The sequence below is a fragment of the Alosa pseudoharengus genome, unplaced genomic scaffold, assembly GCF_046254945.1.
Source record: "Alosa pseudoharengus isolate Yale_2024_CS ecotype anadromous, Long Island Sound unplaced genomic scaffold, YU_APseudo_1.1 YU_APseudo_1.1_scf_6, whole genome shotgun sequence".
NCBI lineage: Eukaryota > Metazoa > Chordata > Actinopteri > Clupeiformes > Clupeidae > Alosa > Alosa pseudoharengus.
Genome location: NW_027468848.1, coordinates 36,711,759 through 36,783,847, shown reverse-complemented (window position 1 = coordinate 36,783,847; position 72,089 = coordinate 36,711,759).

The following is a 72,089-nucleotide window of genomic DNA, read 5'->3' as shown; positions in this document are numbered from 1 at the left end:
ACCGATTTCTTGTTCAAATTGCGCGCCTTCTCTCCAGAGACGTTAGTACACATGCACACTCACTCTGCCAAAACGCATCACACGGGAATCAAACCCCAGTCTCCCACATGCTAACCCATGTCTGTGACCACTGCACTATCTTCTTCCACAAGAAGATTGCGTTTGCAGGTAAACTTATAGTTTATAGGCCTGAACATCATATTCATGAAATTTCTGTTAACTAACAAACTGACGGTTGTATGTGTTCACTGAACCAAGATTATGAAAATAAAACTTAATCTGAACAGATATTAGTGCCGAAACCTTCCAGAATTCTTCACTTTCTGCTGATAAAAAAACGAATGTCCGCCATGTTTTTTGTGTACGTGAGCAACGTCTTTTTGTTGTTATATCACAGGGTGTGAATAGCTCAGCTGAGTGGCCAAGGCTATTCGTACCAGGGGTGTAAATAGACACTCCGAATTAATTATGGTTGTGTTGTGATTGTAACTAGATGTACCGCAGAGCGGTACAAAACATGACCGCCGCCCAGTCCAGCACATTTTTTCCACAAAAATAAATCACGCTGAAAGGCCTATATGATTCTAACTGTCTCACTAAATTGCATTAGCCACACTCAATTCTCACTGGTATCTGCTAGACAACAAGTACCAAAACATGATTAGTTCATAGATTTCATATGTAAAATTAATTTTATACAACCCCAACCCCATCTTGCCTGTTCATAATTCTGAGAAATTCTTGAATTGTGTGCATGTGTGCGTGTACACGTTTATGTTTATGTGTGTGTGTGTGTGTGTGTGTGTGTGTGTGTGCGTGCTTGTGTGTTTGACTGCGTATGTGTGTTTGTGCATGTGCATGCATGCGTACATATGTCTACTGTATGAGTATGTGTCATACGTATGATTACTGTGAATGTATGTGTGTGCGTGTGTATCTGTTTATGCACATGTGTGCACATGGAATGGGTTAACATGACCCCTGGAGGCAACATACGGAAAAAATTGGTCATCCTAGGCCCTACGGTTCTCAAGATATTCACAGAAAACTGTGTCTGCCCTACCCTCCTTTCGGGGGGTCCAGTACAGCGGGGGGGCTACAGATCAAAACGAAAAACGACGGTCTTTCAGTGTCCCGGGAATCCTTGTTGGTGTACGGTCACTAAATGTACACATAAATAATTTTATTGTAAGGCCCCACATGAACGAAAGTTCACAAAACTTGGCATGCATTCGGAGGGTGTCATAATGATCCTACACTTTCAATTTCGTGCAGTTTTGACTAGGTGGCGCTATACATGAAATGAGTGGTTATGGAATGGGTTGACATGGCCCCTTGAGATCAACATACAAAAAAAAATGGTCCTCCTAAACCTTACGGTTCTCGAGATATTCACAGAAAACTGTGTCTGCCCTACCCTCCTTTCGGGGGGTGCAGTCCAGCGGGGGGGCTACAGATCAAAACGAAAAACGATGGTTCCATGCTATCCATATGGGGTTACATGCCCACCAAGTTTCGTATCGCTGCGCGGCGGTCATAATTATCAAGGCTTATGCCTTATTTAAAATTAAGCCATCTAAGGACAAATAATTCACCTGCCATGTGTCATAGCCATAGCTAATGTAAGTACATTTATAAGTAAGATTATAGTCCAGTGGTGTCACATTACTACAGTATTAGTAAAATATAAGCAGATCATTAACACTTGATGAAGTGGTCTGAAAGTGGCAAGATATGATTTTTCCCTCTCATTCGTGCTATTGAACCCTTTGATGTCCTGTTGATTTAAGAGTGGGAAAAAAAACTATTCTGAACAATGATTCAGTAAGCGTGTCAGAATAATGTCTTGACAACTGCATTAAAGCCTGCTTCCAGCATCCGACGTAGACGATAATCATTTTGTGATGAGATGAGAAGAAACATCCACTCGGCCATGTGAGTGGTCTGATGATTTGCTTCCATTGAAAATTAAATAAGAGAAAAATATCAGATTGCATTATGGAAGGGCCCAAAGAGCTGTAAATTGAATTTGGTGTTGTTTGTTTTAGAGTGGATGGTTGCCTGCCCTGAAAGTTGAAAGGAATGAAAGATGACATTTTTCATGTCCAACCAATTTGTCTAAGTGTTCAGTGTTTTTTCCCCTTTACCTCAAATGAGATGATGATTGGTGAACAGAACTGTAGAGTTTGGCAGCACTTTTATTTCATGGCCAAACAAATTCCCTACTTCCCACACACACGAATGTACACAGAAACACACACTTAAAATACATGTGTCCACTCACACATGCAACAGTAAATAAATGTGCACACACACACACACACACACACACACACACACTGCACATATGTCCACATAGACATACACACACACACACACATTATTGGGGTCAGTTCACATCTCAGGCCAAAACAGTTCCTAAACTATTGGTCTGAAAAATTACTTCCCCCTCCCTCTTATTGCATTTGTCATCAGAATGCGGCTGGGGACAGTGTGTAGAGGCTGGGGTTGATGCGCTGTCGTTCCACATGGCAGACGACCACATTAGCCCTGTTTGATGTACACATTTATCAGCGGATACGTAATGTTTTTGCTCGTCACAGGGGACTGAACCAAATGAAACTGCTCTCTCTCTCTCTCTCTCTTTCTTTCTCTGTTTGTCTTTCTTTCACTCTCCATCCTTCATCATCATTATCCTTTTTTTGGCCTCCTAGTGTACTGCACTCCAAACAGCCCAGCATTACAAAGCAGAATTATGCCACACGTGACGTGATGCTAAAGTTCACATGAGTCATTTCCCTAGCAAGACCCTTCTATCAGGGACCATTTGTTATACCAGTAAGTAGGTAGGGCATGGACACTCTCCTGACTCTATGGCCTGTCCAGTGACAGATGGTCCACTTTTGGATGAAGGGACTAAAGCTGCTCAGCACAGAGTGGCCAAACATAGCTCTTCCTGTCAAAAGGACAACCATGTTCCTTTATTCCACTATTGCTGGACAGGTGGTGAATATATATCCACTTAGTACTCAGTATTGTTTTCCATGCTTATGAATGTCACTCTTCAATGCATTTTAATGGAAAATATGACAAGGCAAGAACTCTGAGGCTATTTTTACCACAGATAGTGACATTTCATTTTTTTAACACTGTTTATAATAAAGTAATTACAAAGAGCCCACTGGCTTCATTAGGGAATGTTAAAGGTTGTTTTGGAAGGGCAGTGCTGGTATTTCACTAATCCAAATTGGATGTGCCATGCAGGTTGTATCTGGGTCAATTACACCACAGCTTTGCCATCAACACCCTTTTGTGTGCGTACAGGTGACAGAAGTGAAACAGAAGTGAGTCTAGCTCCATCCCAGAAGTTTTTGAGTAGCTAATATAACTTACTTGTTACCTCCCGACCGTTGCGCATTGGTAGACTTCCGAGGGCCCTGACATTTAAAACGAGACATTGAGAACTTTGAAAAAGCACTGGTAGTTTACTTACAAGACGATTTATACAGACAGTATGTTCACGAAGTTTAGCGTTTGCAGCCATCTTAAATTTAGTCACGATAAGTCGAGCGACGAGTAAGAATGAACAGGTATGATAAGGGATCAGATTCAAAAAATAATTCCGTGGAAATGCATGGATTCCAGTTTCTTCCAGTAGCAGCAACTGTGAAGATTCGTGAAGATACTGTCTGTATAAATTGTCTTGTAAGTAAACTACCAGTGCTTTTTCAAAGTTCTCAATGTCTCGTTTTAAATGTCAGGGCCCTCGGAAGTCTACCAATTAAGTGTGGAGATACATTGAGCCTCGTAAATGGTGTAAAACAGTGATTTATTTGCATGGCTAGCCCGATGCCGAAGCACCACCATTGAAAAAGCTGTTGGTAGCATCGGCTAACTAGTGCCAGATTTTGGAGTGCAGAGGACAAGCCGAGATGGGCTATGAGACATACGTTCACACTCGGTATCATGTTTCAACACACTTTAGGTCAATATCACACCGGAATTCTCCTTTAAATACCTATATATCTGTAAATATTAAAATCAGAGGATATACAGCTCATGGCTAAGAGTTTGTCTATGTAGCCATCATTTTTATTTTCACAAAATGCTAAGCATGCATGTATTTAAGTGTCTTAAAAAAAAGTGTGCTTAAATTGGGCAATGCATGATTTCATAACAGGCCAAATAGAAAATAAATGTTAAATATTGCCTAGATATAATATTAAAAGGAGTATAGAGTTAGATAAAGTTGGATGGCTCCAGAACTCACACCAGTGGATTATGTCTTAAAGGGGCCACACCACTTTTATGACACTAGTGCTGTTCTGTTGACCTTTAGTTTTGTTGCTACTGTGCATGAAGGACAGGCCAATTATGAGTTCTGTCCAACATTGATGGTAGGTTTAGAAAAAAAGTCAGCACATTTTAATCATATCGCAATAATACCAATAACCGTGATCATTTTGGTCATGTTTTTTCATCAAATGTTCATACATCTCTAGTGGCTGGTAAAAAAGTTGAGTGGCTGGTAGATTTTGGAATCCGCCAGCCACAATGGTAGGTGGAAAAAAATATTTTATTTCCATCCCTGATACATACGTACACTCATACACACATTCATATTTGTAAGTCTCAATCTGTCCATTTCTGTCCACAAAACTCGCCAGAGGTCATCATTAAAGTTTTTTTTTTTTTTTTTTTTTTTCTACCGGGGGGCATGCCCCCGGACCCCCCTATAATTTCTGAGCTACTACCTTTTTCAGGTGGGCAGGGCGGCCCTTTTTATGTCATGCCCAGGGGCGCAGAGGCTCATAATCCTCCCATGCCACAGGGTAAAAACACTGGTTGTTTTCAAGTGCAATCAATAAATTAATTGTAGATTTTGAAGAAACTTTTCCATTCTATTAGTTTTTTTACATAGGCCTAAATCAGGGATTATACATAGCAAAAGAGTCAGGGGACAGACATTTTTTAAACTAGATGTACCGCAGAGCGGTACAAAATATGACCGCCGCCCAGTCCAGCACATTTTTTCCACAAAAATAAATCACACTGAAAGGCCTATATGATTCTAACTGTCTCACTAAATTGCATTAGCCACACTCAATTCTCACTGGTATCTGCTAGACAACAAGTACCAAAACATGATTAGTTCATAGATTTCACATGTAAAATTCATTTTATACAACCCCACCCCCATCTTGCCTGTTCATAATTCTGAGAAATTCTTGAATTGTGTGCATGTGTACGTGTACACGTTTATGTTTATGTTTATGTGTGTGGGTGTGTGTGTGTGTGTGTGTGTGTGCGTTCTTGTGTGTTTGCCTGCGTATGTGTATTTGTGCATGTGCATGCATGCGTACATATGTCTACTGTGTGAGTATGTGTCATACCTATGATTACTGTGAATGCATGTGTGTGCGTGTGTATCTGTTTATGCACATGTGTGCACATGGAATGGGTTAACATGACCCCTGGAGGCAAACATACGGAAACAATTGGTCATCCTAGGCCCTACGGTTCTCAAGATATTCACAGAAAACGGTGTCTGCCCTACCCTCCTTTCGGGGGGGTCCAGTACAGCGGGGGGGCTACAGATCAAAACGAAAAACGACGGTTTCATGCTATCCATGTGGGGTTACATGCCCACCAAGTTTCGTGTACCCCGGTCTTTCAGTGTCCCGGGAATCCTTGTTGGTGTACGGTCACTAAATGTACACATAAATTATTTTATTGTAAGGCCCCCCATGAACGAAAGTTCACAAAACTTGGCATGCATTCGGAGGGTGTCATAATGATCCTACACTTTCAATTTCGTGCAGTTTTGACCATGTCAGCCAGATATATTGTGATGAAAACACCTAATTTTTTGCTTTTTAATTTTTAACTAGGTGGCGCTATACATGAAATAAGTGGTAATGGGATGTGTTGACATGCCCCCTTAAGACCAACATACAAAAAAAAGGTGGACCTCCTAGGCCCTACGGTTCTCGAGATATTCACAGAAAACTGTCTCCGGCCACCTACAGGCCAGTTGGTGTATAGTAACATAAATTAATTTATTGTGTGGCCCCCCATGAACGGAATTCCACGAAACTTGGTGTGCATTCAGAGGGTGTCATAATGATCCTACACTTCCAATTTCGTGCAGTTTTGACTATGTTAGGTCACAGATACCTGCGATTACAACACCTCATTTTTACTTTTTTGTGTTTAACTAGGTGGCGCTATACATGAAATGAGTGGTTATGGTATGGGTTGATATGGCCCCTTGAGATCAACATACAAAAAAATGGTCCTCCTAAACCTTACGGTTCTCGAGATATTCACAGAAAACTGTGTCTGCCCTACCCTCCTTTCGGGGGGTGCAGTCCAGCAGGGGGGCTACAGATCAAAACGAAAAACGATGGTTCCATGCTATCCATATGGGGTTACATGCCCACCAAGTTTCGTGTACCCCGGTCTTTCAGTGTCCCGGGAATCATTGACGGAAATTTGGACATGCGAAAAAGAAAAAAAAAAAATCTGACTAAACCTATATGACCGCCGCTTCGCTGCGCGGCGGTCATAATTAGGTTTAGGGAAAAATACACACACGCACTATGAATTCACAAACTCTCACTTCAGCCAAACACCCAAAGTTGGCAACCCTGTAGTTTAGCTGTTGTGTGAAGTAATTTTTTTAAATCTCATATCATGTTCACTGAATGAGAACTCCTAAAGGCATTTATTTTACACACCTTATGTTGGTTCTGCTTCAGCTGCAACTCTTTCACTTCTGCATATATGTGACATTGTTTTCCATGACCATTGCCTAGCATAACTCCAGAGAGACCTGTGAATGGGGCATGAACATTTCCAAGGATGTTCCTGTAAACCCTACTGACTGTTCTTGCCCTCTCTCATTAAAGATACACCACTGTGTTCAGTGAAGATACAGACTTACAACATTTAGTTATTCAAGTACCAGAGAGGTACTTGTTCTCACAAAATTGTGAAACACTGGAATGCAAACACACAGAGGTCCCTGTTACCACTTCCAGCTAGATCTGGCACAAAGTCCTAGCCCCTGTGGAAATAACACCACTGACAATACAGAGGCAGTTAGTGTTCTTCAGTGTTCACAACTTGACCCCAAGATAGAAAGTCTCATCCTCTTCCTTTTCTGCATAAATACAACATTTTATGTTTTTCTGAAATGATCAAGACATTTTTTTTTACACTCCAATGATTTGCAGCAGCTAAGGAAATTATATATGTCATCACAGAAACACAGATGAAGAGTTAAAGCATACCTACATTTCTGAGGGGTCTCCGGCATAGAAGAAAGAAATCAGTACACTTCAGTTTTACATATATACAGGAAAATGAAAACACTCACAAAATATTTACAGGGCATCTCAGCAGAGACCAAAGCTGCACAGCAGCAAATCATGTGGTGTAGGATTTTTTGGATTGAAGTTGACATCAAGGTCAGACAGTAGGATATCAAGAACTCTTTTCACATGCAGGGTGTCGTGATGACAAAAAAGAAACTCTTTGGCATTGGTGAATACCAGAGCATGTCAGAGTATTCAAAATGTAACCAATGTGTAAATAACTTTTTCTTCTGAGGAGTTACTGTAACCACACAACACACCAGAGTCAGAGGGAATTGTGATATAAAAATATAGGATTTATTATGACCGCCGCGCAGCGCCACCTAGTTAAACACAAAAAAGTAAAACTGAGGTGTTGTAATCACAGGTATCTGTGACCTAACATTGTCAAAACTGCACGAAATTGGAAGTGTAGGATCATTATGACACCCTCTGTATGCACGCCAAATTTTGTGGAATTCCGTTCATGGGGGGCCACACAATAAATTAATTTATGTTACTATACACCAACTGGCCTGTAGGTGGCCGGAGACAGTTTTCTGTGAATATCTCGAGAACCGTAGGGCCTAGGAGGTCCACCTTTTTTTATGTATGTTGGTCTTAAGGGGGCATGTCAACCCATCCCATTACAACTTATTTCATGTATAGCGCCACCTAGTTAAAAATTAAAAAGCAAAAAATTAGGTGTTTTCATCACAATATCTCTGGCTGACAAGGTCAAAACTGCACGAAATTAAAAGTGTAGGATCATTATGACACCCTCCAAATGCATGCCAAGTTTTGTGTACTTTCGTTCATGGGGGGCCTTACAATAAAATAATTTATGTGTTAATTTAGTGACGTACACCAACAAGGATTCCCGGGACACTGAAAGACCGGGGTACACAAAACTTGGTGGGCATGTACCCCCACATGGATAGCATGGAACCGTCATTTTTCGTTTTGATCTGTAGCCCCCCCGCTGGACTGGACCCCCCGAAAGGAGGGTAGGGCAGACACAGTTCTCTGTGAATATCTTGAGAACTGTAGGGCCTAGGATGACCATTTTTTTCCGTATGTTTGCCTCCAGGGATCATGTTAACCCATTTCATGTGCACACATGTGCACAAACAGATACACACACACACACACACATACATTCACAGTAATCATACGTATGACACATACTCACACAGTAGACATATGTATGCATGCATGCACATGCACAAATACACATACGCAGGCAAACACACAAGCACGCACACACACACACACACACACACCCACACACATAAACATAAACATAAACGTGTACACGCACACATGCACACAATTCAAGAATTTCTCAGAATTATGAACAGGCAAGATGGGGGTGGGGTTGTATAAAATGAATTTTACATGTGAAACATGTGTACGCTTGCATGCACAGGCACATACGCAGGCACACACACACCCACACACACACACACACACACACTCACACACCCACACACATAACATAAACATAACACAAACAATCAAGAATTTCTCAGAATTATGAACAGGCAAGATGGAGGTGGGGTTGTATAAAATGAATTTTACATGTGAAATCTATGAACTAATCATGTTTTGGTACTTGTTGTCTAGCAGATACCAGTGAGAATTGAGTGTGGATAATGCAATTTAGTGAGACAGTTAGAATCATATAGGCCTTTCATTGTGATTTCTTTTTGTGGAAAAAATGTGCTGGACTGGGCGGCGGTCATATTTTGTACTGCTCTGCGGTACATCTAGTTTTAAATACAGTCACTTGACTTTCTTCTAAAAAAAAATGACTCAGTTAATTGAGAAGGAATCCAACAGTCCATAGATCCACACAGAGGAGGGAGCATAGTTCGAATTACAGGGGGTACTGGTGGGTACTATACCTCCCAATGAAGACCCAGTACCCCCCAAATGGACAGAAATATCAGTTTTGGGGGGGTCAGATAATTTTTCTGATTTTGTGAAAAACTCCTATTTTCACTAGAAAAAAATTAAGGTAAAGCGATTTCAGACACCCCTATTATGGACAGTACCATTTTTAACCACCGTGGCGCTAGAAGCAACGGAGATATAGGACGACTTCAACTTCTCAAGCAAGTGTCAACGTTAAATGACAAAACGTAGATTCCTTCAGTAGCCTAAATTCGGTTTGCTGCTGATGTGCATGGGTAAATGTAAGTTGCTAGCAGACGTCTAGCTTGTTGAAAATGTGGTATTTTACAACCTTCATGTATTAACGTTTTTTGTTCTTTCATAGCTCATGTCACGTCTTCATACATTTAATTACCGGCTACTTACCTGCTACTTACCCACTGAGGCTAGTAAAGTGGACCTTGGTTAGATACTAAGGTTAGTTAGCAAGATAATTCTCTATTTAAATCATTTATTATTATTATTTTACATTGTGGTGAGGTAAAATCGATTGTCATTTCCAAGGAGATGAACTCCAGTCCATAGCCTAGGTGTCCATTCTAATTTTATCTTGAATACATTATTGTGCCCTTTTGAAATTAGTTTGGTACAGATCCTGTGTTGTTTTTATATACTGCTCAAAAAAATTAAGGGAACACTTTATTCACTGGATCGGTACTCTGACACTGTTTGGTTCTGAGCACAAGTAAAACTTTTGAGGCGAGTGTTTTATTTTGCAAGAACTGTCAGACATTCTGTAAATGTAGTTTGAGAATGGAGAAAAGGGTGGAAGGTTTCAAAAAATGTGTTTTAACAATAATGGAAAACTGTAAGTGTTCCCTAAATTTTTTTGAGCAGTATATTATGCACAAGAGGGTCTGATGTAGCTAAGCCTATCAGTGAAACCTGTGGAAACATAAAAAGAGCCAAGTAGCCTAGGCTGAATAGCACATGCTAGTATTTGAATTTCTTTTTAATTGGTTAGTATTGTTTTTACATTCTATTATTTCATATTTTTAGTTCAATAAATGTAGTTTCATCTGAGAACCCTGATACTATCTTAATGAAACTAGGATTTTATTTTATTCGCAGAGACACTATGAGGAAAAGGAAAAGTGTATGTGTGCATGTGTATATGTGACTCATTTGTACAGTAGGATACTGTAGTGTTGATGATACCCAGCTTGTTCTGGTTATCGGATTCTTGTAGGTTAGGCCTACCGCTCTGTAGTTCTTCTGTGGTAGTATGGTTTTTCATAGTATGCTCCTTAATCACATTAAAGATTGCTCAGGTTTCTCATATCTCTAAGCAATTATGTTGATTTGACACTGACTACCATAGACTATAATGGAAAATTGGTTTCTGAATACAGTATATGAGAAGGTTGGGTCTTACCTCCAGGTCTCATGAAATCTAAAAATAAACCAAATCAATATTTAATGAAATAGGCAATAGGCTTCTTGTAAAGGTATTACTTTTACTAGTAATTAGAATGGTATTTCAGTGCACTTAACTTCTAACTTTTGAGAGTTGATCAAAACAGTTCTCTTTTGGATATAACAATGAGATATTCTGTAGCCTACTGATTATCAGTTTGTCGCATGTTTAGACCTTGTATGTGTGTTGCACAACACATGTTGCACTTGGCGATCACGATGGGGATTGATATGGTAGTGGACCATGATGGTCATAGAAGTGAAGGAGCAGTACCCCCCAATTATGGTGGGGTAATTCGCACTCTGGGAGGGAGAAGGAGCCAGCTAGGACACAGCAGCAAACGCAGGCAGATTCGTGAGGGGGTGGGGTCACACCGTGACTGACGTCAGGTACCAGGGTCCGGCAGACAGCAGACGCACGCACAGGGAGAGGGAGAGAGAAACTAATGCGAGTCGGAGGGCATAGGAGACAGGACATTTACAGGGAAGACTCCAATATTCAATGTTCCCCAACAACAATTCAATGTGAGAGAGTAGGAGAGGTCAGCACAGCACACGCAAAGCAAATCTTCACGTCAGTGTCCAAACAAAAAAAACAATAAAGCTTTACACGGCAACACACACAATTACGATGCAATTGAGTCCATAAAAATACTGGGAATATACTCTAACGTGATCTTGGAGTAGCCCAATCCAGACAGCAGTAGGTTAAGTCCCCTCTCGTACCACAGCCCATCTAGTGTAGATTTAAGGAGCATGTACTTAACTTGGCAGAGGAGCGACGAGAAGTCGCACCTCCAGTGTAGGTCAATAGGCAACACAGAGGCCTGTAGCAGCAGCGCTGGTTCAGTCAACAAACAGCAATATGCCTACGCTGGTTACGATCGGTAACGGTGTACTTTCCCTCTGGCTGGAGCTGCAGGAACAGTTTTCTTTTCCCAAGGTTCTCCGCACGACGGTCTCGTCTTTGCTCATCTCTCCCACAGAGATCAAACAGAAGGTTAAAAACCCACTTCCTCGTTTCTCATGCGAGGATCGGCCCCTAAAAACGCTGTCAATAATTATTTAATTCACCACACCTGTGACAATTACGCCTGTGCTTATCTCATATGATAACCCAAAACAGGTGAGCAGAGCATGTCATACCACAAGCCACCACCAGGACGCAGACAACAAACACAGACAATCATCCCCGTGACATCTCCCCCCAGCTGAAAGGGTTCTTGTCCCAAGAACCACTCTGGTCTACCCCCCACACCTCAGTGCTCGTACCTCTCAGAGGTCTACCCAAGTTGGTTCTTTGGGAACGGCGGGGCTCTGACTGGGAAACATCTGCATTTTCTGGTGGCACACCGGATACCATAGGCAAGAGGAATCCCCAGGCAGGTGCCGGCACAGCTTCCACGGCCTCCCCGTGCTCTTGGGGGTCTGATGACTGATAGAGTAGGCTGACTCCAAAGAGCCCGGGCTGTTGTGATAGCAGTCTGGTCAACCGTTGGGACTGCCCACGCAAATTTTGCGAACAGATCAGTCATCACCAAGATATTCTGAAACCGATCAGTGGGCCTACTGAGGGTCAGAAAGTCTATAGCCAAAATCTCTAATGGGGCACTAGATAACATGGGCACTAGTGGGGCCTTACCTTCGGGTCTTGACTTCCGCAGTACACAACGGGGACAAGTCTGAATCCAACCCCGCACAGAGTCTTCCATTTTGTCCCAATAAAAGCTCCTCCGCAGGAGGGATACAGTCTTTTCAAGCCCTTGATGGCCTGTGTGGCTATGGAATGCTTCCCAGAGAGAGTGGGCCTTGGTGGAGGGGACTACAATCTGTGTGTAGAGCTCATTGAATAAAAATCCTGGATTACACGACAAATAACGCCCTCCCGCAACTCCAGCTTGCCCCATTGACGGATTAATCGATGCACCTCCCCTGGATGCTTCCGTCTTTCGTCTCCCCTTGGGAACCTATTTTCCGTTAGACTATGACCAATCACTTGCAGGGCAGGGTCCCGCTCTTGCAGCCCCCTCCATCGAACCGGATCCCACCCCCAACCCTCTGGATGAGTCTGTTTCCCCACTGGTATACCTACAGCACTCACCAGTAGTTCTTCTTCAGGAGGCCTAGGGTCAGGGTGGTCGAGTTTGGCACTAGGGAAACGGGACAGCACATCAGCATTGACATGCTTTTTCCCTGGACGGTATTTGATAGTATAATCGAAGTTGGCAAGTTGTGCCACCCAACGTTGCTTAACCGAGCCCAGCTTAGCTGTGTGTAAATGTACGAGGGGGCTATTATCAGTGACTACCAGAACTTTAGCTACCCAGACATAATCTTTAAATTTCTCCCCTAGTGCCCACTTCAATGCAAGTAGCTCTAGCGACGAGCTACAGTATAATTGGCATCATTGCGTTCAGCAGGGTGGAGACTACGACTCGCATACGCGATCACACGTTCGACTCCACCCTGCTGCTGAGCTAGAACGGCTCCCAAGCCACAGTTACTGGCATCCGTGTACAGGATAAACGGTAGTTCAAAGTTTGCGTATGCCAGCACAGGGGCTTCTAGCAACTGTTGTTTTAGCTGCTGGAAAGCCGACTCACAGGATGGCGTCCAGTTGACAGATGGTGAGGAACGGCTCCTGGTGCGACCGGTGACTACTAGAAGTTCATTAAGAGGTTTTGCAATCTTTGAAAAGTCTTTAATGAACCGCCTATAGTACCTTACGAAGCCTAAAAAGGCTCTAACCTGTCGAATCGTGGCAGGCACTTTCCAGTCTCACACTGCGGATAATTTGTCTGGGTCTGGTGCCACGCCTTCACAGCTGACTAGGTGCCCAAGAAACTTTACCTGCCAGCAGAAAAGATGACATTTCTCAGGGCGCAACTTCAGACCATACTGACCGATGGCTTGAAACACTTTCTCCAATTTTTGCAAATGTGTGTCAAAGTCTTTAGAGTAGCAAATCACGTCGTCAAGGTAAACTAATGCAGATTCTGTTAGTTGATTACCTAAACACCGCTGCATTAGTCGTTGGAATGTTGCAGGTGCATTAGTCAACCCAAACGGCATCCGTTCGAACTCAAAAAGCCCAAATGGCGTGGTAAACGCGGTCTTTGCACAGTCGCTTTATTCAACTTCGACCTGCCAGTAACCACTGGCGAGGTCTAGTGTGGAATACCACTCCGCTGCACTCAAGTTGGTCAATGAATCTTCAATTCGAGGTAACGGAAATGCATCCCTGTGTGTAACGCTGTTTAACTTTCTGTAATCAACACAGAAACGCCATGCCCTACACTTCTTTTGAACCAGCACGACAGGCGCTGCCCACGGACTACAACTTTCCCTAATAACACCGCCCTGTAACATGCCTTGTAGGAGGGCACGGATCTCTTTGTACAAGGTAGGGGGTACTTGCCTATACCTCTCACGTATAGGCACAGCATCCCCTGTAGGGATCTGGTGTTTCACTGCAGCAGTTTGACCATAGTCCTCTGTGTGCTGTGAAAAGACATGTTGCCATTTAGCCAAAAGCTGCTGGAGTTGCTGTTGCTGTGAAGTGTTTAGATCTTCCCCCTGCAGACAAGGTACGCGGGGCACCTCCCCACCCCATCAGTGTGATTTTGCCCCAGCTGCACTACCTGTATCTCAACCATACCTGGGCTAACCATATTCAAAGAAATGTCTTGTCCATCTCTAATGTTGCCAGCAGAAACAATAGCCAACCTCTGCAGCTTAATTAGAGTCACTGGGTGTGGTTGTATGTTGCGCACTTTTATTGGAACCCTACCCCTATGCACTGTGCCCAAGGTCCTAGCTACTTCCACCCTCTCAGTTTCCCCCAGAGGCTCTATGACCACAGGACAATTTTGTAACGGTGAGTCATTAGTTACCTTTGCCCACACCAGGGCCTCAGCCTGGGCTGGAATTGTGATGCTATGCCTGTATGCCAGACGAGCTGTACGAGGTTTAGCCCGCTGAATTGTGGCGGCACGAACCCAGCAGCAGTCTATAAAAGCTGCGTCCCACTTTTTACCTAGGGGGTGACGTTGAGGGACAGAGGTAGGTGTATTAGAATGGTGAAATAACTCTTGCCAGCAGGCTGAGATTACATTCATGCCCAGGATAGCTTTGTTTGAGCCCAGGCAGCCATCTTGCACAATAACAACCCCCCTAGAGGGCACACTAGTCTCCCCAATCTGGAAATTCACAGTTCTGTAGCCAATATACGGTATATTTAAACCATTTGCAGCTCGTAAAGTCAACCATGGTAAATCGTTCACACCTGTAATTTCCTCATGCCCAAAAAGTTCAATACAAAGAGTCTCATTAAATAAAGTGACCTGAGAGCTGGTGTCCAGAAGGCATTGGACATCTTTCCCATCTGCTTTCACAGTCACTAAAGGACAGACTCCAGCTACAAAGGCTTTGTTTTGGGGAACGCAGGGGTCACTTTGGGTTGGCCCAGCCACTCGACCCACAGTGACTGGAGCATCTAAAAACCCTGCTGAGCCTCTTTAGGTGGACAATGTCGACTTACATGTCCAGATTCTCCACAACGATTGCAAATAGGTCTACCCTGGGACTTATATCTATGCTGTGGTGGAGGGGTTTGGGAATGTGTTTGTGGCCTTTCGGTCATTCGCCATGTACCATCAGAGTATGACCGCTCACGAGGTGGCCCTCTTGGCCAGGGCCCACGCTTGCTCACGAGGTGGCCCTCTTGGCCAGGGCCCACGCTTGCTTCTAAACTCGCCACCCCTAGGTGAAATTGGGTCTCTCCCCGCAGTCCCTAGAGTTGGATGAGTGAGCCAAAGCGTTTTATAGCCGACCCAGCCATTGTCCTAATCTAGAAACGGCCCGGTTAGCTTTAGCTTAGCGTAGTCGCTGTAATCCGGCGCTGCCAGCTAGCATGTCGTTGCAAAAGTGAATCAAATAATAGCCGACCCAGCCATTGTCCTAATCTAGAAACGGCCCGGTTAGCTTTAGCTTAGCGTAGTCGCTGTAATCCGGCGCTGCCAGCTAGCATGTCGTTGCAAAAGTGAATTTAAATAACTCAAGATTTTTTATAATTATTTCTCGTAACCTGTACATTCACATCGAGTACAAATATCAATGCAAATTAACACGAAGGGATTTACTAGACCAATTTAGATTTGGAACTATTTTCGGGCATAGCACCGGCGAAGCACCGCTGCCAGGCGCAAAGACATCACGCAGCATCTGTAAACCCTCAACTTCCGGCAATACACCAGCGTTAGTATTTTGAAGTTAGTTTCACTGAAGGACTTTGGTTTCATATCTACTGGGGAAAAATGGCTACTTGCTGTGTGAAGGGCTGCGGTAACAAGCAGAGGACATACACAAACATAATGTTTCACAGAATTCCAAACCCAGTGGAACGAAGAAATCTTTGGCTTGCTGCCCTCGGCATTCCTGCAACAACTCCAGTGGATAAAATCAATCAGTATCGTGTTTACGAGGAGCATTTCAAACCAGAGGACTACGAAGAGAAAATGCAGTATGCTACGAGAAAAATGCTGTTACATCTGAAGGATACGGCCGTCCCAACCATTTTCAGTACAGAGGCAGAACAGTGTTCATCATCCATCATGCCTGTAAGTATAATTTCTATCCTTCCTTTTATAACTGAAAAGTTAGTCCGACTCACATTGTCGCTTCCAGTTTTATTGTATAACTTCATTAGGCTGCCGTTTCACCCTATTGACAATATGACAAATTTACCTTTTACCGTTACCTGTCAGTCGGCATGGGTTGGCACACTCCACACTCACACCACCAGTTCGTGTTTGCTCTCGTTCGCTCATCCGACTCGCCTTGACCAGTCGCAACGTCCTCTCTTCCCAGATCCAAAGCTCGCATCTCCTCTTCAGTGAACTCAGGTTCGAAAAGGTAGGGTCTTGGATCTTGGTAGTCGAAGTCATCATCTTCGTCTATCGTGTAATCTTCCACATTCATCGCCATTGGAACTCTTAGAGAAAGCCCACCTGTCAGTGTCAGCCTAGTAGCAGAGAACTTGGTAGTCACGCTGGTGTATTGCCGGAAGTTGAGGGTTTACAGATGCTGCGTGATGTCTTTGCGCCTGGCAGCGGTGCTTCGCTGGTGCTATGCCTGAAAATAGTTCCAAATCTAGATTGGTCTAGTAAATCCCTTTGTGTTAATTTGCATTGATATTTGTACTCGATGTGAATGTACAGGTTACGAGAAATAATTATAAAAAATCTTGAGTTATTTGATTCACTTTTGCAACGACATGCTAGCTGGCAGCGCCGGATTACGGCGACTATGCTAAGATAAAGCTAACCGAGCCGTTTCTAGATTAGGACAATGGCTGGGTCGGCTACTTTGGCTAACTCATCCAACTCTAGGGACTGCGGGGAGAGACCCAATTTCACCTAGGGGTGGCGTATTCCTTTAACCTCTTTCAATATCTCTGCTTTAAACGATTGTTTCCAGTCATTAGGTGTATTGTCAGGAGGCCTACTCACCGCTAGACAGGCAGACATAGGCCAGGGCTCATTCTGTTCTTCCTCCAGGGCCAAAGACTCCTTCCAAACATCCTCGAAGGAAAGTTCTGGCCTCCTCCGGACTTGCTGCCTCAATTCCCGGCGAACGTGGTCTTCTCTTAAGCCCATAACAAACTGGTCTCACAGCACAATATCCCCCTCTCGTAGACCCATAGCATTCTGCTCCTTTAGTCTTGAAAACAATTCCCGAAGACGAAGTGAGAAAGACTTCAAAGACTGCCCTGCATACAATCCTGATAATACATGAAATATTTTGGTAGCAGTATCTCGATCTGTTGCATCCAAAGTCAGAATTTCCCGTCGGGCATCTCCCTCTAAATTACCTAACACAAAGTTTGCTTTCTGTTGCTCATTCAATTGTTGTAGGCTTAGCATAGTCTCTAGCTGTTGTTTCCATTCCCCAAATTTAGGCTCAGGTCCCACCCCACTAAATTTCTGTGCCCATGGAGATCCTAAAAATAATGGCATCATCTTAATCTGTTGTCCCCCGCTTTGAGCCTCGTCTCCCGGCATGTTGAATAGCCACAGCACTCAAAACCCAGAAGAAATCCTTGCCAGACTACGCCACTTGTAACCAATGTGTAAATAACTTTTTCTTCTGGGGAGTTACTGTAACCACACAACACACCAGAGTCAGAGGGAATTGCGATATAAAAACATAGGATTTATTTTAAATACAGTCACTTGAGTTTCTTCTAAAAAAATGAATCAGTTAATTAAGAAGGAATCCAACAGTCCATAGTGCTTATCTCATATGATAACCCAAGACAGGTGAGCAGAGCATGTCATACCACAAGCCACCACAGACAACAAACACAGACAATCATCCCTGTGACACAAACACAGAGGTAATGTGGTCATTTCCCCTTACTCACGTCACTAATGCATGATCTAATTGCACTGTTGGTTAATTCAGGCTATTTAATCATATTTGAAGTACAAACAAAGTCATGGCTTTTCAAAACAGCAACAGCACATTCATCTACAAAATTAGTAAATGGAGATAGAGGAAGGTTTGTGTCATGTGACTGACTGGCACAGAGATGGATTGGAGTGAGAGAAGAGCTATCGGGCTTCTAGAATGATCCCGCTCTGTGGTGGCAGGCTAAGATGGAATGTCTGTCAGTTCCCATCAAACAGCATGATCCAGCTCCACGCTCATTTTTTCCTGCTGGCCCACATAAATGGTGACACACGCTCATTCTTCAGGCTTACCATCCCACCAAAGACCCCAACCCCCCCCCCCCCCCCCCACCACCACCACCACACAAACACACACACACACAAACACACACACCACCTGACGATTTATCTATCTGCATGTGTTTCTGAATTTCGTTTGAATTTCCTTTGTTTCGTTTGCATGACTAATACACCATTCCTCATATTGCCATTAAAGCCTTAAAAGGCAATAGAACCAAACAAGGCATCATTAGAGGTTATGTCAAGATAATCATAACTGTCTCCCAGCATGTCTACGTGTGGGTCTGAGTGTGCCTCATGACTTTGCGCCGGTGGGATTTGGTTTTGTCTGCCATGTTATTTTGAGTGAAGTGTTGTTCATGCACAGGGGGCAATGACTTTCAGTATTTGCTGCTGAAATTAGTTGTGTCGTTCCTCATCCTCTTTGGAGTGCACGGTAATGAAGATGTGCGGAGAGAGGCTCGTAAATTAGGGTTATGAATAGATTGCTTTTGCAGTGTTGTGGAAAGTCATTTCACTGAAGGAAGACAAATAGCCTAGGTTTGGATGGGAAATGCAAAATGGCTTTTTAAATAACAGGGGCACTGATTCACTGCATTTGGTTGCAGGACAGGTCAGTAGTTTTGTGAAGCTCTTTGTTCTAAGGAACCTTTTTTGCTTGTGTGTACAATGAGAAATTCATCTGATGCAGTACTTGTACTTATGGTGAGTCACTTATATACCATAATGCACCTACGACATCTGAGGTTTCTCTGAAGTGGTTGAGCATTGGTTTCATATCCCATACCCATATCACTGGGTCTTGTGTCCCCTCTCTGGCTTTTCCCCTTTGGACCCTCTGGGCTGGGCATGGGCCATTGTTAGGTCACTGCAGCAATGCAGCAACACCTTTGGATTGGTTTGTGGATATGGAAATATATATATATATAGATATAATCAGCCATTTGAAAAGTTTTGGAACACTAAACTAAACACTAACAGGATACCAATGTTTGCTATATTTATTGACAGGTCAGATTGCACAATGTAGCAGAAATTAACTGAATAATTTGAAGCGTTTTATTTAACATTTGTAGAAACATGACACAATGTGTGTGAGGTTGACTTTAAATGAGAGTTTGAGTCTCCTCAAACAAATGAATGTACAAGAACAATCGTAACTAACAATATGAGCGTCCACACTCACCAACAGTAAGGAAAGCCTCTCCTTATATTGAATTTGATGCCTAAAATCCAATGGATTCTGATTGGCTGTGAGCTTTTTATCGTTCTTAAAATTGCTCTGAAAGTGATCCGCAAAAATATGGTATACATCTGACCTATATAGTATGTGATATGGATGCTCTCATCATTCATAAGAGCAATACTTGAAACTTGTTGTTTTTTTTCCGTTACTGTTATGGTTCCTTTTTTTTTTTATTGCAAACACCATTGACATTACAGAAATGCACAACGACATGCACAAGAATACTACATCAGACAAACAGATGTACATTACACAAACACATACTGTAACTTAACAAGACATCACATTGACATGGCTTATTAACACAACATAACATTAATAACAGAAAGGCTAAGGATGCATTGCGTCCAGGATGATTACAGATATGATTATCAGGGACAGTCCCTATCAGGGACAGAGGTGGACAGTCCCTCAGAGCCCCTGGTCTCTTGTTTTCTGACTCGGTTTTGTACCTCCTCTCTCCCTCTTTCTCTTGAGCTACCGCACCTCCTTTCCAAGTCCAGTCATACAACTAGTTTATCACAATCAGGAGAACAGAGCCTTAAGACAAATCCTAAAACAGCTAAGAATGCCACAGAACATACTATTATGTCAATACCTCATGTGATTGAGCACATGAAAGTCAAACATGTTGTTGCTTGTGCACAGTGGAGAGTCCTTGTATTCTGCCTTTTCTCTCTTTCTCTCTCTCTCTCTCTATCTGTCTCTTTCTGTCTCTGTCTTTGTCTGTCTGTCTGTATGTATGTCTGTCTCTCTCTCTCTCTCTCTCTCTCTCTCTCTCTCTCCTCACCACAGACAGACGCACCACTGCTTTACGGCGAGAGGTATACAAACAGCTGTACCCTGAGGGAGGGACAGCTCACCTACATCCAACAGGGGGACCTTGGAAACACAATAATACCTCAGAAAATTGCCTTTGATATGAGTAGAACACACGCCTGTTTCTGAAGCTGACTTTCTCAACCCCGGCTGAAAGAAAAGCGTGTTTCCTCCACCCTGGTAACTATTGGTAATAGATTGTACTGCCGGTCAATTTTATTTCAAGCCACAGGGAAGGGCTGAAATATGAGGATTTGTGGCCTTTTAAAGTTGATTGTACACTCCATGGTGGCGGACTGAAAAATGTAAGGAAACAGCATGGTTGCCGTGGGAACTGGTAGAATTGAATATTCTTGTTTTTTTTTTTACATTTGTCATTTGTTTCACCCTACGCCTGGCCTCTTGACTGGTGGAGCAGCAACTGGTCGAGTAGTAGGAGAGTAGAACAGTCTGAAAGAAAAAGGAAATGTACAATTGAAATATCTGGCCATGTAATCATCTCTCTCTCTCTCTCTCTCTCTCTCTCTCTCTCTCTCTTCATGATTGAGGTATTGTTTGACTCCATCGAGGGACTCCATTAAAAGGCCATTTCTTTCGTTCTCTTCAACAGCTTTTGTTTCTAGTTTCTTTTCCTGCAAAAGACCTTAGCATGGCAGCTGATCCAGGCGGTTTCTGGCCACCACCCCGATAAAACAATTACTCCCCCATACAGCAGCTGAGCCCAGAGAATGGATCTGGCCCAGTTCTGGCATGACCCCGGCAGATGCACCGCACACCCATTCCAAACCGGCTCGGGGTCCCGGGTGAAGTCCATCAGCAGGCCTGCAGACGCTCAGACAGTTGGATGGAGGGGGACGTGCGTCACCGTCGGCCGTAGAATCCATCTGTGTCGAATTATGAAGGATGACACGCGAAGCCTGCAAGCGCCCCATCCCTGATCTTCTCGTATCAGAGCCGCCTCTTTTTGTCTGCCAGCGCACGGACTCCGCTGCTCAAGTCCTGCGGCTCAAGGAGCCTCGCACAAGAACTGGGGCCGACCTCCGAACGCTTTGATGAGAGGCCACACAGGGTCACTGATTCAGATCGGAGAGACTCAGGGCGACGCACGTGCAGCACGGGTGATATGACGACCTGATCGCTGAGCACAAACATTGTCCCGTAACGTGGCCTTCTGTAATTCAACCTCACTGGATCTGTGAGTAATACAAGATAATACACTCTTTAGAGAGGCTCTCATTGCATATTAATTTTACATTGATCTGGGTATTACAGCAGTGAGATATTTACTTTGGCAAAGGGACAAGACGTATTGTCCAACATAACTGACAGTCCCCATTATTGAGAGGACACAGATGTTGGATCAGTTGGATTAGTGCTGTTGATAATGGCTTAGTTGCAAATGTGGATAATACTGCTGGGAGCTGCATTGCTTGGCCTGAGCTCTCTGTGGCTCATATTACCTTAAGTAGCACTGCTTCCAGTGACATAGTGTGATAGTTTGGATAATTTGTCCTGATTGCTTAGTGGACTTTAGCGTATCAGTGGGATGTCTACTCTGTACAGTGACTAAATTCATTTCCTGCATCTTTCTAATTTCCGGCAGCTGCTCATACATCTCATGTACTTGTGCAGTTATGCATTCATAGTCATCCACTCAAATTGATTGACCCTGTTTAGGCTTGGCAATATGGCTTAAGCAGGGATTTAAAAGCTTGCACATGCTAGGCCATGGGGTTATGTAGTAGGCCAAGGTCCTAGATGTCTGGGTGATTACAATCTAGGAAGTGGTGCTCCCCTGGACATCAAATGGTATCAATAAGACGAGACACTGCTTAACAAAATTGCAGGTAGACAAATTACTGGCTTCTCTTATCTGAGAAAGGGGATGGATGTAATGTTGGGGTCTCCGAGCGATAGCATCTCAATTCTTAAGGCCTTATCCTCTTCCAAGTCACGGTCAGCAGTTCCGTTTAAGAGATGCATTAAATTCTCTCTTTGGCCAGTGAAGAGGAAACACACTTTTTGAAAAAAAGGAGTAAAAAAGTGCAGACTGCAGGTCTACAGCTCTACTTCCAGGAATCCTTGAGTCTTTTTTGTCATTTATTTTTTTCTATAGTCTCTCCTTCAGACTGAGGTTATTATCTTATTTATCTATGTCTTTAAAGAAACATGTATCCCTTTAATGTCCAACACCAGTTTTTAGTATTATTTGTGTATCTCTCACCCAAAGCATTTTGAGAACGACCAAGTTACATCTATATTGGTGTGCTCATCTTTTTTATATATTTCTTACGATCCCTTTTAAATGGCCAGTCAAAAAAAGATTGACCACATACTGAATGTCCTCACATCATCAACACTTAATATACACAATATAGAATAAAATATAGAATAAAAAAGGCATAGGTTTTTAGAGTTCCCATACTTTTTCTTTAACCAATCATTTTTTTGTTTCATTACTTATTAGAAAGAATTATTTTTAGAAATAATAATTTCTGAAAATACAAAACAACAGTAAGGGTTACACTACATTACATTTGGCCGACACTTTTTAACCCAAAGCGACTTCCAAAGGAAACAATCAAGGTAGAGTGCAATAAGGACAAGTTAGTGCAGCAGTGAGTGCTACTTCCATACAGTCAAGTGCCAGTTCTAGTTAGGTGGTATTAGCAAGTCTAGTTGTAGGTAGTGCTATAAGAGGAAATACTCTGAAAAGCGGAGTTTTTTTAAGGTAGAAAGGGACGTTCCTGCTCTAGTAGGAACCAAACGTTGTTCATCTGAGGAGCGCAACAGTTGGGAGGTCACATATGCCTGTATGAGGGCATTCAAGTAAGTGGGTGCAGAACCGGAGACTACTTTGTAGGTAAGCATTAGTGATTTTAATTTAATGTGGGCGGCTATAGGTAGCCAGTGTAGCTCAGTGAGCAACAGCGTAACATGTGCCCTTCTGGTATGGTTGAAGACCAGGCGCGCCACCATGTTCTGGATCATCTAAAGTGGAAGGAGGTGCTATATTAATCTTTACTATTTAACCAGGCATGCTCATCTTCTCCAATAGCTGCTCACTAAAGTCCAATCATTTTAATTTGGCCATAAAAGCTCCATTATCCAACATTCACAGACACGGGAGTAGTGGAGATTTTGACACCTAAGGAGTTAAGCTGTTTGAGCTGTTTGGTGCGAGAATACAAAACTATTGACTGCCCATGACAAATTGGCTTATAGCAGAACTAAATTAAACTAGACAGAACCTGAATGCGCTCTTCAGGCTACTGTGTGTGAGCACTGCTGTCTAGCGGCTGGTTTTAGAGTGCATTTGCCACAGATTCAGGCCAGATCAGGGCCACGTGCGGCTCAAGTCTGTTCCTGTCTATGACTCCCCATATAGAAAAAAAGTCTGTACAATTTATACATTTTTTTGTTGAAAAAAAAGTTCTCTATGCACAATGGTAGATCAGCTGTAGCATTGCAAGTTTGTACCACCTTGGATAAAAGCACCTGATAAATACCACTTTGTGTGATCTACCTTGGATGTTGAAGGTCATTATATCATTCTAATATGAAATGTACAGTCTATGCAAACTGTTTACCACATAATTATTATGACCACCGCTAGCGTAGCTAGCGAAGCGGTCATATAAGGGATTGGTAGAGTTTTTTTTTTTTTTTTTTTTTTTCCCGTCATCTACTTCCTGAATTTTTGGTCAACGATACCCGGGACACCGAACCACCGGGGCACATGAAATTTGGTGTTTATGTAGCCCCACTAGACTTTTACGGAAACATTTTGTTTCGTCCCCAGGGCCCACTCCCTCCCCGTGCTGGGCCCCCCGAACCGCAAAAAAAGCAGTTTTTCCTAAATAACTACCTGAACCATGGCACTGAGGATGAAGAATCTTTTATGGTATGTTGGTCTCAAGGGCCCACATCAACCTGGCCCATAATCACTCATTTGTGATTTGTACCCCCCCGGTAAAAAATTAAAATGCAATATTATTCTGCTTTAATCGCCCCTATCTTCAGTTAAGATGTTCAGAACTGCACCAAATTTTATGTGTATGATTGACCTGGCATTCTCTGGGGGTATGCCAAGTTTTGTAGAATTTCATCCATGGGGGGGTCTAAAAAAATTAGGTTATGTGTACATTTAGTGACTGTACACTCATTGGCCTGTAGATGGCGGTGCACACATATACACATGCACACACACACAGGCACCCACATACTATCGGTATTAGAACGGCCGATACATAATTACAAATTCAGTAGGATTAAAAGAAAGCCAAAATAAAAATATTCATCATCATCATGGCTGCATTTCCAGTATTGGCGATAAGTAGTCGTTTGTCCACTAGATGGCGCATCGTTGCAGTGAGACGTAATTTTGTTGGAAGTTAAAAGTGTTTTGGAAAAACAATGGACGCTTCCTACAAGGACTGTTTACCGCAGAGAACGTCTAATAAGGATAGGACAATGTTCACATGAAATGTAATTCCCATTTCTTCTTGAAGCCGAAATAAATCTGACGATGTTTATCGGACATGCTTGGTTTTTACTGCAGGTACGTTAATCTTATAATATCAATAAGGACCTAGGTAATGTTACCGTTAGCGTTGGTTGAGTGATGGAGGCCAATTTGATTGATTGCATCTGTAGAAAACTATAAATGCGGTTATACCAAGCAAATTGATAGCAGCACTGTAATTGTATCTTTCGACTGTCATTTGTTGCACGTGCTACAAAAATCATTCTGTGCAATGGAAGATTTACCAACGTTACACCGGTCTGATACAGTTTTGCCTATACATGCGTGAGACTGAGACGCCTGTTTATTTAGTTTTAAGTGCTTGCAGGGTGTGAGAGGGGAATCGATGTGCTTTGATTCCAGCTTGGTAGTTGTAGTCTGTGAAATTAAAAAGCACGTGTGTGTGAAGTATCCAAACAATGACACCTTCATTTCATTATAGCAACAACACACCTTAAGCTACTGTGTAGTGGGGTCCCATTTAGAAGTGGCTACTTCATTCGCGCTTTCCTTGACTCATGGAGCTGCGTGAATTTTATTACAACTTTTCGCCACGATATGGCAGTTTAAGTCCGCTTGATACTGTAAGGCGTAAGCCATTGGTTTCCAAAGGAGATTTTATTTGTGTCACCAGCATAGCCTATTGACAATTTAGCCTATGTTGTAAATAGGCCTACCTTATAAGCCTACCTGTAGCTTAGGGAAGCTAACAGCTTTCTATTAGGATCTAGTTTGTTAGTTACAGTTTTGTCATAACTCCCTGATGCATTTTTGCATTTAGAATAGCCAGAGCGTGGATATCTCAATCGGAAATTTAAACAATATCGGGTGCCTATGGACTAGGCTGGGTGAACCCAGCCTGATCTGCCCGCTATTTATTTTTTGATTTCTTAAAAGATTGAGCTTGGTCTGGTGAAAGCCAGACTAGCCATGGACCTCAGTTACACAATGCAAGGGAACATGAATCAGCCTATATTTGCACGAACAATATCGGACAACAGCTCTTCAACTTTGACCCGTTAAAATGTGTATGAACAGTCTAGCGACGCATTTCATCAAGGCCCATTTGGACATGTCAGTTATTTGCACCACTGGTTAGATGTGAAACAGCATTTAGTTTCAGACTACTGTTACTTAATTTGTGCATTAACAATAACGTTTCAGACTACTGTTACTTAATTTGTGCATTGACAATATTACATGAACTTAAGATGACTAAAATCTTATGTAGAAGAAGAAACATTCACAAAAAATCCATCCATCCAAAAATGACCTTTGTTTTTGATAGCTGTTGAAAACGGCATGGAACTGACAGAGATGTTTTTGTTTATTTATAAATAAATACATAAATAAATAAATAAATACATAAATAAATAAATAAATAAAATTATGCTGATACCTTTTGCTTTTCCCAAATACAATGTAGCCTACAGGTGTAAGTGACCTTTCATCAATCCAGTTGCAATGGATGAACTGTGATGAACTGCCCTACTTGTGATTGTTAAGAGATTTTAAAGGTTTTATAACAATGCTACATCTTCTTTGGCTATTCTACAATCTATTCACCTTTTCAGCACAAGTAGGCTACTTTCTGTTCAGCCGCACACACACACACTCAGGCATGCCAAACAAACATACACAAAAGTTTCAAGAGTGGGGGATGGAGTAAAATATGGAGACAAATTGAAGTGTGATTTATTTTCGCGGAATGGATGTACAGGACTGAGCGGCGGTCATATTATGTACCGATATGCGGTACATCTAGTTATTAAGTAAATATTGTACATGTAACTATTCCAACTATTCCGATTTTTTCCATATTGGTCTTTTTTTGGTAGACTACTGGAGAGGACCCTAGTTGACACCTGTTTTCTTTCCTTTACATATTTGAAAGGAGCAAGGTTATGAGCAAAGGTCATAGCGCCCTGTGATAATCTCCCAGCACATCGTCTGAAGCATCATTTAAATATCTATCTTCTATTTGCATTATGGTAATTCGCAGAAACAGGCTTGTAATAATGACCTTAAAAATCCCCTAGTGTTTGGCTACATCTCACCTGCTGCTGCCATGATGAGGTGTCTACCAGGATAATTTCAATTTAATTCAGCCCTGCACGGCGGTGGGTGTAATTGGCAGACAAAATGCTGCTGGCCCAGTAAAGGCTCCTCTGTCACACCAAAATAGCGATTCCACTGATTGTGTTTAACTCAGCCATTATGAGAGCATTTAGTGATGCTATGATGGAATTGGATTGACGGATGATGGATAAATATCATGTGAACATGAGAAAAATCTTAGATTATGAAAAAATCATGTTTGGTGTTGGAAAAAAAAATATTGACAAAATGCTTCAGAAGAGAGATCCGCAGAGTCAGTACTGAAAGAGTACTGAAATATATCTAAAATATAAATAAATATATAATTTTTCAACAAGGCAGTATCTAGACTATTCCATGTTCTAGTGAGGACCTCAAGGAACACTAATAAAATCCATCATCAAGATTTCAAAAGTGGCGAGATGGTTGAGCACAGATTATCAATGTAAAATGTCAATGTAAATCAGGTTTCTAGGCCAAGTATACTTGTGTATACAAGGGATTTGGTCTCTGCATTTATCCCATTCGTGAATTATCGAACACACAGAGCACACAGTGAACACACAGTGAGGTGAAGCACAGACTAACCTGGAGCAGTGAGCTGCCTTGCTACAGCGGCGCTCGGGGAGCAGTGAGGGGTTAGGTGCCTTGCTCAAGGGCACTTCAGCCGTGGATGTTGGCATGGGAGAGCAGTGCTCAACCACTTCCCCCGGCCACATTTTTCCTACTGGTCGGGGATCGATCCGCAACCCTTTGGTTCCAAGCCCGAAGCCCTAACCAGTAGGCCACGACTGCCCCTAAAGAAGAAAATATGTATCAAGAAAATATGTACATCATAAATGAAAAGAAAAGCTGGACGACCAATGCTCACATCTCATCCAACAACGCATTACAGCAGTACATCCAACAACACATTACAGTAGCATTACAGCACATGCAGACAGAGCAGTGTCTTGGCCAGTCCGCAGAAAGCACACACTGGGCATTCTCATTCTGCATGGACATTACTTACCTGTTTTCTGATCATGTTGTGCACATCAATGACCTTTAACCATTATGTGTGGTGCCCAACTGAACGTTATATAATTTAATCTCTGGGCGTAGTAGAAGGGTATTAGAGAACCACCAATTACATAAATAAAATGTTTTGCCATCAGAAAACAGATTCAAAAGAGATAATGCAGAACAGTCCCACTCTGTCCCGCATTGCTTAGATTGCTCAATGCTCAGAATGCTGGAGTAGCTAGTGGTGTAGCAGGTGTAGCATGGTTAATGGTCTTCTCTGTTCTTTTTGAGTTTCTATATTTTCTTTATTTTCCTACTGGTTCGTAAGGAGAAAGAAAAGAGTTGTGACTTGGGGCTTTGGCCTGTGAAACCGTAGGCTACTTCAACATGGGATGCTACCCTTTCCCTAAGCTCGCTGCATTTCCTTTTCTTTTCTTTCTAAACGTCAGCGTATGTAAAAGCAGTGATAGCCAGGCTGGGTGTGGTGTCGTGGCTGCCATTACACAAAGATGGAGAGGAGAGAGGGAGAGATGGAGGGGAGAGACCACCTCTGTTACACACACAACTGTAGGTAAGAGAATGGCATGAAAAAGTGAAAATAAGACATAAATATTCAAATAAAAGTAAAGGTTTATTTTAACTTGGTACAGGTGAGGAAAATTGGTGTTCCCATCCCATACATCCCCTTGGTACATCTGCTCCTCAATCTTTAAGTGATCGGATAGTAATGGCTGTTCAGGGAGATGCAAAGACACTCACTTAATTAATTATTTAAATCCTGTTAAGACCTTAATGACAGATCCGTCTATGAGAGAACCAGCCAAGAATCACCCGGCATGTCTCCACAAACAAGGACGCAGCAGCGAGGCCTCTATAGTCTAGACGTTCTCTCTGTGAGGGATAACACACCATCCTTCTTGGTTCATCTCCGTAATATACTCCAACCAGGGAGTTTTTGAGGTCTCCAGTGTGTAGTCCTTGCTGACATTTCATTTCCCTTCCCTTCCACCTGTATATTAATCCACCCTCTGGCAGTGAGCTCCACACCTACCCCACTTTACCAATATGAGAGAGGCTCAGCAGTAATATGGATTTGCTTGGCCTTTTTCTCTGTGAAATAAAGAGCAGTATTTTTATTTTTTTCATCTGCTGCTAAAATCACCACCCTAAAGGTTGCTTCCATATAACATTTTAATAATAACAATAATGGGCCAATTCAGGGGAGCATGTGCAAGCGTAGCTGTGTTATTTTATCTCTTGGACTGTGCGGTTTCTTACGGCTGGAGGCAGGGGAAAAGTGGGGAAGAGAGTATGTTGGAAGAGAGTGCGTGTTGATGTCTCTCCACCTCTATAGGCTCTCAGCGCTCAGTCGTGAAAAGGCTCATTAAAGCTACTTTAGAGTCAGCCATAGGCACCACTGCCATCATGGTTCACAGACAGGATTAGGAGTTTACCATTTGGCATCCCTCTCCTCACCACCAATCTCTGAATAATGGAGGAAATTGGATTATATGGCCTCCCCACTGAGATGAACAAGCAATATCCATCAACATCTCCATAATGTAATATAAATTATATATATGGAGCTATCCATTTCAAGATCATAGCATACTCACATGGAAATTAGGCCTCTTCTCCTCTTAAAAGTCTGTTAGATCCCACCATATTTCTCCTGGCTTCCTTGAGAGAGTGGCAGTTTGAAGATCATCTCAATTTGCATAGATAAGAGCAAGTCCAAGGCTGAGTTCACTGGATAAAGAGGCTATTTAGTGTTCATAAGTAACCCCCAGTAAATGTGTCACCTGCACCCTGACCTCCGGCAGGGCAGAGGGCATCGGAGAGTTATTATCTCCAAGCTGCCGCGAGACAAAGTCATAGCTTTCTTTGACCCTTCGCCGGGGCAACGACGTGCTACCCACAGTGCATTGCATTTACCGTGGAGTCACCGACGCAGCTGGCTTCCATTTCTTTTGCGGTTACTCTGAGGTTTTGTGCGTCCATCTCAAACGATGAGATTTGAGCCCTTCATTTCTTATCAGTGCATTACTTCAGCTTATCTCCCATAGAGCAGAGGATGACTCAATTTCCTCTCTTTCTAGTCTCCATTTAAAGTGATCATCCAAATACAAAAGAGATGTCAGTCGCTAAGTGTTAATGGATTTCTAAAGTATGTGCCCCCCCCCCCCCCCCTCCAGTCAGATCATTAATGCCACAGCAAATTGGAGGGAAAACTTTTTCGACACAGTTGCTTTGGCAGAAAAGCTGGAAGAGCCTACAGGACTGTTTATGTAGGCCTTGGAAGGTTTTCCAAGTGTGCACGTTGTTTGTCTACTGATGACACTAGTCCTTAGACTATTTATGAGCCTGAAGCTCAAACCTGTACATTTACTTGTACTGTATATCTATAGGACATGATCATGTACATACAGTAGAAACTCAAGCTATCATTGCAACATATGCAAAGCAATCTGGATATATGATCTTTTTAGGCTGTGTTCACCACAGCAAGGTGCAGAGCACCTGAAGATAGTTTTTTTATTATTATTATTGGGTGATTCTCCAACTATGGTACTTTTTGGACCTGAACATTTTCAGAAAATGAAACATTTTTAATTAAAATATTACTGGCATAATTTGTTTCCCCAGTATGCCTAGATACCTGCCCTGAAGTTGGCTGTGCTGATTTTTATGGAATAATATGTATTTTTTAACATTTTTCCAGACAATGGCAAAAGCAATGGTCATTTCCACAACCGAACAAAAACAAGCCAACCTGTCTACCTATCACTACCATGGAGACAGATGTGGAAAAGACGGTCGTGGAAATGACATTTTCCCACTTTCCCTCTAATATCTCATGTTTGACTAGCCTGTTAGTGTTAGTTTTAGCATTAAATAATCTCAAATTACACCTAATGAAATTGTAAAAATCCAGAATTGTTCTCATCGGAATGAATTATGAGCGGTTCAGAAATGACGTACAATAAACATACTCGGCGGTATTTCTCATATTTACCTTGATATATCTCCTATGTATTAACCTCTGCTGGGATCATTCTTTGATTCAGCCATGTGGATCCCTCTGGAGTGTCAGTTGCTATGGTTACTGAGTATACAAATCTAGAATACTGAGCCTGGGATTGCATTTTATGCAGAGGTGTGGAAATGACGGTGAACCCAAGGGACAAGTGTTTAACATGTTTAAAATATGCCAAATCGAAAATAAATATAAAAACAAATAGTAGATTTGAATGAATTGGGTTATAATGCATACTTTCTGTTTGAATTTAAAATTATATCAGTATTAGATTTTAAGTGAGATAAGGTCGAAGACCCAAAGTCTGGCCTAGGGACAGAGGCAAAATAGTAAAAAACGCATATAAAATGTCTTATATTTTATAAAAAACAACATAATTGAACAATGATTTTTTATATATAGGTTCCCCTAAATATGTAGTAAGTGTGAAAAAAATAAAAAAGTGGAAATGTTTTTTATTTTTTTAAATATATGTCAAGGACAGAAAAAGTACCATAGTTGGAGAATCACCCTATTATGTTATTATGTTATATTATTATGTGGCTGGTGATTTCAATCAAGTACATCTGAACCGGTCCATGCCTGAATTTATTCAACACATTCACTTTCCTACACGTGGTGACAACACACTGGATCACTGCTACACACAGTTCAAGAACAGTTACAAAGCTAAGTCTCTACCAGCTTTCGGAAAATCAGATCATGCCGCTGTTTTCCTACTGCCTATGTACAAACAGAGAAGTCAGAGGGAAACCCCAGTGACGAAGGAGGTCAAGCGCTGGACTGACCAATCGGAAGCCAGGCTACAGGACGCCCTTAGCAACGTTGACTGGGAGATGTTCAAGACGAACTCTGCTGACATCAATGAGTTTACGGAAGTATCATTGAGTTACATCAATGTGCTAACTGATTCCATCATCCCAACTGTAAAGATCTGAAGCTTCACTAACCAGAAGCCATGGGTGGATAGAGAAGTGAGAACGGCATTAAAGACACGCACCATGACTTATAATGCCGGGCTTATTTCAGGGGATATGACGGATTACAAAGCAGCATCTTATAGTTTACGTAGAGCTATTAAAGATAATAAGCGGCGCTATAGAGACAAAGTTTATTGTCACATGCATATAGTTACTGGATGTAAGAAATGCAGTGAAATTATGTCTGGTGTCAGCCTATTTGTGCATTTATGTGGGGGGGGGGGGGTAAAAAGTGCAGTAGAAGAGGGGCTTAGTAGATTAAGTGGCAAGGGCTGCATAAGAATGGTGGGGGAGGATTGGGATGGGGGGGGGGGGGCACCAACAAGGAGCACCCAAGAGCAACAGGGGCAAGGAAAAACTCCCTTACCAAGGAAGAAACCTTGGACAGATCCACGGCTCAAGGGGCTAACCCAACTGCCAGGGGTCTTGGTGTGTGTGTTGGGGGGATGACAAGGGAGATGGGATAGTGTGCTGTGTATGTGGGGAGAGGGCAGTGTACAATATGTGTGTTGGAGAAGCTTCCTCATGAGACAATGTGCTGTGTATTGGGGGGGGGGGGGGGGGGGCAGTGTGCTGTAAGTATGTTGTGGATGTGTGTTGGAGAAGCTTCCTGATGAAATAATGTGCTGTGTATGTAGGGGGGGGGGGGCAGTGTACTGCAAGTATGGTGAAGGGACTTACTATTGCAAGCAGAGTACTGTATGTATGATGTATGTGAGTGATGACAGTGAAGATGTGTGTGTGGGCGGGAGGGGAGTGGAACAGTGACTGTGTGTGTGTGTGTGTGTGGGTAGGTGGGGGCAGTGTGCTGTAAGTATGTAGAGGATATGTGTTGGAGAAGATCCTGAAGACAATGTGCTGTGTATGTAGGGAGGGGGGGGGGGGGGGCAGTGTGCAGCAAGTATGTAGAGAAGGCTTACTGTAGCAAGCACTGTGCTGTATGTATGTGAGGTGATGACAGTGATGATGTAAGTGTGTGTGTTTTGAAGCTGATTTCTTGGAGGGTGATCCAGCACGAGTGTCTGAGCAGTCTGTTATTGTTCCAGTACCGAAAAACAAAAGTCCATCATGTCTGAATGACCGCCCAGTAGCCCTGACGTGATGAAGTGTTTTGAGAAGCTTGTGAAAAACATTATCTGCTCATCCCTCCCTGTCTCCTTCAACCCCCTCCAATTTGTTTAGGGACTGTACGATATTTGGGGGGGGGGGGGGGGGCCAGTCGCCAGACGATCGGGTTAAAAATGTTTTGCCTGGCCCTCCCCCCTGGTCAAAATTATTTTTCCAGGGGCCTCCCTCCGGCTCAAAAAAATTATCCTAGGCCCTCCCCCCTACGTAAATCAAATAAAACTGGTCGAAAAATGACGTTTACAAGGTTAAAACGGCCAGCAAATGTCATAAGCACACATAAACACGCACGGGTACACACGCAGCACTGATCTCTACAATACTACACCTCTCGTAGGCTATATAGATGCTTCGGAATCATACAGAACAACAAGGGGAAAACATGCCGTTTTATGTGTGGTTAAGAATAATATCAGAGTGGGCCTTTTTCTACCAGTTTTTACTACATAAAAATAATAAAGATTGTTTGAACTCACATACCGGTATGACTGGTGACTTGTGTGATCTTCATCTTGCAAAAGTTCTGCCTAGGCTAAGTACAAATGAGCATACAGTCTCATATTAAGATGCTAATTTTTCATCACCGAATATCCACAAAGATGCTGCCAATTTGTTTACTACGTTCCCAAACTTTATTGCAGCTCATGTGACTTCATCAAGGGCTACGATTCGCCAGTAAAGTGAAACAAGCGTAACCTCTGAGCTGAGCTTTTCCAGTGTATCTGCAGTGTATCTGCAGCATTAAAGGAGAATTCCGGTGTGATATTGACCTAAAGTGTGTTGAAACATGATACCGAGTGTGAACGTATGTCTCATAGCTCATCTCGGCTTGTCCCCTGCATTTTAGAAATCTGGCGCTAGTTAGCCGATGCTACAAACAGTTTTTCGATGGGGGTGCCTCGGGCATCGGCCTAGCCATGCAAATAAATCACTGTTTTACACCATTTACAAGGCTCAAAGTAGCTCCATACTTAATTGGTAGACTTCCGAGGGCCTTGACATTTTAAACGAGACATTGAGAACTTTGATAAAGCACTGGTAGTTTACTTACAAGACGATTTATACAGACAGTATCTTCACGGAGTTTAGCGTTTGCAGCCATCTTGAATTTAGTCACGATAAGTCGAGCGACGAGTAAGAATGAACAGGTATGATAAGGGATCAGATTCCAAAAATAATTCCGTGGAAATGCATGGATTCCAGTTGCTGTTACTGGAAGAAACTGGAATCCATGCATTTCCACATAATTATTTTTGAAATAATTGATAAGGTGGCACAGTGGTGTCAATCTAACAGCTTGACACTGAATGTCAATAAAACCAAGGAAATGGTAGTGGATTACAGAAGGCAGCAGCAGAACTACAGTTACACCCCACTAATGATCAGCGGGCAACCTGTATAGTCACAAGTTTTAAATACCTTGGTGTCCACATTACTGACTTAACATGGACTGTTAACACTCAATATGTTCTGAAGAAGTCCAGACAACGACTCTAATTCCTTCGTCAGCTAAGGAAATTCAAAGTTTCTACATCCATCATGAAGGCCTTCTACACTTCAGTGGTTGAGAGTGTTCTAACTGGTAGCATCATCACCTGGTATGGGAACTCCACAGTTAGAGATTGTAGTACTCTGCAGAGAGTAGTGCGCTCAGCTGAACGTACTATAAGAACTCAACTCCCTGCTTTACAAGATATCTATTCCAGAAGAGTACTCCTAAGAGCCCAAAAGATTCTGAAGGACTCTTCTCATCCTAACAATGGATTATTCCTACCGCTGAAATCAAGAAGACGCCTATGTAGCCACAAAGCCAGAACAGAGAGACTCAGGAGAAGTTTTTATCCCCAGGCCATCCGAACTCTGAACTCACACTATACTGACTTTGCACACATTCACTCCTCAGCACTCTCAAACATTTCCCAACCCTGAACTCACAGTATACTGACTTTGCACTCATTCACTCCTCAGCACTCATGACCCCCCCCCCCACACACACACACACCTACATGACTTTTAGCACTTTTACATCCCTCTCCCTATGCTACAGACCTTTTATTTATTTTCTTATTTTATCACACTTCAAAACACACACACACACACACAAACACACACACATCTGACTTTCTCCAACTTTTGCACATCTCCATATAACTTTTTATTTATTATTTTTGATTTCTCCTCCATCTATCTACCCATGTCCTTGATTGCCTAGCCTTTCTTTATCTCATGAGGAAGCTTCTCCAACACACATATTGCACACTGCCCTCTCCCCACATACACAGCACACTATCCCATTTCCCTTGTCATCCCCCCAACACACACACCAAGACCCCTGGCAGTTGGGTTAGCCCCTTGAGCCGTGGATCTGCCCAAGGTTTCTTAGTAAGGGAGTTTTTCCTTGCCCCTGTTGCTCTTGGGTGCTCCTTGTTGGTGCCCCCCCCCCCCCCATCCTAATCCTCCCCCACCTTTCTTATGCAGCCCTTGCCACTTAATCTACTAAACCCCTCTTCTACTGCACTTTTTACCCCCCCCCCCCTCCCATTAATGCACAAATAGGCTGACACCAGACATAATTTCACTGCATTTCTTACATCCAGTAACTATATGCATGTGACAATAAACTTCCTTGTATCCGTGTATCCTTGTCTATTTATTTATTATTTCTATGGCAAAGAGCTTCTTATTCCTCTGAGCCTACTGCCCAGAGTCTTCTCTGAAGGCTGACAGTGTGATGACTATCTCTAATTGTGAAAGTGTATTTACTGGAATCAAAACGATTTCAATTATGATTATGGAGCTGAGTATGAAGAAGAAAAGTATTCAGAGGGAGACAACAAGGGTGAAGAAATGACTTTGTGGATGCAATATTTCATGCTTGGACAGGTAGGGTTTGGGATGCAGAGTTTTACTCAGGGAGAAATGCAGCAATTTGTGTCTGCTTGGTTTTTTTTTTTTTTTTTTTTTTCGTTTCCTTTGTTTGTTTATAGGTATATCTCCAAGAAATACAATGCGCAGATTCTCAGGGGGGGGGCTACTGAAAATTCATTACTTTGAGTACTTGAATACATGAGCTCATACTGCTTTGGGAATATAAAGCATTTTGTGAACAGCAAGTTGTTTACTGTATAATTGACTTGTTTAAAATGGTGTGTGTTCTATGAAGCTCCCTTCTCAAAGGTCTAGTTTCATCAAGTACACAATCACGGCAGATCCATTCATTTGACAATAACCTCAACACCTCCATATTGTCCTGTCTGTTACGGTCTTCCCATCACATTTGCAATGGAAACATACAGCATAGTTCCTCTGACAATGAGTTTAAAAAAGCACTGTGCTATGGGCTCCACTTAGCCCATCTCCAACATTTCGAACACTAAAACAATGTCCGTAAAGCATGAAAAAAAGAGAGTGACATGACACAATGGAGTGTATTACACCATAGGACGGCATAACAAAAGGAAACATCAACTAGCTCTTTTGTCAGTCTTCCGGCTTTTTTTGGCATATTTTGGATGACTGGCTCTCAGCACCTTTTTAAGCATTGTATGCAGGATAGATATCCATTGACAATCTGTCAAAGTAGTAAGTGGTGAAAGTACTCCAGATAAGAGGTACTGCACTTCACAGTGTTCATCACAGCCCCAGGAGGCCTCCAGAGGCAAACAATGGGACTCCAGGACACTGGGGTGTTTTAGCAGCATGTCGCTGTAAGAGCAGTCCTAGCAAAGACCTCACTGGTATGTAAATGGCAGTGCTGATTCACCTGGAGGCCATGTTTGGCACTTTTTTGATGGATTTTTCTGTGATTTCGAAGCCATTTTTCCCCTCCCATCGAAACAAATGTTCCATTAGGGAAATTGATGTCCTGATTCTGTTCCTGTTCTTCAGCTTGGCATGTCAACACCTTTTCAATATAATATTAGGGTTTATGTAAGTAGGTCATTAGATCTGTGATTGATGACCTGTTATTGAAGTAAAAAAAATACACAAGGACAAAGGGTGGATGAAAAATGATTGTTTCCCTATTCCTGGCAGGCTCTATGCAAGCACCTGATACACTGTCATTAAATTAACTTTTAAAGAACAAACCTGAGTGCTCATATGCTCATAGGCATACTTTATTCATTATATATATGCTTAAAAATAATTCATTATATATATGCTTAAAAAGGTGCTGAGAGCCAGCCATCCAAAATATGCCAAAAAAGAAAAAGCCGGAAGACTGACAAAAGAGCTAGTTGATGTTTCCTTTTTTTATGCCGTCCTGAACAGGGCGTCCATGGTGTAACACACTCCATTGTGTCATGTCACTCTCTTTTTTCATGCTTTACGGACATTGTTTTGGTGTTCGAAATGTTGGAGATGGGCTAAGTGGAGCCCATAGCACAGTGCTTTTTTAAACTCATTGTCAGAGGAACTATGCTGTATGTTTATGTATCATTGCAAATATATATATATACTGTTAATCCTTGAGTGGTGTATGTATATATATATATATATATATATATATATACCACTCAAGGATTAACAGTAAAACTAACAGTACACTCTAGCTACAGAGTGATGGAGCACATTGCCAACAACATGATGACAAATGGAACACTTTGAATCGGATGTTGGAAGAACTGGGAAAATCATTTAAACATACAGCATCCCTCGTCACCTCAAACGTTGAAACTAGTTTTGCCGTACAATGTTTTATGTCGGCAACAGTTACTTCACAGTTACTTCACCTGAACACAGCTTTAGTGGGAAAGATGGGAAGAGGAAAGGACAGGACAGGAGTGGAGAGGAGAGGAAAGGAGAGCTACGTGAACAGATGGTAAAGCAAACCTGAGCTGTGTGGATAATCGCGTTACAGGGCTGCAGCGGCACCCTGTCTGCTAAGACTTACGTAAGTGGAATATCTAATCAACGCACGTCTCTGGGGCAATCAAGGCTCTTCCTCCTCAAAATATATTTACAAAAAAAGAAAGGAAAAAAATGAAAGAAAATGTATAACTGAATTAGGAGACCGCAGTGGGAGGCCGTGGTTTAACTCAGGCTGCAAATGGGCCCTGGCTTTTAAGAGGATTTGGCGACAGGATAGGGTAAATGCACCATGATATCACATGACCGAAAATGGCTTCATTTTTGGAAATTTTTCACACTTTTTGAACAGTTCAGGTCAAAGACTGACTGAGTGAATAATGGTCATTTCTTTGCCTGTAAGTGAAGCAATCTAAGGTCTCCACATAAATTTAGTTGTGCCCAATAAGGCGTAAGAAATTGCTCAGAGTGCAATATAGAATAATATGAGTTGTATGTTTTCCTATAGGCTAATACTGATGTCACACTTAAACCTATAGCCTATGTTTATTGTTAAGGACAATGTCTAGTGAATTATTGAATGTAAATATTTAGGACTGTAAATGTTGTCATGGTTCGGACATGAGTAGGCTACAATTCTGCTCTAGCTACTGGTTATGCTTAGAAAGACAGAGGGAGCAGACGGAAAGCAAGAAAGTGCTCAAAATTCCTCTAGTCAGACTGCCAAAGCCATAACCGTGACCAGGGAAATTTGATATGAAATGTTTTGAAATGCAGATTGCCCTGTGCCCCTGAAATTGGATATTTATGTCCACCCCCCCCCCCCCCCCCCACCCCCAATGCCTCTCAGATGTCTAGATGAAGGCAGCATTAAAGGCTCTGTTGTTTGACAAGCGACTCTTAGCTGTTGCCCCATATTTGCATCATGTAATGTATTTTTGTTTGTGCTGCATTGAAGACAAAGAACTGGGAAATCATTACTGAGCCAATGCACTCCAATTTTGATACGACTGAGCAAAATTGCCATTGCCAGAAAAGGCATCTATTTCACGTTGCCCGTTTCACTTCTGACTTTTTTTCCAGAGTTGAAATGCTTTCTAATCTCATCTCCGTATATTGTTTGGAGGTGGGCTGAGCTGGGGAGGATTGAGCATGTTGTTTAGCCTGATGGAAAGTTTTGTTTGAGAACAAAACATGCTCATAGGAAACACATCAATGATCAAGTGAATTCAAATCAGAATATAAATTATTAAAAGTATGGGTGAACATGAAACAATTAATTATGTCAGTATTTAGTGCTGAGCAGTTTTTAACTTTATAATCCCTTCATGTCAGAATGAATGTCAGGATACCTGATACCTGAATCTCATTTACTGTTCCTAGACAAATGGCGAGCAGGGGATGCTTATCAAGATCTAGACCATTTCAGATATCTCATTAGTCTCACGAGGTTGGGGCTAACTGAGGCAGACCGTTCCTGCTGACCTCATCTGAATCTGAGAGCTGACACATCATACAAGCCCATCAGTCTCCTGTGAAGGCTAGTTGGGTCATTGCCACCCAGAGATGAAAAGACCTGATCTTTGGCCTGCTGCAGATAATGTCCCGAACAATCAGAATTATCCTATTTTGTCTCCTTCAATGGGATCTTTTATTTGGAGTCAAACGCCGTTAAATTGCAATTTGGGAAACGGCCCCCGGTGATGACATTTGTGTTACGGGAATGATTTATGAACAAAGACACACGGAGAGGGAAAAAGAAGAGGAGAGAAAATGAAGGGGAAAAGGAGAGACCCTTTCCTTGTCACACTGAAGAATAAGATTGCCTGACTCGTGATAGAGAACAGTTCAAGCATGGTGCCCTCTGCCTCTCACTCATGTTCAGAATTTTAGCTCCCATTAAAATATACACTTTAAGAAGGTCAGAGAGCACTTACTCTGTTTGGGAGATTAGCATCATACATTAAATTTGTGCTCTGCAGAATGGCAGTCAACCTTACCATAGTATCCAACAGGACCATAGAGTCTGTGACATTTGAATGTAGTTGAATTGTACATGTCTTAAACTATGTTTACTAAGCACAGGTAACCCACTCTGGTTGTTTCAATAAACAATTAAATATTATTTTCCACCAGCAAATAAATTATGTGAATTGTATGTGAGAATATTTTAGTCATGCATATTCACTATAATATTATTTGCTTAAAGATGACATAGAATGGTTGAAGGGAGTAGTTTAGCGTGTTTTCTGATATTAACATCAGAAGGTACAGTATGCTACACAGTTCAATTTAAAGTTAATTGAATTAATGTTTTGTCATGAAGTCATACTGCACAAATAGGGGTACAGTGCTGGTACAGTATTAAAGTTTATAGTCAGTAAAATAGAGGAAAGTGGTTTATAGTGTTACTGCTACTTTTGTCGCAGAGCGCATCTACGTATGTAGAACGTATCACCAATTCACTTTTCTACTTAGCGGCTTCTCTGATGGCAGAATTAGTTGTTTATTAATTAACCTTTCCTTTAATGTCACACCGAGACGCTTTTGTCAGCTTGGAACCCCGAGAGGAGGCTCATCCGGTGCCACCACTGCCGTCTGGTCCAGCTCAGCTGTGGCTGACACCGGGGGAATTGTTTTTTTTGTGGCGGGGGGGAAATTGGGTAGCTGTCGAAGAGAGGGAGCGAGCTGACGCACAAGCGGTGCTTTGTTTTGTGCTCAGGCAGCCAGAAGGACATGAGTACTCAGACGGATTTCGAGATTTTTTTTGATTATTATTTTCCCCTTTTCTATTTTAAAGGAAGCTTGCTGTGTCATGGCCTCTCTCTCTCTCACTCTCTCTCTCCCTTGCTCTCTCTCGCACAAACCTCAGGGAACCATTTCGAAACTACACATGGGTTTGTTTGCTGGGACAAACAATACATATCCCAGCATCCAAGGCAATGCTGATGGTGTCAACAGACTTCAGAAGATGTGTGGAATTCATGATAAGTTGCTGGCCAAAAATAAACCACACCTGTTGTCTGTTCCACTTATAGCCTGCTGACAACAGGGAATGTGTTTACCTAACAAGGTGATTCTCAAGTTTTCATCTTTAGCCAAGTAACTTCTCTGGTGCTGTTTAAGTTTTTTGTTTATATAAAGCCATCATTTATGGCTTTGCCTGGAAACTATGCCTGAAATCTGTTTTATCTACATCTTATTGTCTTGTAATGTTGTCTTTGTTTAATAGGTTTTATTTTGGTATTGATCAAATACTAGCTACTTTTGGTGATGTTTTTTCATTTGTGGGGACCATTTCAGGCTATCCCAATGAGGAAACTTCCCCCAAGCCTTGATTTTATTTTTAAACTAGAAATTTCAAGGAATTACCTGTGTATGAAAATGCAAACATTGTTATGTAAGGGATTATGGATGACACGGTGGTCTGTTCATAGAAATGAATGCACGGTCGAGGTTGTAAAACAGCCCCGACGCGAAGTGGAGGGCCGTTTAAACCTTGTAAGTCCATTAGTCATCGTGGGGTAAGTCCATCTATATGAAGTTATTTTGCTGTCACTTCGTCTGTTTTTATAAGCCAGAAGGATCTATATACAGTACATGGACCCAATGGATAGCCCTGTATCTCCTCTTTCATCTGATATGCTTGCCATATCTATGCAATCACGGGTTCGCAAGTAATTCAAACAATAGTAATAGGTGCTCAGGTGAACACAGAGAAGTATAGACTGTAAATATGATGCAATTTGATTTAATTTCATGTTTTTTTTTTCATTTTCATACTTGATCGTACAGACAAGTGCGTAATCTCATTGGAAAGCCCCACTTTTGCTCTGTCACACAATAAAGGTTTCATCTCGATGCGATGAACAGTTCCGGAGCAATGTAACAGAGAAGAAAGGGTGTGTTTTTTGACGCGCTTTACGTCAATTGGGTTCTAAGGGTTAAACACCACTTTTCCATCAAAAAGCTTGTTGTAAAAGGCATAACTTGTTAGATTTAACACCTAAGTTTGCTAGCTCTGTGCCTGACCCTGGCTGAGAGATGTGACGCAGGACGTCCCCTGATTGGCTAGTCAGTAGGCGATGCAATGTGCTGATTGGCTCTGCAGAAACGCTGTCAAGACTGTGCCAAAATTCGCTGATTGGCTCTTCAGAAACGACGACAAAACACTGCCTCGTGTCTGTAAAAAATTTTTTGTAGCTTCGTAGATCCAGTTTGCACACGAAATATAGATGTCGCACTTCTCCTATGCCTGTAGCTATAAAGCTGTTCCACACACATTCAAACTAAATCCCTGTGGACAAATGTTTTTCACAAGTGCACAAAATATTTCTGCAGGTAAGCATTTTTTTTGCACACAGACAAATTAATTCCACAGCTACAAAACGGTTCTACACTTGCAAATCATACCCTCGAAGACAAAACTCTATTACACATGTGAATATCTTTTCAAGGGCACACAATCTTTATGGCGTTGTTTTGATTCCATAGCAGCTCACTGCGTCCGGATTAGTGTGTGCTTTACCTCACTGTGGGCCAGATGTACTAACGCGTTTGCGCCCACTTCAGCCGTATTTGTTTCACAACGTGCGTGTAAAATCATTGTGAGGTATGTACAAACAGGCCGCAATGATGTAAAAGCGCAAACTGCCTGTCGCGGGAGCTGAACATGGCTTATTGCGTTTTTCGTTTCATGCATATGCATTCATGGGAGGATCCAGGGGAAAGTGAGAGTTTAGCGTAAAGAGATGGGAGGGGAAGCATAAAGAACGCTTAATTATGTATTCTGCGGTATGTACAAAGACTGCTCCTGAAAGCGCACGTCTATTCTGCGCCTAAATACTTCCGCCTTGTAAAAGCAGGTGTTAATCCAAATTGCAGTTCAATGCGTCAATAAGAGAACCTTTCAAAGACAACAGAATCGCTATTTAGAGCACCAGTTTTGTAAGTATTTATACTATCAAAAGCAACCTTAACTTTCATTGGCCTTTTGAATGTCTTACTTTCACTTTCACGTCATTCACTTAAACTTTCCTACTTGCTAGATTGCTAGATTTTCCATAGCCTACGTGCACAAGTACTTTGAGTAAAACTACTGATCTCTGATCTCCCTGCTTGTTGAAATCTTATCATGTATGGTATAATTTCATGATCGCTAAACGTTTGATTCTTTTTAATGTTGTCATCAGTTAACTTCATTCAACTGAGTGTTGTATAAGCTCTGCCATTCAGTTGTGGACGTTCGTAAATTGCGTTTATGGGCGGAGAAAGGCAGAGAAAGGCGCAGTTTACACTAGTTTGATAAATACGGAAACTTGGGTCTGACAGCGTTCGCAATCTGCGGTTTGTCCATGACGCTGATAACGCTACGTTCGCAAATGTATGTACATCTGGCCCTGTGTGTTCACTGTGTGCTGAGTGTGTTTCACTAATTCACGGATTGGGATAAATGCAGAGACCAAATTTCACCTCACGGGAGTATAAATACTTATACTTATACTTATACATTTCCTCCAACATACTTGACAGATAGAGTCAAACACTCCTCCATCATTTGGTTAGTTTCGCAAATGTAATCTGATCACCTTAGTGTTTGTGTATCTACGATTCACTTGTCGAGTCTTTTTCTGTTGACTGTTATTTTGCATATCTTGATCCTTTCTGTATTCACCTTATCCCGTGAGCAAACAGGGGGAGGGGGGGGGATATCTTTGGCTGCTTTGTGTCCGAACACTGACTAGGTTGTTCTGTAATGACTTTCTAAACATAGTTACCATGGTTACCAAACAGATAAGATAGGATTTGCGAGTTAGGAAGTTTCTGTAATACGGCCCCACAGTAAGTGTTACCGTGTAAGTTTAGCATTTTAGGGAGTTTAAATAAAGAAAGCACTATGACAATTATGTATTGACATACTGTGCTGAGAATGGCCAGTCCATCTCAAAAATATTTGAGAATGAGGATATACTGTAGGTCATGTTGGCTTGCCATCACGTGACTATTTGGGAGGTTTCAGACCTCGTCCGCCATGTTTTCTTCCCATCCTATCATGGCATGGGCAACAGCGACACAAAGACAGTGACAGAGCAGGATAGAGCAGTTTTCACACTGCAGTGTCTTCCAGGCATCTTAAAGTAGTGCAGAATCACAACAACTTCTTCTGCTATCAACACAAACAATGAACGAGTTCTAGCAGGTATCCAGTAAACAATGCCGTGAAATCAGGGGCGGCGCACTGTGTCGTGACAACATTTCCTCATTCTCAATATCTCCATATGGAAGGCCACCGCCACGACGCCGCATATCATCTACCCACTCCGTAGAGGTGAATAGCCTTGGGGCGCAAAGTACAATCTTGCCATCTGACCTCCTGATTGTATTTTTTTGTTTCCTCCCAAGGTAGCCTGTCCATCCTTTTCTGTCATGTTATCCCAATGAAGCTAATTAGCCGGAACTAGTCGACTGGAAGATTGAGCACAAGGTGGAAGAAAATACATTTCTAAAATGGGCGTGGTGGAATAAGGTGAATTGGCTAGTCTGAGAAATGTATTTTTCTTTACAACTTAGTAACCTGTAACCTGTTCTATATAAGTATAAGTAAGTATACTCTTTTGATCATGTGAGGGAAATTTGGTCTCTGCATTTATCCCAATCCATGAATTAGTGAAACACACAGTGAGGTGAAGCACACACTAATCCTGGTGCAGTGAGCTGCCTGCAACAACAGCGGCGCTCGGGGAGCAGTGAGGGGTTAGGTGCCTTGCTCAAGGGCACTTCAGCCATGCCTACTGGTCGGGGTTCGAACCGGCAACCCTCCGGTAACAAGTTCGAAGCGCTAACCAGTAGGCCACAGCTGCCCCCAAATGTGTAACTCCATTCATTTTCCCATAAAGATTTTTTCTTACGAACCAGGAAGCGTTAAAATGCTAACGCTAAAACTACAAGCTTCCGGGTGACTACCACACTCTATAGATCCAGCTTGTTAGCGGGTCGCTGCTAGAGAACCAGCCATGCAACTCCGGGTCTCGTCAAACCAGACGCATCTCATGACAAACATGAAACATTACCTTGTAAGTATAGTAGATAGCTCAGAGGTACACAATGATAATGTGTACATTCATTGTGTGAGAAGGACTCAAGCCATGAGAAATATTTACAACGGTATGGTAAAATATGAATATTTCCCGACTCTAGGGGGAGCTCTTGAGTTGCCAAAAATAACTGAAACTACATTCTATAGGCCTACCTTTAAAATGATAAACATGAAGAGGTGGACATCCCGGGTTCAGAAAGTAAGTCCTGCCAGGCATTTGATACAACCATTTAGTAAACCAGCTCATCCTAATTGACTAGTTGCACGAAAGGCTCTCGGTGAGCTCGTTTATTTCTTGTGGAGCTGTGTGTTTGAACCTGCCGCTATTCTGAATGTAATTAGTGTCTACACAGACCTGATTAGGTGTTGGCTGCACCTAGTGAATCAGCACTTTACGATAAAGAAGGACGTATAAATACTAATTACATTCAGAATAGGCAGGTTCAAACACGCTGCACAGAAAACAAACAAACTCACCGGGAGCCTTTTGTGCAACTAGTCTATTAGTAGCCAGGTAGATCCGATAATTAGTGATATCACCTGTATTAAGTGCACAGGTAGAAAGAATATATGGCAGGACTTTTACTTTCTAGAACCTGTCTGCCTCTGTACTTTTTTTGGATTTGCAGACAGAATGTGCCATTACAACAGAGGATGGATGGTTGCTGATAATAGCCTCTGTACACTTTTGAAGATATTGCATTAAAAATCAGCCATTTCCTGATGCAATAGTCACTTACACTGTATTTCGGATTGCGCAGGTGATATTTTAATGGCCCAAAAACAAGGAAATATCTAAATGGCCCCAAGTTTTTGAACAGCAGGATATGCATGTAGTTTTACATGGTCCAGCACTATAAACAGTAGACACATGGTGGCTCCATAGTGAAACAGTTCATTGGTACATGTACATCATCGCAAGTCAAGCTGTGTGGACAACCTAGACTGAGCAGGCCACAGTGTAAGCATTTTAATATGGCTTTGTAAACCACTGATCAAAACCCATGAACCATATTGTCGACACAGAAAAAAACAGTATATTCAAAAGTTTTTCCTCGCCTTTGAGCTGAAGGTTATCCATACAGTTTCACTGCAATGACAGTCTGTGCACATAATGATTGTTTTGATAGAAAGCTTAGAATATGTGCTAATGAGTTCTGTCCTCTCTCATTCTGTAAGTCACCATGAACAAAATGGGAAAGAGAAAGAGGGAAAGAAAGATAGAGACAGAGAGAGAGACAGAGAGAGAGAGAGTGTGTTTTGGCATTGGCTCTAACGGTGTCTAAACAGCAGATGGTCATAAGGATCCTCAGTTATTCTAAAACGCATCTTCCCAACAACATGAGAGGGGGAAATAAAAAGAGGGTAGGTATGAAGGAAAAATAAAATGACAATGTATTCAAGGATGAAAAACCATCAGCATGTTTTGTTAACATTTCCCTGTCATGAGGCAGGCTAGGGAATTGCATTTCTGGACAGGCACTGAGACGAGACGCCTCTCCCACTCATTCTCTGCTCATCCCAAGACCCCAAGTGGCAGGTGAATGCGTTCTCTCCCACTCCCTGTGGGAGTTTGAAGCCAGTGTGTGTGTGTGTGTGTGTGTGTGTGTGTGTGTGTGTGTGTGTGTGTGTGTGTGTGTGTGTGTGTGTGTGTGTGTGTGTGTACTTTATTCCTTGCAAGAGAGTTTATGACAGAGATTAATGTCTGCTCACAGGGAAGGGAAGCGAAGGGTAGGAAGCAGAGCACACCCCGACCAGAACCCCAAAAGCATCTCTCTCTCTGATAATCCCTTACCCTCCACCATGATCTGTGTCTCTGGCTGTTTATGTATGTCTGTCTCTCTGTCTTCCCTCTCTCGTGCTGGTGGTGGAACATTTACCAGATTTGTAGAACACCCACGTCGCAGGCCTAATTCAGTCTTAGAGCTTTCGTCTATCTCCCTGTCTATTCATTTTTATTCTCTCTCTCCCTCCCTCTCTCACCTTCTCTTTCACTCTGTCACTCCCACACACTTTCTCTCTCTATCTCTCTCTCTCTGTCTCTCTCCCTCTCTCTCTCCTCTGTTTGCCCGTGCTCAGCAGGAAAGCACAATCCTCTCTTCTGGTTTGCGTCCCAGAGTTCAGCAGCTCCTCGGCAGAGGCTGTGTGAGTGTGTGAGTGATTAGGACGAGGGTGGGGAGCGTGGCTGAACGCGCCACGCATCGCACTGACTGATAAATAACACTCTCGGCCCGCTCCAAATGCACCATACACCCAGCCACCCACCAACCTCTTCCAACCTCTTCCTCCTCCTCCTCCCTCATCCAGCGGCTCCACAATCAGCCATGCAGGCCCACCAATCACGAGGCGTGGCAGTGATGGAGAGGATGGGTTGGAGTGTGTGTGTGTGTGTGTGTGTGTGTGTGTGTGTGTGTGTGTGAAAGAGAAAAAGAGACAGTGTGTGTGTGAGAGAGAGAGAGAGAAAGAGGGTGTGTGTGGGGGTTGTTAACTAACCAGACTCAGTGGAAATAGAGACTTCTGGACACAAGCCTCTAAAGAAGTATGTGTGCGTGTGTGTGTGTATGTGTGTGTGTGCCCGTATGTGTGTGTGTGTGTGTGTGTGTGTGTGTGTGTGCCCGTGTTTGTGTGCCCCTGTGCGTGTGTGTGTGTGTGTGTGTGTGTGTGCTTGTGTGAGTGTGTCTCACTCTTCTGGTTGCTGGGGGAGTGCATAAGGGATGTCATAGTAGTCATCCCTTCAGAAAACAGAAACTGGATGACAGAGATAGTAATGGGTGCAAGAGGGGAGAGAGAGGTATGGGGAAACAAGGCAGGGAATGATGGATTACCAGCACGCAGTTGACTTTGAATATGAATGCAGTTGATTTGCTACTGGTCTCTGCTGGATTTATTTTATGCAAAGTGTCAGGGTAGGGGACTAGATTGGCTTCCAGGGAACTGTGTATAGAAAAAATTTAAAAAATCGAAGGGAAATAGAAGTTAGAAGAAAGAAATCATACCGCAATGACAAATACAGGTTTCTGTTTTCTCTCTCATTTCTTTTTTTTCCATTTTTTATCATTCTCTTTCCATTTTAACGGCTCTCACTCATGTTTCATTTGCTTATTAAGGATTTCATTCATTTTGGCACTATCTCTATATTTTACATAAAGTCATAATCATTCAGCTTCTCTGTAATAGTGTGTGTGTGTGTGTGTGTGTGTGTGTGTGTGTGTGTGTGTGTGTGTTTCTACATCTATAGTATGAGCACACAGAAATGCAGATAGCTCTATGTGCTTGTTAGAGTGCTTGCATCACTGTACATGTGTCCTGTGAGTGTTGGCCCGGGCATGAGCGTGCCGTTCTCTCCTCCGAATCCCACAACAGCACTGACACATGCTCTGTATCTGCGTGGCCACCAGAGGTGGGCAGACATCTTTCTGGAGGTCCACACTCAAACACACACACCGCATCATAAATGTTAATGCCACTTCTGTGCACTCGAGAGCCTCTTTTCCTGTGATCCTCCTCCCCGTCTTTCCCCCGTCTTTCCTCGAACCCCCTCCACGGGTATCTCTCGATCCATATTTATCACTCCAGTCGTGTTTACATTCAAGCAGGTGCGGGTTGGGTTGGGCCCCTACTCTCGAGACGTGCAGCAAACGTACACGCAACATAAAATATATAAGATAAGCAGGGCCGCGTGTCAACACACACACATGAATTATTACATACATACATGCAGCGGATGGAGATGGTGTGAATCGTGAGCGGCACAAGCAATGCTTCCCAAGCAAAATGCGCTTTATGGAGGATAAAACATCACATGACTGACCCGAGGGGGGCTGGTGATTCACGAGTTTCGAGGAGGCAATGGGGGTCTGCTTCTGGGCAGGAGGCTGTTTTAATGGACAGTACTGTAGCCAGCTGGGATTTTTGCATTCACTTAATCCTACTGTAATCAGCATGTAAGTAATGGAGGTGTTGGCTTTTTCTGGAAATCTGTGAAATTGTGCTTTTGTATCTGCTGTTGCATCAATGTCTATACTGGTTTTGAGTTTTAATGACCGGGGTAAAAAAACATTATCTACTGACACACTCAGAGAAACTTCTGAAATGCAGAAATGGTGTCACAATGTCATCTCTGGAAATGTGTCTTGTCACGGAGTCTTCAAAAATGTAGCACCTGCATTGAAATTAGTTGGCACGATTTTGTTTCCTTACCACTCTGTGTTTCTGTCTCTTTTCCTCTGTTCTATCTCTCTCTCACACACACAAACACACACACCACACACACACACACACGCACACTTACTCACTCTTTGCCCTCCTTGGAATAGTTCAGTGTGCTTTCATCTTGATAAATGTTGGAATTGTTCTGACAGCAATGAGCCGACTTCTGCTAAGCGAGTTCACCTTGGGTACACAGTACACACGTGCCTCTAATACTTCAGGTGTTTATGACAACACAGTGACGAGCTAGTGGAAGGTGGTACAGAAAGAGTGCAGAGGTGGCTATACAGTACAAGTCAAGACATAAATAAGTACATAATCTCTGACAGATAACTCCCCAAACTACTGACACCTGCTCTGCAGAGTTCACATTACACATGACGTTTATTTATGTCCAAAGTGCTCAAAATTAATTGTATATTTGGTGTTGATACTCTCACCAAGCTCCAGACTCTTATGTAACACAGGTATTTTCAGTGAATTCATGCATGAGGTGCACTGTTCATTTCCATATTCATTCTCAGTAGTCTCGGATCTAAATCTTCAATGCCAAACAGCATATTTGATGACTCAGTTCAACAATCAATTTATAGTTGAGTCGTAAAGCATTCGCCTATATATTAATTAATCTCTGACTCCCTCAATGTCCGACCCTCACACAGAAGGTCAATGTAACTGACTGTAAGTCTCGGTGGTGGTGATAGGGGGGGTTTACAATAGCAATAGTGAGTAGTGTGGCACTGCAGTACTAGTGGCAAATGACGAGGGCCCCAGTAAGACCCATCGTCGCTCTGATGGCTCTGACTCTGACCTGATAGACCTTTGGGGTATCAGTCACTCAACAGATGACAAAGATCCTAAGGGCCGTAGTGTTTCGTGACCTCTTACACTTTGACTTTTTACACAATCTCAAGGGATCGGATTTGCAGTCGCAAAGACAACAGTCACAGAGACAGTCATGCTGTACTAAGAGATTGTGAGAATGTGATCGTGTATGAAAGTGACATTATGTGTGTGCATGTCACAACATATGTGTGTGTGTGTGTGTGTGTGTGTGTGTGTGTGTGTGTGTGTGTGAGAGAGAGAAAGAGAAAGAGACAGAATGAGTATCTGTGAGCTCGAGCTTTCAAACACACAACTGATCCAGTAGTGAGTGGGACACAGAGTGAAGTCCACCAGGCTTTGGCTCCCTATGAAAGGCAATTTATCTGCAGATGATTCAGCCTCAGATAGTTTATTTTCTGGACAGCTACACAGTTTTGGCAATGAACTAGAGGGGTTGTGGGGAAGAGAAGAGAGAGAGGAATGGAACAGCAAAAAAAAGGAGAAGAGATACAAGGTGAAGATGGAGGAATAAAGTAAGAAAGAGATAGAATAAAGGAGAAAATAGTACAAAGAGAGAGAGAGAGAGAGAGAGAAAAGAGTACTGTTAATATTAATAGAATAGTATCGGAACGCCCCCAATTACCGTCGGTCCCATATTTTCGCCGTCTTGCGTGTATGTGTCACTTAATATCCATTTCTATACAAACCAAGACGGCGGACTCCTGAAGAAACGCAACCACCCACACACCATACGTGTATCTAAATTAGCTATGTACCAAAAATGACATTTTACCGTGACTCAAAGAGCTGTAAACAGTGTTGTAAGGCTGCGTGTACACAACTGCTTGGAGCTCCAGTGGAATTTTAATTTTATGACGAGAATTCTCGGTCTAACCTTTCATGTGCCGTTGAAACGGCGTAAATAGGCGACCCATCAGGCCAGGACTATAACTCCGAGTGTGGTAAACAAAATCGGATATTTCAGGCAGTAAATGCTCCCGTTATGAACCAAACCAGATTTTGGTCAAATCTACACACCTATGGCTACTGAAAAATCACATCGTTGTTTTAGAATTTCTGAACAAAAGTGATGATAATTGGGGGTGTTACGAAATGATTGCTTAGATCAGTGGTTCTCAAAGCGTGGGGTGGGCCCCACTACCGGGGAATGGAGACATGTCAGGTGGGGCGCGATGAACAGGAGGAAATTAGGGTTACATTTTACTTGAGAGTGTCGACATGACAGAGTGACATGACACTGTCATGAACGTGTCATGAACGTGTCATAAACAAGTAATAAATGTTTATGACATAACACTTCTGTTATTAAGTGTCATTCTGTTTTTGTCATAACAAGTTAGGATTAGGTTTAGGGTTAGGGTTTGAGTTAGGTTTAGGGTTAGGGTTAGGGTTCATGTGTCATGACAGTGTCATGTCACTCTTATGTCGATATTGTCAAGTAAAGTGTTACCGGAAAAAAAAAATGTTTGTTAATCTTTAATAATGCCTTTTTTTGACAAGGAAGATCGTAGATTCAAAACAAAATAGCCACACACAAACATATGAGTCATAAACAGACCGACAATTAAAACATCATCTGATCCTAAAATAGCATCTGAACCAGTGGACCAAGACAGGAAATGCAATGTGGTTGATGTCATCAATGAGTCGGACTTGAAAATTCCCCACCTCCAAAGTGGGGAATGACAGAGAAAGTTTGAGAACAACTAGCTTAGATGGAGGAGAAAGACATAAAGAGAGAAATAAGAGTAGACGCTAAAAAAGAGGGAAAAGAGGAAAAAACAATGGACGACAGGAGAGGACGAGAAGAGAGGACGAGTGCCTTGACTGAGATTAAAATGTCCAGTCACTCCTGCGCTGTCAGAGCACTGAGACGTACTCATGCATGCCAGGGGCTCCTGCCACTTTGCCATGTTTGGCCATCACCAGCCCCACCACCCACCACCGCCACCCGCCCACCCCACTGGCCTTTCAAACGCCACTCAGCCTGTCACTTTCCCAGGCAAAGGCAGTCCATTTACTCCGAATCCCTAAGCATATATACTGCCACAGCAGCACAATGCCAGTTAGGTTTCTCTTCACACCAAGGAAATTATACTCTTTGTAAATAGCTGATGATGATTCACCTAACATGAAATGATGAAGGTCAACATGACCAAATGGGAATCTATCATACAACACTAACATTGTTGACTGAGTTGAAAATGACTGAGGTTATGCCATGAGGCCATGTATTAAAAGAGAAAATAACTATATATTGTATATTGTATAATATAAAAGTTCTTCATCCTGCACAGGCATCTCCTGCTATTCCATCCTATAGGGCCATTGAGATGGAGAAAACTCTCTTAGATATGTTTTTTCTTTCACTTGCGTAACCAACACCAATGTTAAGGATACTGCACTCAGAGGTTTCAAGGTCAGCCTGTCTTTCTCTCTGACAGGCTATGTGGAGGTGAATGTACACGCTGTTCTCTGCTGTTGTCTATAGCCGTGCTAAAAGACTATGACGCACATGTCAGAGCTGTAGACAGACCACAACACCGTCCACAGCGGTGATTTTATCCTCCTCAGTGCCATATACAGGGGAAGAAATTCAACTCTGGACGTCAGATTCAACTCTGAACTCTGCCGGCACCATCCATAGGGCCAGTACGGAGCTAGATATTTGCACTTATTTTAAATTGAACCTGTGTGTTTTTTCTATGCTTCTATTTCCAATAATAATAATAATAATAAGCTTTATTTGTATAGCACCTTTTATACACAGAATGCAGCTCAAAGTGGTTTACAGAGACCAACCTACTTCACAAGGCGGTGAATTAAAATATTATGATCAATGGTGTCCAATGCTGCACTCAAATCTAGAAGAGTAAGGATTGAGACTTTGTTTAAGTCAGCAAGTCTGATTCAGATCTGTGAGAGAGAGGCTTTGCAACCCCCAACTCACATTTAAGGGATGGGCGTGTCCAGAAAACTCCAGTGGTTGAAGGGTTGGCAGACAACAAATAGCTCTCGAGATTTAAGTGATAAAGGTGCAGGTTTATTTACAGTGCGCAGGTGCAATATATGAAATAACAAACAAACAAAAATACTTTGAAAAAGAAAACAAAACCGGCCATCATAGGCATTACCAACTCACTGAACATACAGCCTCGCAGCAAGCTGACGCAGTACTCTGCCATTCCAAAACAACTCTCCCTTCCACTCTCTCTTTCTCCCTTAAATAGGCCTACCAATCAAAAGTGAATTGGTAGAGCTCACTGTCCAACAGGGTGTAATACATAAGGAATAACTATGGACCTTTTCCATACACATACATAACATGTGACACAACACATAATTTTACCATACAAAGTACATAAATGGCCACACATATACTTTACATACAGACAGGGACTTTACATGTAATAATCAAAACAAATAATAACGAACTAATTAAACACACACCAATTCACCACCCCCGCACCAAACAACCCACTTTCCACTGTCCCGGGACAGTGAATAAGGAACTGGCTCCAATGCGGTTCGTGTTTCCCCAGGGGACCAGTATTCGGACGCACCCAGCAGAACGTTGGCAAACAAGATGCGTGAGTGTTGTGTATGTTTCAAAAGTGAGTTTATTGCTACTACGGAATGAACAATGGAGCTGAATCAGTGGGTACCTCACTGTTCGCTATGTATGTTGATAAATAAATGTAGTAGACTGAACTGACGTGCATTGTGGTTGTTTTAAATGTAATGTTTGTAGCGGTCGCTAGCACGGTAGGCTTTGAAACGCCGCGGGTCGGTGTATGTGATGCACGTCGGGAACTGTATGCGTTTATCAGTGTAAATGCTATGTGGGAGCTGCGTGTAGGGAATTAAGGCTCACTAACGGTGAGACCCGTGAAAGCGAGACCTTCGCTTTTCACATTTCCTCCCCCCTCAGAAGGCTCGTCACTAGGGTGACGAGACAGGAAGTCTGCAACAGGGTTCTGTTTCCCTGCCCTGTACTGAACCTGAAATCTGAATGGCTGCATGGACAAAAACCATCGGGTTATGCGTGCATTGGAGTCTTTCATTTTTCCCAACCACTGCAATGCCCTATGGTCAGTTTCAAGTATAAAGTCTCTACCCAACAGGTAATACTTAAAAGTGTCCAAGGCCCATTTCACTGCCAGGCACTCCAGCTCCACCACAGAGTACCTGGTCTCACGGGGAAAGAGCTTACGGCTTATGTAAGCCACAGGCTTTTGCTGCTCCGCCTCCCCCTGTAGAAGAACTGCCCCCAGTCCGACTCCAGAGGCATCCGTCTGCACAGTAAACTGTCTCTCAAAGTCCGGACTCTGCAGCACGGGCTCACTGAGCAATGTCCTTTTTAAGTCCTGGAAAGCCCGTTCATGCACCTCCTCCCACCGGACCTGTACAGCACCCGCCTTCCTGGTCAGATCGGTGAGAGGTGCTGCTCGGGTAGCAAAGTTCGAGATGAACCTCCGGTACCACCCGGCAAGCCCCAAGAACGACCTTATGTCCTTTTTGGTCTGGGGTCGCGGACAGTCCCGGACAGCTTCGACCTTATCCTTTTGAGGCCTTATCACCCCACCTCCAAGAATGTGTCCAAGATACCTGACCTCCTGTTGAGCCAGGGCACATTTTTTTGGCTGGATGGTCAGCCCGGCATTGTGAATGCGCCGCAGCACCTCTGCCAAATGTTCCAGGTGCTCCTGCCAGGTGGCGCTATACACGACTATGTCGTCCAGATATGCCGCTGCAAAGGTGCCAGTGCCCTCCAAGACCCGGTCCATTAGTCTTTGGAAGGTGGCTGGCGCCCCCTGCAGGCCAAAAGGCATAACCTTAAACTGGTACAGGCCTTGTGGGGTACGGAAGGCAGTGTATGGCTTAGCTCCCTCAGCCAACGGGACCTGCCAATAACCCTTACAAAGGTCCAAGGTTGAGATGAAGTGAGCCCTTCCAAGGCGCTCTATGAGGTCCTCAAGCCTCGGCATTGGGTACGCATCAAAATTTGACTGAGCATTGACCTGCCTGAAGTCAATGCAAAACCGAATGCTCCCATCTTTCTTTGGCACTAGGACTACTGGGCTGCTCCACCCACTGTAGGAGCGCTCAATGACCCCAAGCTGCTTCATCACCTCCAACTCCTCCTGGAGTGCAGGCAACAAGCGCTCCGGGATTCTGTACATCCTCTGTCTCACCGGCCGGGAGTCTTTCAAGAGGATGTCATGCTCCACCACTGAGGTACACCCCGGCTGCTCTGAAAACAGTCCCTCAGGCATGATGGCCTGCAATTCCAACACCTGCTCAGCAGTCAGGTGTGAGAGGTCCAACTCAGTGGCGGGGACACCTGAAGGAAAAAACTGCTCCGGAGTTTCCTCCTCCTCCACCACTGCTTGCACCATCAGCTGGTGGCTGAGCGGCAACTCCCGTTCATGCCACTCCTTGAGGAGATTGATGTGGAAGACTTGCTTTGTCTTCCGCCTCTCCGGCATCTCCAACTCGTAGGTCACTGGCCCCAGCTGACGTGTAATCCGATAGGGCCCCTGCCATCGGGCCAGAAGCTTGTTCTCCGATGTTGGCAACAGCAAAAGAACCTGCTGTCCGGACTTGAAGGTCCTCTGTCTTGCTGACTTGTTGTACCAGCGAGCTTGGGTCTGCTGGGCCTGCTGCATGTTCTCCTCCACCAGACTTGCCATCTCCTCCATTTTGTCCCGCATTCTGAGGACATAGGTGAGCAAGCTGTGGGTCTCGGCAGGCCTTGGCCTCACCCAGGCCTCCCGCAGTAAATCCAGAGGGCCCCTCACCTGGCGCCCGTACAAGAGTTCAAAGGGCGAGAACCCAGTAGAGGCTTGGGGCACCTCCCTGTAGGCGAAGAGGAGGTATGGCAGCCATTGGTCCCAGTCTTTGCCATTGGCTGCAACAAATTTCCTCAGCATACTCTTTAACGTCCGGTTATACCTCTCCACCAGCCCATCAGTCTGAGGGTGGTAGGGAGTGGTCCGTATTCCCCTTATCCCCAGTAAACTATACACTTGTCTGAGTGTTTTGGATAGGAATGCAGTGCCCTGGTCTGTGATGATCTCCTCTGGAATGCCTACCCTAGAGATCAACTGAAGCAAGACACGGGCAATCGCCCCAGCTGTGATCTTGCGCAAGGGGAAAGCTTCGGGGTATCGGGTAGCATAATCACACACGACCAGGATGAATCTGTGACCTGACTGCGTTCTCTCCAAGGGCCCTACTATGTCCATCGCTATTCGGCTGAATGGAATTCCAATAATGGGAAGTGATTGCAGAGGGGAAGGCTTAACCTTATGGCTGCTGGTTAGCTGACAGGTGGGACAAGATTTACAGTACTTTTGTACCTCACTGTATAGCCCTGGCCAATGGAACCGCCCAGCTATTCTCTCCAGGGTTTTAACATTACCCAGGTGTCCTGCCCATGGGATATCATGGCCTAAGGCCAGCACATTGTCTCTGAGACCTTTTGGGACTACCAGCTGCTCAACACCGCCCCCTTCAGGTTGGTGGTACAATAGGCCCTCCCGGATAAAATAGTGTTCCCCAGATAAAGCTGTGGCTAGACCGGTCTTCTTGCCCTCTACCTCAGTCACTTTACTGAAAGGCTCAGTTAAAGACTCATCATCTTTCTGCAGGTCACCAAAGTTACTGGGAAGCTCCGACCAGTCTTTTCCTGTAACCTCTGGAACTGGCCCCTGCTCTTTCATCTTCTGCACTGTTCCCTGCAGTTTTTCTCGTCGCCTCTGTCTGCGACTCTTAGGCATCTTGACACACTCAGGGGGGCTAATGTCAGCATGGCTATATGGCATGTCTAGTAGAGTGGTACTATCAGGGGTCTTCTCTGCCTCAGCCTGTGCTTGGGACCGTGTTACCACCATGCTAACTGGCTTGGAGGAATGTACCAGCTCCGGCAGTATCAGCACATCCTGCCCCAACACTACAGGATGGCTTAACCCCTTCACCACACCAGCCGTTAGACAATAGGCCTGTCCTCTGACCTCAAGATAAATCTCTGCCACAGGATAAACATGCTCGTCTCCATTGACACAGCAAACCCTTAGTTGCCCATTCCCCAGCTCATCTGACCTCTCTATCAGATGAGGCTGAACTAAGGTCTGTGTGCTGCCTGTGTCTAGGAGTGCCACTGTAGATCGGCCATTCACCCTAACGGGGGTAGTTTGGACTCTGCCAACATACTGTCCAGCTTCCTTACCAGGCCTAGGTACACTGCACATGCTTGCTCCCTTGGCTTTTCGGATGGGGCAGTCCCTAATCATGTGCCCTGCCTGATTACAGAAGTGACATATGACACTGGCTCTATTCAGGGGGGTTGTATGTGCTGGGGCCTGTCTAGGCTGTGAAGTGGAGGGAGCGGGGTAGGTTTGCCTAGGATGTGTGGTAGAGGGGGAAATGTAGGTCTGTGTGTCAGGTGTCCTACCCTGCCCAAACCCTTTAGGACCAACTCCTCCACTGAATCCCCCAGACTTACCACCGGCTGCAGGCCGGCTGAAGCTCTGGAACCAGAAGGTCTTTGGTCCTCGACGAGCACCCTGGAATGCCTCCACGAGCTCTGCAGCTTTCTGGCCTGTAGTCGGGTTGTGCTCCTTCACCCAAACACGCACCTCCGGAACCAGGGAACGCAGGTACTGCTCCAGGATGAAGATTTCTCCTATCTCCTCCACAGTCTTCCCTGCTGGTTTAATCCACTTTCGGTAGAGGTCCTTCAGGCGGTTGTATAACTCCCTAGGGGTCTCTCCTGGTCGGACTTCAGGGTCTCGGAACCGTTGCCTGTAGATCTCCTCGTTGATCTCATACTTTGCTAGTATGGCCTCCTTAACATTACCATAGTCCATGGCCTCTACCATGTCCATGGCCACGTAAGCAGCCCGAGCCCGCCCTGTGAGATAAGGCACCAGGTACACGGCCCAGTCAGCTCTCGGCCACCTGTAGGCCATGGCCAGTCTCTCAAAGGTGGTGAGATATTGTTCAATGTCATCTCCTTCCTCTAGCCTAGGCACTGCTGCCCTGGTCCAAGCTGCTGGAGTCGGTGCAGCCGGGTCGGGTGCTGGATACTGTGGGGCTGCTGGAGGTGCCGCTGGAATCTGTGGATCTGCTGGTGGGAACCAAGCATTGTCTGGCACCGGCTGCCTATGTCCATCATCGTCGCCCCTCCGTTCAGCCTCCAGCTCGTCTCTAAAGCTGTTCAGCTGGACTTGGACACTCCGCCACCTCTGCTCCTGCTTGAAGGCCTCACGCTCCTGGGTCTGTAGGGACTTTGTGATGAGCTTATACAAAGAACCTAGGTCAAACGCCTCTGGACCTCCTTCTGCTCCCTTCCCAGCACCTGGCTCTCCTCCTTCGGTTCCGTCCTCACCATCATCACCGGATGGCTTCTCTTGCCGGCCCTCCTGGGCCAGCCGTCTGAACGACATTGCCTGCCTCGTCAGGTATCGTCTCTGGACTCCCTTCTTCTTCAGCTTCCCGGAGGGCGCCACTATCCCACCACTGCCACCAATTGTGAGAGAGAGGCTTTGCAACCCCCAACTCACATTTAAGGGATGGGCGTGTCCAGAAAACTCCAGTGGTTGAAGGGTTGGCAGACAACAAATAGCTCTCGAGATTTAAGTGATAAAGGTGCAGGTTTATTTACAGTGCGCAGGTGCAATATATGAAATAACAAACAAACAAAAATACTTTGAAAAAGAAAACAAAACCGGCCATCATAGGCATTACCAACTCACTGAACATACAGCCTCGCAGCAAGCTGACGCAGTACTCTGCCATTCCAAAACAACTCTCCCTTCCACTCTCTCTTTCTCCCTTAAATAGGCCTACCAATCAAAAGTGAATTGGTAGAGCTCACTGTCCAACAGGGTGTAATACATAAGGAATAACTATGGACCTTTTCCATACACATACATAACATGTGACACAACACATAATTTTACCATACAAAGTACATAAATGGCCACACATATACTTTACATACAGACAGGGACTTTACATGTAATAATCAAAACAAATAATAACGAACTAATTAAACACACACCAATTCACCACCCCCGCACCAAACAACCCACTTTCCACTGTCCCGGGACAGTGAATAAGGAACTGGCTCCAATGCGGTTCGTGTTTCCCCAGGGGACCAGTATTCGGACGCACCCAGCAGAACGTTGGCAAACAAGATGCGTGAGTGTTGTGTATGTTTCAAAAGTGAGTTTATTGCTACTACGGAATGAACAATGGAGCTGAATCAGTGGGTACCTCACTGTTCGCTATGTATGTTGATAAATAAATGTAGTAGACTGAACTGACGTGCATTGTGGTTGTTTTAAATGTAATGTTTGTAGCGGTCGCTAGCACGGTAGGCTTTGAAACGCCGCGGGTCGGTGTATGTGATGCACGTCGGGAACTGTATGCGTTTATCAGTGTAAATGCTATGTGGGAGCTGCGTGTAGGGAATTAAGGCTCACTAACGGTGAGACCCGTGAAAGCGAGACCTTCGCTTTTCACAAGATCATTAACTATTTTTACTAGGGCCGTTTCTGTGCTGTGATCATAGACTGTAAAAAATGTGATTTGATCTTAAACCTGATTGGAATTTTTCGAGAATACTGCTTTCGTTGAGGAAGGTGATTACAAACAACTTTTTCAGATACTTTGCTTACAAAAGGTAGGTTTGATATAGGTCTGTAATTACTCAAATATAGTTTGGTCTAGATTTGACTTTTTAAATAAAGATTTCACTACAGCAGTTTTATAAGCAGTCAGAACTATACCTTTTTTCTTCAGGTGTTTATTATGTTGAGAATAAAGTCACTTTTATTTATACACTGCATTCCAAATTATTATGCAAATTAATTTTTTCTCAGATTTTCCTAAATAGTTGATGCAAATGACAGTCAGTATAATTTTCAAGTCATCAACCATTATTCAGTATATTAAAATATAGTATATCTTATATTCAGTATAATTCAAATTTTATTGAACAAACCAACCAATGATAACAGTATTTATTTTTTTTTAAATAAAAAAACTCAAAATGCACTGTTCCAAATGATTATGCACAACAGAGTTTCAAGACATTTTGTAGGTTGTAAATAACTAAAAATGGCCATTTGTTGAATTTGCAGCTTTAGGAGGTGATATAAATTAAATAAAAAGTTATTTCAATCAAAAACATCTTAACAGGCCAAGTTATATGTTAACATAGGACCCCTTCATTGATGTCAGAATAGCCTCCCAGAGCTGCCAGAATGTCAGAATAGCCTCCCAGAGCTGCTGCTTGGATGTGAACGGCCTCCCACCCTAATAGATCTTTTGCTTGATGATGCTCCAAAGGTTCTCAATAGAGTTGAGGTCAGGGGAAGATGGGGGCCACACCATGAGTTTCCCTCCTTTTGTGCCCACAGCAGAGGTATTCTTTGCAGCATGAGACAAAGTGATCTTACGAGATGGCGTAAAATAGCACGCCACTAGGGTGCATTGTCATGCATAAAGATGATTTTGCTACGGAAGGCACGGTTCTTTTTTTGTACCACGGAAGAAAGTGGTCAGTCAGAAACTCTATATACTTTACCGAGGTCATTTTCACACTGTCAGGGACCCTAAGGGGGCCTACCAGATCTCTCCCCATGATTCCGGCCCAAAACATGACTCCGCCACCTCCTTGCTGACATCTCAGCCTTGTTGGGACATGGTGGCCATTCACCAACCATCCATTAATCCATCCATCTGGACCATCTAGGGTTGCATGGCACTCATCCGTAAACAAAACTGTTTGAAAATTAGTCTTCATGTATTCCTGAGCCCACAGCAACTGTTTCTGCATGTGAGTATTGTTTATGGGTGGTCGAATAGTAGGTTTATGCACACTTGCAAACTTATTGAGGATCCTACATCTTGAGGTTCACAGGACTCCAGAGGCACCAACGGCTTCAAATACCTGTTTGCTGCTTTGCAATAGCATTTTAGCAGCTGCTGTCTTAATCCTATGAATTTTCCTTTGATTGGGCTTACCTGGCAAACTAATTATCACAGGTGTCTGATATTGATTTCAATGATTCAAAGAGTCCTGAGACACAATACCATCCATGAGTTCAATTGAAAAACAAAAAAATAAATGTTTATGACACTTAAATTAAATTTGCATAATAATTTGGAACACGGTGTATACCACACAAAGGGGGCCAAACTTTACATTCTTGGGGAATCTAATACATTCTGGATCTAGAGCACATGTTGAGGAGATAGTCTGAGTTACAATTTTGCTAAACTCAGATTGTGTAATAAAAAATCTGAATTTTGGGGGGGCTGTTTTTTGTGCACTATCAAACTTATTACCTGTGTTCCCAATGGCCAGCCTTATAGAAGTGACTTTGTTCTTGAAGAAGCCAAGTCTTTGCATTTTAGAGCAGAATATGCCTGTCTGAGTGTGTCAAAGGGTGTTTGATGTAGTAGCCTGTCAATGGTGGAGAGCAACATCCTAGAGTTTCCATTGTTTTCAACAATTGCCATAAAGAAGTGGATCCTTCTTTCATATCTTCTAACAGCTTTATTATAGTTTGCTATTTTTTCTTTTAGAATGGCACGGTGAACCTGTAGCTTAGTATTCCTCCATGTTCTCTCAGCTTTCCTACAGAATCTTTTTATGTCATGGACATTTTCATTCATCCAAGGCATCAATTTGCTAGGGGGGCTTTTAGGAGCCACTCTGAAGCAGGACATCTCCAATTTGTCAATTATTGAAAATATCTGAATTTATGAAGTCCCTCCTGGCATCAGAGTGGACACTTGACAGCAAAGGAAAAGTAAACTTGTGTTTACCTGTGCATATGACAGGAAATGCAAACTTTGAGATTTGGCTATTAAACATAATATATTAATAACAAGAATAACAAAAATGGACCTCCAACCCACAGCGGCTTCAGCCCACAGGGATTTGTCCCTATGTGCCCAATGTCCAGCGCACCAGTGAGTCTCCTGATGCTGCTGTCAGGAAGCAGAGGAGAAGAGAGGTGCGCAGTGGGGGGAATAAAGTGCACAGATCTTGGTCTGGTGTCATGCAGGCTGTGGACTTTGACAGAAAGTCTTTCAGAACGAAGGGAAGCAGAAGAATCCTGGAGAGAGGCTCCGCCAGCAGCTCCTGGCAACACTTCTGATCATCTCTCTCTCTCTCTCTTTCTCTCTCTTTCTACCTGCTGCCCAGGCAGTTCCGGATTGAATCATCCGCTTACACATTCCTTCCCTTCAATCTTTTTTTTTTTTTGGTTCTTTCCCCTGCCACTGATGCTGGTGCACACGCCTGCACGCTTCTCCTTCCACTGCTGTGAACTCAGTTTAGGTTATCATCTACATCACCTACATTATGGGAGACCATGCATATATCTAACACAACAATGCATAATAGGAGACAATACCCAACACAACAATGGATTATGGGAGGCCATGCATACCTAACACAATAATGCATAATGGGAGTTTGAAATCTGAATGCTGGTTTTCCCATTATCTGCAAATATTATGTGCTTTAGCACTCTGCCAATTTTGCACTGGAACATACAGTCTAATCCAGTGGTTCTCAAACTTTTTCTTTCATTCCCCACTTTGATCAAGGGGGCATTTTCGAGCCCCACCTGTCCCTCATTGCTCTAAGAAAGTGGTAGGTCAAGCTTAAAATTGTCAAATTTATTGAAATAATGACAAGTTCTAAATATATCGTTTTCAGCAGAGTTAAAGTCAGCTGGTGCTGCAGATATTAGGAAGGATAGGCCAATATTTTACAGCATTGTACAATATACCAAATACCAACATGCTGCATTAAATGGATCCATAATCCAGTCATACTGAGCACTGCTGGTTGGAAAATATTTTTGAAATAAACTTTGCAGGGATGTGATGTAGGCCTACTGATTAACACATGGGATCACAAGAGTGGCTCCCGAATCAGACGTTTCAGCGATTTCGCTCAGAAATCTCAAAGGCATAATACTGTCGCGATCGAGGCGCCTGTCCCATACCTCAAGTTTTTTGGTGAATGCAGTAATCTTATCTGCTAGGTGAGGTAGGTGTTTGTCTTTGCCTTGTAACTGGAGATTTAACTCATTGAGCTTTCCAAATATATCGCTACGATAGTCCAGCTTTGTCAATAAATATTCATTAGTGAACTTGCTTGCAGATTCAAAAATGCACTCTTCCTCCAAGAATAGGCGACTCGGAGCTCAAACACGCGCGATAGCACTTTACCTCGGGAAAGCCACCTTGCCTCGCTGTGAAACAGTACTGCTAGGCCTACAGCCTTTTGGTCAGCTCCCATCTCCTCGCAAAGTGCGGAGAATAGACGCGCATTTAAGGGCCAGGTCTTGATGAAATTCACCACTCTCACAACCTCGTTCAAAATCTCGGGACTAACTTAGCTGCCTTGACACGATCGCTTCCCTATGAATAACACAGTGCGTCCATTGCGCATCGGGTGCTACCTGGGCCTAGGCTACAGATAAAAAAAAAAAAAAAACTCCTGTTTTTCACGTCAGTTCGCGCCCCACCTGTGAGAAACGCTCACTTTCACCCACACTTTGAGAAACGCTCTAATCACAGTCAATGTTGTCTTTGTTTCTTATATAGATTTGCCTGCATGTCACTACATTTGGTCCTTCACGCATGCAGTTGAGTAGATTTGAACTCAAAGCAGCTTCAGAAGGCAAACGGTACAGATGAAGATCAGGATGATCTCTGTGACTTGGCTGCTGCTGTGCCTGTGCGGCTATAGCTCACACCGAGCTGCGGCTTTAGTAATACGTTTTACTTCTGGGTGATGTTTACTGCGCATTGCAAAAATATTTATGACATAATTTATTATTTGATCATTTTATTTCTATGGTTTGCAGAAGATGCGCCATGGATGGAAGGCTATAGTGAGGGGATTTAGAATTGACTGCTCCTCTTCTCCTACCCTCTCCTTCTCCAACTCTCGTATTCTCTCTCACACTCTTTTCTCTCTCTCTCTCTCTTTCTCTCTCTCTCTCTCACTCACTCTCTTTCTCCCATTCCCTCTCCGTCTTTTTCCAGCCAACGACCTCATATCTCAGAGAGTGTCTCCATTTCCTTGCACTGTAGGGAGATTCATCTCATTACATTTAATAAAGCTGCTGACTTTGTGTGCCCTCTGCCTCTGCCCGAGCCTGGTCACAACTTCATTATGCTCCCCTTCTTTGCCATGAATTCTTTATGAACTTCCGACATATGGAGAAAGTCCTGTGAGAAAAAAAAGCCTGCATGTCAGTGAAGTTAGAAATCGTCCATACACGGCGGTGTTGCAGACTCAAATTACAGCAACTGGTAGGGGAGTGTGTCAAAGCAACTGCCGTTCATAGCTTCCCTTCCTCACAGCTTCCCTTCCTATGGAAGATGGTTGTGTTGCACACACACACACACACACATACACCCATGCACACACACACACACACACACACACACACACACACACCTATCTTGTTCAATTCCAAAGCCAAATTTGTGCTTGGGTGACTTCATTCACGGCATGGAGCTAACAGCAGCTTGATAAGGTTGCAGGTGTGTTTAGTGTAGCAAGTTGCACTAACCTGCCCAGGCAGCTACCTGATGTGTTTGGCGGACATCGCTCTCGCTCATTGAGTGACACACACACACACACACAGGGAAGAAGCTAAATCAATGGAACCTTACACAAGTCCTCATTATCACCGAACACTATTACCGAGTACAGCAATGCGATGGAATTTCAAATAGCCATCTACATGTGGCAACTGGCTCACTGCCAAACCAGCGAAAGCTCACAGCTGCATACATGCAGTCTCCATAGGTACACAGATCATGGTGTGTGTGTGTGTGTGTGTGAGTGAGAGAGAGAGAGAGAGGGGGGGGGGAGAGAGAGGAGGGGAGAGAGAGGGAGAGAAAGAGATGTTGGGAGAGAGAGACATATCTGTAATAAATATCTGTGAGAAATGTTTGTGTGTCCGTGTGTGTGTTTGTGTGCGCATGCTCACACATTTATTTGAGTTTGTGTGTACGTGTGTCTGATAGCGATTGCAGAATGCAAGCAGGCAAGTATGTCAAAAAAAATGCCCTGGAGATGCAATCTGAGTCATTCCAACCAGGGACCATTTCCATGTGTAATATTGGTGCATGTGTGTGTGTGTTTGTTTGTGCGCATAGTTTGAATTATGGGGGGTCTGGGGGGAGGGGGTCTAACCCTCCTGATTAGGACCTGAACCCCTCCAAAAGAGATAAAATTAACAGTCTGGGGGGATCACACTACCGGTATTCAATATATTTTTATGTACTGCGTTAAAATGGTGTGTTTAGCAGCCAGAATTTCAACATTTTCCCATGGGAGAAACCCCTGGACCCCCGGTAAAGTATGCACATGTATTGTATGACTTTTGTCATTAAAAATGCCTACTGTAGGCTATTCATTCTCTTTTTTTTTATTATTGCAAACACCATTGACATTACAGAAAATGCAACACTACGACATGCACAACAATACTACATAAGACAAACAGATGTACATTACACAAACACATACTGTAACTTAACAAGACATCACATTGACTTGGCTTCTTAACACAACATAACATTAATAACAGAAAGGCTAAGGATGCTTTGCGTCCAGGATGATTACAGATATGATTATAAGGGATGAAATTGATGACCGGAATGACAAGAAGGGGGGGTGAGGGGGGGGGGTGCGGATGGTAGCTCTGAGAGTGTGAATGAGGTGGTGTTGGGATGGGGGTGGGGGTGGGGGGTGAGGTGTAGTGAGTGTGTGAGGATGTATGTGTGTGTGTGTGTGTGTGTGTGCATATGTGTAAGGCTGGCTTGCTGTTGGGCCAGGAGGAGAGAAGCTGGAACACAGAGAGGGAGGGTTTCAGAGGAGAGGAGTTGTAATTATTCTGTTAAAGATAAGTGTAATAATAAGAATAACTGATTGCCTGACTGATTGACAACCTGGGCACCCATTAATGGCCACAGTTCCACCCAGCCCCCGTAGTTATATGGCGACGAGCTGACAGAGGGGAGGACCTGCGTGCTACCCATCCCCCCAGGCCCCCAGCATATGCACACATCCCCCACTACCACGACCAACCACACCTCGCCCCCAGACCTCCACCCAACACGCCACTCTTGACCTAAATATGTATGTGAATGCTATTCATTCTCTATTAACATTCATGTTTACCTGAGTGTGTGTTGATGCAGCCTACCTTAGTCGTGGTGTTCGCTACATTTAATAGACACAAGTGTATTATATTATTGACATTTGAGTTGAACCCTAACCCTAATCCTAACCTCTAACCCTAACTCTAACCCTAACCCTAACCCTAACCCTAACTTGTTATGACAAAAAACAAATGTCACTTAATAACAGAAGTGTTATGTCAGAAATGTTTATGACTTGTTTATGACACATTCATGACAGTGTCATGTCACTCTTATGTCGATACTGTCAAGTAAAGTGTAACCAAAGTCGGTAATAATCCTCTGTTTTCTTTCTTTTCCCTTCTTACTTGATTATAATGTCCTTTGTTTTCCTCCTTCTTTCTCCTCAGTCTGTTGCCTTTGCTTACAATGCTCCTTATTCAATGCTCCTTATTTCATTCATTTCATTTATCTGTCTCCATTTCATTTCTCCATCTTCCACTGCTTTTTGTTCATAGTCTCTTACTTCCCCCCTCTCTCCCTCTCCCTCCTCTGCTTCACTCCTCTTTCTATACCCTCTTCTCTCTCTCTCTCTCTCTCTCTCTCTCTCTCTCTCTCTCACTCCTCCCCAGGTATGGCTAGAAGTTATAACTTCATTTCCCCTGTGGATGCCCAGGGTTTCTCAGAAGCAAGCAGCAAGGGGAGGCCTGTGAGGATCAGGGACTCAATTACCTTCAGTAAACAGGAATCCCGCTCTCTGTCTCTCTCCCTCTTTCTCTCGCTCTCTGTCTCTCTCTCTCTCTCTCTCTCTCTCTCTCTCTCTCTCTCTCTCTCCCTCTCTCTGTCTTTCTCCCTCTTTCTCTCTCACGTTTTCCGTCTCGCTCACTCACTCACCATCCTCTTTCTCTACACGAATATAGCCACTCCCCATCTCTGTCATTATGGTGGTGGGGGATAATAAGCTGTTGATAAAAATCTGAAGAAGCACCCTGTGTGTGTGTGTGTGTGTGTGTGTGTGTGTGTGTGTGTGTGTGTGTGTGTGTGTGTGTGTGCTCCTCTCCACCTCTGTGAAGGATATGGTTGGACATTGATTCAAGGAGTTTACGAAGAAAAAGGTGATGTGATAGAAAGTCCTGCTATATTGCTATATAGAAGTCTGATAAAAAAAATTGCCTAAAAGAATCTTGCTCTCTCTCTCTCTCTCTCTCTCTCTCTCTCTCTCTCTCTCTCTCTCTGTTTGTGTGTATGTATGTGAATACTATTTTTTTTTCATTTAACTTCCTTGTAGCCTTTAAGAAGGAATATGCAGAGTCGGGAGGTTAAAAGCAGTTCATATGAAAGATACATAGTACATTTCAGTCGAGTGCATTTAAATGGAACAGTCATTACTATTCATTACTATTTTGACATTTCCGCTAGGACCTTTGTGGCCCCTCCACTCACGCAAGAGTACAAACATCAATCTAAATGAATTTTAATGAAGAATGATTTCACCCCACTCAAAATGCACCAGACTTTTCACATTCTCCAAAGATTCATAATAGCTTTTGCCTGGCCAGTCTGCAGTGAACAGTCTGCAACTTTGGCAGAATCCATCTTCTTTCTATTACAAATCTGAAAACTATTTTTCTTTTTTCCATTTTCCATTTCATCCTCAAAATGATAGGTCATGTTTCTGTGGTTGAGATATTTACCCTTTTTTGCATTTCAGGGCATAGTTAATCAAATACAGAACTTACCAGCCAGTGGAATCGGCAACTGAATGCACATTTTAGGAATTCCTTAACAAGCAATCTGTATGACAAACAGATTAGATAAATCACCCAGTGTGTCTGCATATCTGTTACCAAAGTGGACCATCATAATGAAACAAGTTTTGATGTTGAAGTGGCATTGCTCTTTATTTTAATTCTATACCACATTACAGCACACTAAAGTATTTCATTTTAAAACGTTTGTGTGTGGCAATGCCACAGTAACCAACAAATCATAATTACAGGCCTGGGGTCCGAATAGCTAGAACTTTCCAGTGTGAAGGCAAAGTTTGACTGGCTGACTGCTTTCATGTATCTATTGTAGTACCTTCACATACAATGCTGCTTGGCTCCATCTATTGATTGGATTAATGGATCCATAGAGAAAGAAAATCAATAAATAAAGATTTGGTGTGTAAAACTCTTGAAGGCACATGTGTTCTAGAATAAGAATGCGTGAGTTTGATATTCCAAGTAGCCTACTGAACTCAAATAGGTCAGAACAGCTGGGCTTTCCAAATTTGATAAATAGTTGTTGCTAAGCAACCACAAATTGCAGCCATCCCATAACTAAGATTCAGAGATTCAGCTAGAAACACACATGCCTAAAATCACCTGGTTATGCATGCCCACTATATGCTGCAAGGTCATGTGGCTTTTACGGTTTTTCTCAGTTGCTTTGGCGCATTTCTCAGAGCAGAATGGTAATTTCCAAAACTGTTTGTTCAAAATCCTCGTATCACTTGTGCACATCATTGAAGCAGTTTCTCCAATGCTTCAATGTACTTCAATTGTACATCAATGCAACTGATTTTGTACAAATGTCCGCTGTTTTTTTTTTTTTCTGGCTAATGTCATGTTGGTCAAAATGCACTATACTGGTTCCCTGTTGAATAGTCCTACCCCAGCTAGCTGTTATAACTGGTAGTCATAGTCTGTTTAGCATATACATATACGTGACCTGACAGACAGGAATGTAGCTATATGTAACACTGGAGCACCTTTCTGACCAAGGGGTGTTTTACGCTATATTGGTCAACTTTGAAACATATCCACTCTTTTTCAATCAACCCCCTTCACACAAAATAATTTGTAACATTTATGGTTTTGGAATTTTGGAATTTGTAACTTTGTGGTTTTGCGCATTGCTCATTAGAAAATACTTACAGAGTAAACTGTCATATTGACATCAAGACAAAACAGTTTGACCATCTTGACATAAACAATGAAATCATGACTTGTCATTCTGATTGCACTGACCATTTCATTGGCATAAATATTTGCTTTTGAGGCCTAAACTAAGCATTTTGAGCAAGATACTCGCTTATCCACTATGCAATGCAGTTTGCACTAATTGTTTTGATAAATGCACTAAATGTTGTGAAAATGTGCAGATTCCAGAAATGCACCAAAGTGACTGAGAAAACTGTAATGCCCATCTCTATAGGTGCCTTGAAAAACTGTAATGCCCATCCTTATAGGTGCCTTGAAAAACTGTAATGCCCATCTCTATAGGTGCCTTGGAATGTTCAGAACATGCAGAAAGTGTTTTATTGCACAAAGACATTGACTATTGATTTCAAATATGGCGCAGTTTTATGAAAGGTAATGGATAAGAACTCAAGCAGTTTAGGCAAAAAAAATGTAAATTTAGATGTGATGGCACAATCGACTGATCAGTTCAGAGGTTGTTTTTTTTTACCATGACTGGTTATAGAATATGAACACATACAGAAACAGCATTCTACTGACTGTAAATTATGTTTTGACTGTAACGTATTTATTTTCACTTGGAATGCCATCATAACAAACTGATAAGAACAGAGATAATTCTCAGTGGCAATGGACTTGTTCACTATTGCTTTAAAGTAGATGAAGTAGGCCTAAGCCTTATACCCAGTATCTGATCTTAAAAACAGTAGACACTAAAGGGCGTGAATCATCGATAATGAGAAAATGCTTAAAGTAGAATGCCACTCGTTTCAAATTGTAAATGACAGTACAAGAAATACAAAGAAACAGCTCCTCTTTAATGTCTGTCCAAACCACACAACACCAATTTCACGAAAGCTAACAGTCATTAAATGGTCAACATATGCAATGTCTGCTGTGGATGAAGTGAATCTATTGAAGCAAAGGCAGAAAAACCATGATACAGAACAAATAGGCAGAAATGGTGAGAGAAGTAATATGTTATAGACTTCTTTCCATATACTTTAGTTTGTATTACTGCTGATATAGACATTTCTTCTGTGTTTGTGATTCAAAAGGATAAGCATTCCTTCATGTTGCCTTATCCTTATCAGTGTCAGGTTCAAGCTTGTCATTGTGCAATAAGATTGTCTTGAATGATCTATCAAAATTCATTCTGATGTGAGTTCTTGTACCTGTGGCAGTCTCTGTTACCTTTCAGGCATATCACCACAACAGAATACTCCAAATAGACAACACTTAAGTCGTTGGGTACTGTAGACAACTAGTTAACAATGTGCTAACTAGCACTAGCATGGTTGCCAGTTAGATTAGCTAAAATGTCCTTAAAATGTCCATTATGGGTCAATTGTCAAAGGAAATAAAGTCAATGAAGAAGACACCAATATGTCACAAGAGTTAAGAAATATACAATAAAAAGGGAGTCAGAAAAATATAATATTTCCAGGACATTTAGAAATTATGAGGTTTTCAGGACCAAGGACAAGGATATGTCTTTTTTAGCTGCATGCATCACCCAATTCCGAGGATCATCAGAACAGAATCTTCAGCTTCTTTGACATTCTCTAATCCAACAAGTGCAACTCTGGTGTTAACTGAAGTGCATCTACCCTTGAAGAATCTTTGTGCTTTTCACTCACACATGAATACATCCACAGTCATATTCACACAAACACACATAAAACACACATACACACACACACACACACACACACATTGGTTTATTGTTACGACCCAAAACTCAAGCCCACATCTAGGGTAAGGTCACAGCAGAGGTGAATAAAAGAGTCAAATCACTGTGTCATACTTTTTTGTTTGATATTTCATACTTGGTCGTTTGCCTTTATGTTTGGGAGAGTGAAGAGATGACAGTAGGGGAGAGAGATTGGGAGTGGGTTCGAGAAGCAGTCCCAGGTTGGGTTTGCGCCCAGATGGCCCATTCGTGGTACAGGACACTGACACTACCACCACCCCCAACGCCAGGCGTGTAGCCTATAGTTGAAAGGAATCATACCAGTACATCTTTTACAAATTGCTTTTGCATTCTTGAAATATTGCATTCACAAGAGAGGGACATGCATGTGGTCACAGTGACTGCATTTTAAAGAAGAAATCTGTTTTTTTTCACATAGATCTCTTGCATTCATCATAGATTTCTTGCAGTCACCGAATTCTGTCGGTATGGAAAAAGTTGAGTTGCTGCAGCCATCAGCTAAAGCAACCAGGTAGCTACAGCACTACACTCTGGGGGCATGAAAATGGGGGCTCATTAACTGATCTTATTTTCTTTCAAAAAGAACATTTCAATGGGAAAGTCCTGCCTAAAACAGACCAAAATACTTGTTTCATGTCTTTTATCTCTTTGCACACTCTATTGCTTGCTCATAAGGTTCTTTTTTTCGTTTGGTTGGAAAGAGGATACCTCCTGAGACTCATAGCAATGAAATTAACAGACTGAAAATTATTGTAGTCCAAAGCAAAGCAAAGACTCAGTGTCTTTCTCCTAATCATTAGATCCAATGAAAACACCTCTTTGTTTGAATGTATAACAGGAATTTAATTAAATTGTGACTGAATTAACTGAATATATTTGTTTTTTCTTTGTTACACACACACTTCATTATTAGTATTATGTCATACAATGAGCTTTT